Source organism: Oryx dammah, unplaced genomic scaffold, assembly GCF_014754425.2.
Source record: "Oryx dammah isolate SB20612 unplaced genomic scaffold, SCBI_Odam_1.1 HiC_scaffold_2, whole genome shotgun sequence".
Classification (NCBI taxonomy): domain Eukaryota; kingdom Metazoa; phylum Chordata; class Mammalia; order Artiodactyla; family Bovidae; genus Oryx; species Oryx dammah.
The window spans coordinates 80243709-80315797 of NW_024070186.1; the positions used below are offsets into that span (position 1 = coordinate 80243709).

The following is a 72089-nucleotide window of genomic DNA, read 5'->3' on the forward strand; positions in this document are numbered from 1 at the left end:
GCAGTCCATGGGGTCACAAAGAATTAGACACTACTGAGCGACTGAACAACAAAGTGGCTGAACACTCATTGCTTAGAAACATGAGTGTGGAGATCAAAAGTTGGCTACTTAGTTAAGGCTGATTTTCATGAACCAGCTTAGAACGGAGAGGAAATTAGGAAAACATTTAGATCCATGCCATTTCTGTTCTTTATTGTGCCCATCTTTGCATGAAATGTTCCCTTGGTATTTCTAATTTTCTCAAAGAGATCTCTAGTCTTTCCCACTCTATTGTTTTCTTCTATTTCTCTGTATTGATCACTGAGAATGGCTTTCTTATCTCTCCTTGCTTTCTTTGGAACTCTGCATTCAAATGGTTATATCTTTCCTTTTCTCCTTTGCCTTTAGCTTCTTTTCTTTTCTCAGCTATTTGTAAGCCCTCCTCAGACAATCATTTTGCCTTTTTGCATTTCTTTTTCTTTGGGACGGTCTTGATCACTGCCTCCTGTACAATGTCACAAACCTCTGTCCATAGTTCTTCAGGTGCTCTGTTTATCAGATCTAATCCCTTGAATGTTTGTCACTTCCACTATGGGTTTATACACAAACACTATATATGTTTTTATAAGGAGTTCATAAGAATGATTAAAATGATGAATAACAGAATTGCTGTAAACCACATCTGGGAAACTGGATTTGCAGCTGTACTTTCATCAAGTAACAGTTTCTAGAGTTAAAGCTTGTTCATCTCTAATTAGATGTTCTAACACTTAAATTGCTTTTATAGATCACTTTTTATATGCAACCTCTCAATTCTTGCAGCAACACTTTTTATACAGGTTTTATCAATCCTATTTACAGGTGTAGAAATTAAGATTCAGAGTGTTTGTGTGCTCAAAGTTGTCTAAACAGAAAGAATTACAAATCTTTGTCCTCTCATTCCAAATTGTATGTGCATTTCAGCACCTCATACATCCTCTGAGTATCAAAATCATATTGTATGTATTTGAAAGTGCTTGATAAATGGTAAGGTGTTGCATACACATGAGGTACCATGTTGACCTCTAAAATAATTAATTCATTAATTAATGCATTTATTCTTTTGTTATTTTAACAAACCTTCTCTGAATACCTTTTCAATGCTTCCCTCACTTCTCTAAGTACTATGGGAATATGAAGTGCTACTTTGCTATTTCGATTTAGAGATATATTTGGCATATATTTCTTTGTTATACATTTGCGAGACAATCTTTCCTTAACAATTACTTTTATAATTTTCTGCAGCACAGAATGACATTAGCAATTCAAGAGACTGAATTTTAGCCCACAGAAGTCATTTAGTTATTGTCCTTAGATGTACCTATGCATTTCACTGTTACATTTGATTGCACCTATTGTAATAAAAGTAGATCCCCGAATGCTGGTATATGCTCACTTAGTTAAGTATACATATAAAAGACAGCTTTTTCATTGGAATGGATTCAAGATAAGCAGGAAATATTTATGTTCCACTAAAGTATTGTTCCAAAAATGGCAGCAATGGCTCCCAAAAATAGAAAGAGTATCTGAGTTAGAGGCTTTGCTTTATTCCTCAGAACTGTAACTATAATTTTACCATCAAGCATATTTGAAATTTTAGAGTCTAATGAAGGTCTCCAAGTGAAGATACACACCTTTGTATGGAGAAGAAAGCTTTTTCATCCAATAAAATCCAAGATAAAGTTAACTAACAAGCACATTGTTGATAGGTTGGCATTTTGTAATGATTGTTACTGGTCTAACATTTGGACTAAACTCCAAAGTGTGTTTAATGGTTACAAATTATCTGAATTAGCTGTAAATTTTGAAATTAGAAAGCATTATTTTACTATCAAACAATTTATCAGAAAAAATACATTAATTTCAATTATATGTGAAGTAGCTACTTCTAGGTTTTTGTTTATTTACTTTGTTTGCCAGTTTAATTTGTTAAGTACTTTCATAAATTATTTTTTTATTAAAGTACATTATTGATACCTATTCAGGTAGACTAAATTATATGAAATGACCAATATTAGACCATATCTGTCCTATAGAAATGGAAATTTCAAGTGAGCCAGCTTAATATATGACCCTGCTAACGAGAGTAAGCTTAATTGTGCCAGACTCCTCCTATCCTTCAAGATTCTTTTTTCCCTTTAATGGAGCCATTTTAATGAAATTAATTCAGAGGTTTCAAAAACACTCTTCCCTTTTCTTTATTTAATGAAATCAATGTCCTATTTTCAAGTGTCCTTATCAGACTTCTATAAGAATTAATCATGCAAAAACATATTTTAGAGGGAGATTTATGCTGAGGAGACTTTTTTTTTCCCTCAAAATGTAGAGATGAGGAAAGACAGAGAGAGAGAGGACTATACCCTAAATAATTAAACATGAAGATAAAATGCCAGGTTAGAAAAGAAAAAGACACATGTAAATACTTAAATTTCATTAAAATACAGTATTTTATCCATGGTGTTAACAGTAATGTGAAACCTACAAATTCTGATAATCATAAAGAGGCTCAGCATTTGTCAGAAGAGGTTATCAGTTAGTAACATTTCTTCTAGCATTTTTTTGTAAATGCCTAGTCACAATCAATTTTGCTTATTTCATATCTAAAAGTTGTTTTGTCAATATTTCTCATCTCTGCAATAAGGCTTATTTTTCTCTTGTGACTTCATGACTTCATGATCCTCTAACTTGGCCTTGGTAAATTACGTTCCAAAGAATTCCAATATTGAATTAGGAATTTCTCTGTTCTCCACCCACTGTATTTCTGGCAGCAAGGAGCTATTTGTTCATGAGCTAAAACAGAAGGTAATGAACCACTGTTGTAAAGGATGATCCATGACCAGATTGTTCTGATCTTTCATGGTACTGTCTGCTGACCTACTTGGCAAGTTGGATTCAGTCTTCTTGTTCATGCATAACTGAGGTCACTTAAACATTAAAAGATATGAACTCCTCTTCCTCTCATCCTTTGACCTAGTTCCAGCCTGTTGTTTAAACTCGTGGGTCCAGAACTGTGGTGGATGTGTGAGTATTTACATATGTGTAACTGTGTATGTGTGTGTGCATGTGCTTACCCAAAGTGATGTGCATTTGAAGTGGTGATCTATTGAAAAAATTAGGGCAAGTTCTATGTTTAGTATATCCATATTCAATAAGGGTAAGGACATATGTAAATGAGAAGCATCAAGTTAACATAGAATTCAATTAAGTGTGCATTGATTCTTAATATGTAATTATCATTTATATACCTTCTTTCAATGCCTTGAATGCCTCACTTCTTTTCTTAAATATGCATAAGAACGTATGGCAAAACCAATACAATACTGTAAAGTAATTAGCCTCCAATTAAAATAAATAAATTTATATTAATAAATAAATAATATGCATAAGAATACCTCAGGTACACATAGTTAAATGAATACTAAATGTGTTGGATCAAGGAGAGGCAGAATGTTTACAAGAATAAGTGGTACAAGACCCTGAAATATGGCATGAATACAACATCAAAATGACTATTGGAAGTTAGAAGAAAATAATGTTCTGTGTGCTAAGTTGCTTCAGTTGTGTCCAACTGAGCAAACAATCCTGTGGACTGTAGCCCACCAGACTCCTCTGTCCATGGGATTTTCCAGGCAAGAATACTGGAGTGGATTGACATGCCCCACTCCAGGTGATCTTCCCTACCCAGAGATCAAACCTGGGGCTTCTTCCTTGCAGGCAGTTTCTTTACCAGCTGAGCCACCAGAGAAGTCCCAGAAGAAAATAATGGCCCCCACCTAAGTGAAGTGGAGATATCAGAAATACTAAGGCAGAAGATGAAAGAATGCTTAGACAAGTGGGCGTGCTACAGTAGATTTATTAAATGAAGCCAGAAAGAACAATAGCTGATGACTCTGGTTACCAAAGTGATTAGCAGTCTTCTGATAAGAGATACCAGTATGTATAAAATAGATAACTAATGAGAACCAACTGTATAGCACAAGGAACTCTACTCAGTGCTCTGTAGTGACAGAAACTAACACCACATTGCAAAGCAACTATGCTGTAATAAAAATTAAACAAACAAGAAAAGCTCACTGATGGTTACCCTCTCCAGTCCAAAGTAGATGACAGGAGGTGATGTTAAGAATTGGGCTCACTGATAGTAATGGGAATAATAAGATCCTAAAATAAGAGATGCCAAATAACAGCAAGTTTGAAGTCATTATGGTAATGAGTATCAATGTCAGTGTGCAACCCCAAAACTATGGAAATGTTTCAAAGGACACAGTGTTCCTGTGGGAAAGATGGGTGGTCAGCCAATAAGAGTACTAGCAGCCACTCCAATAAAATATTCCAATCCCTTGTTTAGTTTCCATATCTGAGCCAATTCTCAAATTTGATTAATTAATCCATTGATTAATGGAGAGGCTGAGTCTTCATGAGGAATGACTTTGAACACCAAGGCATGTATCTTCCCTAATCTTCCAGAGGACTTATGGCTTCTTAACCAGATAAGCCTAAATTCAGAGCATTCATGAAAATGTGAATGCTCAGACATTTTGAACCCTGCAGAAGAATTTAAACTGATATTAACACTTGAGGGTCTGAACCATTATTACAGTCCTCTGGTTAAAGTTGGTGCATGTGAGGACCTGATAGGAAGTGAAATTCTAGCCCAAGTGCAGCTGACATTGTGTCCACTGGGTCTGCAGACATCCCAGAATTTTTTCCTCTGGTTCTTGAACACATAATTGGAATGGTCATATTTGGTTATTGAAGGAACCCCATGATGGTTTTTTAACCTTTGGGATCAGGGCTGTTGAAATGGGGAAAGTAAAGTAGAAACCCTTAAATCTATCTCCTAGCCTGGACAAGATGATACATCAAAAGCTATGGGTGTGGGCACGAATGTGAACATCTTTCCATTTCAAGTTAATATTCACCAAAGAAAACCTAACCGTGGGAGAAGCCTAAAAGACACTGTAATGGAACACAACGAGCTGACAAATGGAGCAGCCTTGATGGTGAAGATGAGGGCAGTGCATACAGAGACCCACCAACATGGTCTTCAACAACCCAAATCTGATATAGCTCTAGCGTAGTATCAATCTACCATCAACGGAGACTAACACAGAGCTTCTGCCACATCTTTCAAGGAGATCAGCTAGTTATCTGGTTTCAAGATGAGTATATTGGATCCCTTTCATCAGAAAAGGGTAGAAATTCATTTTGACTGAGGTAGATACATGTTCAAGTTATAGGCCTACATTCACTACTCTCTTGGCCAGTATCACTATCCAAAAACACATAGATTTTCTGATCTACCACGTAGACTGGTTAGTTAGTTAGTGTTAGTTGCTCAGTTGTATCTGACTCTTTGTGACTCCATGGACTGTAACCCACCAGGCACCTCTGTCTGTGGGATTCTCCAGGCAAGAATATTGGAGTAGGTTGCCATTTCCTTCTCCAGGGGGTCTTCCTGGCCCAGGAATCGAACCTGAGTCTCTTGCATTTCAGACAGATACTTTACCATCTGAGACACCTGAGAATACTGATAATATAATTTCAGAAAGAGGAAACTAAACCAAAAGAAATATAGAAGTGAGCATATGACTTGTGACATTTCTTCTCACCTGGAATCTGCCAACATAATTGAGTAATACAGATGAAGAACCAACTTGAAGATGGTAACCCACAAAGGTGATATGTTATCCTCTTGGATGTGGTTTACGTCATAAATCAGTGATCTATTTTATGGTGCTAGGCCTCCATTAAGTAAAATATGTAGTTCCCATATCAAGGAGGTAAGAATGGTCCATTTACTCTCACTCCCATTGATTCACTTGAAGAATTTGTGCTTTAATCTCCATTTTCTGGATGTCCTCTTCTTAGAGGAGGGACACCTCCATCAGAGAATACAGTAAGAGTCTCATAGAACCTTATGCTGTGGTTATTTATAAGTCATTTGGGTTCTTTGTGCTAAGAGATTGACAGAAAAGAAAAAGAAACAATTGTATAGGTAGTTTATCCTAGTTACCAGGAGGATACTGGGCTACCATTACAAAATAGTTATATGGAGGAAATGCTTGATATCTGTCTGACCAACTGGAATAACAGTACTCTCTTGCCCAATTTAATGGTAAATGGACAAAAGCATCAGCCAGAGCTATTTATGGCAGGAAGATCATGGTGACCAGCACATCAGATCACATATGAATGACAGTCTGAATCACTACAAGGTAAGTCACCTAGACAGGCAGAGATGCTAGCAGAAATTTAGGGTGCAGCAAGAATGGATAATAATCCATGGAATGAGTATTGGCTGCAGTCCCAAGATGAACTTCTTTGTGAACACTAAATTTTTAAAATTCTTCTGAGTTTCAACAGGAAAAAAAAAAAAGATAAACCAGAATATTATAGGAGATATTTTCATATGAAATGAACTTGTTGTTGATACAAGTGAATCTGAGCAGTGCAAGAGGAACATCTTAAGGAACACTATAAGTGATCCAAAATCCCTTTCAGGGTTAAGGCACTCAACTCCCCTAACTCTTCAAGGATGGACTTCAGTTGAAAAGAACTGCCAAACCCAAGATTAATTCTACTTTGAAGGTTGGGGTACAAAAACTAAGTTCCTTACTTCAATTTTGAAGGGCCAGCTCAGCTCCAGAGTTCCCCATGTGTTTGTCTGAGGGCTTTGTTTTAACTGAAACACCATTTATTTTTTCTCTTTTCCTGAATGTGCATATAGTCCCTTACGTGTTTGTTCCTGAGAATATACCTAAGAAATTTCCCTGCATGCAAATTTCTGTTTCGTAAAGAAAATGACTTATAATGCAAGGTCATAAAGACTATAAGTGACAAAGTGAATCAGAAGTCAGACTTCCAGACTGCCACTGCAGCGCTCGTTCCTCTACATCTCATCGCCAGATCCTCTCAATAAGTTTTTTTTTTAAATTTATGCAAATCTTTAGTTACATATAAGTTATTTGTTTATATATCTGTGTCCCAACTAGGATAAAAGGTTTTGAGGACAAGAGAATGTATCATGTGTGCATTTATTTCCTAAATTGAGCAAATCTAGTGTCTCATTTTAACCACTCCATTAACTTTGTATTTGTTCAATGAATAACTTTTAAATAGTTACCTTGATAGATGAACATTTTCCAGTTTATTTGAAAATTATGTTTATAATAAATCATATTCAAATATCTTCTTTACAGAAATTTCAATATATTGAGTGGGTTGTTAAAAATGCAATGTTGAATCGATCTCAATCTAAGATGTAAGCATTCATGAGATAACAAACAAACAACAACAACAAAAACAAGAGGCTGATCATGTGTATCCTGCCTTTTCTGTAGGATTTTAAAATTTTATACATGTGAACAGGTTATGATTTATTAAGCACATAATGTCTATCAGCTTTTACAAAATAGCTCCAGAATTCATTCTCTCCCTTCTGCCTTTCTTTCATCTGTGAAACTGAACAAGCTAATACCAATTAGGACAGTGGGAGGATGAGAGAGAGAGCAGTAAAGAATAAGAATTCATACCCAATTATAGATTTTCCCACAGAATTAAATAAGATCAACAAAAACATTGCACATAATAAATACTTCAACTACAGGTTTTCACCAACACAGTATTCTTTTGATTGTCAAATAAAATCTTATTTTTGTCTCTTCTGGGGAAAAAATAATACAATACTGTCCTTTCTGGCTTTCCTTTCTATTGCTACTGCCAATGCTAGGACATTCACATAACCCCTTATTTCACTTCCTCCTTATTGCCTCCTATGTTTATTGATATCTTTATTTTCCTAAAATATAGTTATGAATGGACAATGCTTTTTCCCAAAAGCCTGCATGAACCCTTATTTTCTAAAAGATATTTTCTAAACCCCGTAAAATGTTTCTGGATAAATAGAAAGTTCTCTACATATTTTTACCACCTAATTTCTCAGCTTTGTATACCATCACTCTACTTCATGCACCATAAATTCCTTCCTGAATGATTTTGTTCTCATTATTTCCTTTCCTGTCAAATGATCTTCCAGCTTCCATTAGTCAAATGCCACTTCATCAATCCTCAGTCTTTATTCATACTCTTGCAATAACTGTCTGTCTTAATATGGAATTAAACTCTTTCTATATTCAGTCTCCTCATCACTATTTATATTGTCTTATGTGATGTACCATTTAAAAACATGTATATTATGCTTATTTGTTTTGTCTTATCTCTCATACTCATTGCTTTTGCTTTTTCCTCAAAGCATAGACTAGTATAGAGTGGCTAGTAAGTGATTTCTGCTAGGTGAGTGAGATGCAGATGAATGCTGACAATATAATACCTGAATAACCAGCCATGGAACCAACTTGTCTCCCTTAGGACATAAGTGTCAAGTGTCTTTAGTGACACTTAGATGGTAAAGTGTATAAATAATGCGAAGAGAGTTTACAAATAGAATAGTTTTCAACAGAAATTGAAAGGAAGGAAATTCCAGGAGAGGAAAGATATTGACACAGAAGTGAATTTTTTCCACTTGCCAAAATTTCATACCCAAGTTCTATGATAAAAGCAAGAAATTATAACATTACATATGTCACAAATTCACTGTTTTATTTAATAATGACATTAAGATTAGAATAATTCTAATTTATATCCTAAAAATATCTATTTGTCATTTCTGTTGTGTATTTGTTTGTGTTATGGTCTCTTAAATATGTCATATAAGTTTGCTTGCTTCCCATATGTTCAATATTTTAAAGTGAGCTATAGTGTGGCTTTGAACTGTGGTTTTGGAGAAGACTCTTGAGAGTCCCTTGGACTGCAAAGAGATCCAACCAGTCCATTCTGAAGGAGATTAGCCCTGGGATTTCTTTGGAGGGAATGATGCTGAAGCTGAAACTCCAGTACTTTGGCCACCTCATGCGAAAAGTTGGCTCATTGGAAAAGACTCTGATGCTGGGAGGGACTTGGGGCAGGAGAAGAAGGGGACAACAGAGGATGAGATGGCTGGATGGCATCACTGATGCGATGGACGTGAGTCTGTGTGAACTCCGGGAGGTGGTGATGGACAGGAAGGGCTGGCGTGCTGAGATTCATGGGGTCGCAAAGAGTTGGACACGACTGAGCGACTGAACTGAACTGAACTGAACTGAATAGTGCGGCTTTAATCTTAATCTTTACTACAACAATGCAAATCAGCCATAATTACACATACATTCCCTCCCTCCCTATCCTCCCCTCCTGCCTCTATCCCACCCCTCCAGGTCATCACAGAGCTCCACACTGTGATCCCTTTGCCACACAGCAACTTCTCACCAACTAACCATTTTACACCTGATACAATATATATGCTGATGCTACTTTCTCCATCTGTCCCTCTCTCTCCCTCCTCCACTGTGTCTACAAGTCTATTTTCTACATCTCCATCTCCATTCCTTCGTTGCAAATAATTTCATCAATATCATTTTTCTAGATTCCATATATATGCATTAATATACTATATTAGTTTTTCTCTTTCTGACTTACTTTACTGCCGGGGGCCAGCGTGAGGAACTCCGCCCATGGCAAAGGTCATGAGAAAGGAAGCTTGGCATACGCAAAGCGTGATCAAGCCTCAGGAAACCCCCTGTTTCTGAGCATCTACCCCAAAACCAGAGTCTGTTTTATGCTCTCCCCCATAACCGTTTCTCTCGGAGAAGGAGTAAACATGCAGCTCCAAGGCAATAAAAATTCCTGGGCATGACAAGACTGTTTCAGCTTACGGACTCCTCTGAAGGTTATCTAGCCTGCCTGTATAGGTTCATCTGGCCACATGTGATTGTTGACAGCCTCCCAACCTGAGAGGCATGAGATGATTTAGACTTACTAAAGGCAAATTCTTTTGGGGAGTTGGAAATTATTAGTATAGTGGGTTGGTTAGGAATTATATTGGTGAAGGGTTTTTCATTTGTTGTGCCAATAATTGCTGTTAATTCCCTACCCTGGGTGTGACAAGGGTGTCTTAGGTCAAACCTCTCTGCCGACAGACTAGCTTGTGTGACAGGATTATCCATACTCCTGCCACTAGGCACATGATTGTTTACTACCTCTCAACCATAAACAGCACAGAGTTTTGGAGTATTTTGAAAGTCTTAATTAGCATAGGGCTTTTCTCATTGTTGAGTCAATGATTGTCGCCAGGCCTCCATTTCCTTAGGCACCTGGGAATATATTAATCAATGTATTTGGAATATAGAAAAGGAAATATAGTAGTTTTAAGGTTAGCAATACTAGACTTTTTGAGTTAATGAATTTTCTCTTTTGTAATAGATCATTGTACTTTGTTATAAATTACTGTGTCCTTGCTATGTAAAAATGTAACTTTATCACTATCTTAAGACTAAATAGATCTTAAGGGGAACACTGGTGAAAGGATTTTCATTTGTTGGGTTGATGTTTGCTGCTAAATCTCCATGTTCCCTGCCCTTATAATGAATATAACTAGCATATAGGAGAAATAAGTATTAACCTTTAAGCATATAGGAGAAATAAGTATTAACCTTTGAGATTAATCCTGTTAACCTTGGGTTAAATAAATTCCTTTCTTGATTGTAACTCACTACACCCTCACCCTGTAGGAATGCAACTTTATTTGGAGGGTGGTGCCTGGTTTAAGAAAAAGCACCCTTGGAAGAAATAAGTTTTTTGGTTATCAGAAAGAAAGGATCATAAAATGTCAGCAGGTCTCACTCATGGCCAGAAGATGATGTAATATCCGTAAGACCTTTTTTTTATACATTTATGTGAAGCACCTGATTTTGATAAAGGTCAGGACTGCTGACCCCCGTGTGACTCTGTATTCATCCCTATGTGTAACAAAAGGTATATAAGCAAACCCCAAAATAAAGAAATCGGATCGGTTTCTGGAAAGACTGATTCCCCCATGTTGCTTCTTTCTTGCTCCTGTTTCTCTGGCTGAATTCCCATCTGGATTCAGCCCTCCTTTTCTCCACTAATTTTCCTACTGCACTATCCATTTCTAATCTCTCTCTATATCTGTAATTAAATATGTATTTTTCCAAGGACACCAACACCGTCCCCACCTTCGAATTCCCTGGATCCACCGGGGCTGGACCCCGGCACTTTACTCTGTATAACAAGTTCTAGCTTCTTAGTAGTTGAGATGCAATTTCAAGGGCAGATTTCAGCACCTTGGTCAGAGCAATGAGATTAAGAACATTTTTAATACATTTGCACACCTTGGATACAACAGAGCAACCATTGTTTCTCTATACTAACAAATATATATTCAAAAGTAATTGGCAAACAGATGCAATAACCAGTTATAATCACTTTCTAAGTATCCATTAAAGTCTTCAACAAGGTTTACCTTAATAATCATCCTTTTAAAAGAAATCATGTCACCCTCAAGTTGAAGAAAATATAAAGGTCATATTATCCAAATTCCTACCTCCCTTTATATATGGAAAAAGATGTCTACTTAAGTTATTATTTAAGAATAGAAAATACATAATAAAGATAAAAGAAATGCAATACTTTAATTTTTGTAAAAAATACACATTTGTGTGTAGAAGAAGGGACAAAAAATATGTATATAAACATGTACATATTGGTTTCAGAGTTATGGTTGTTCTTTCTGCTTATCTTTGTTTTCTAATATTTCTCACATAAGCATGTGTGATTTAAAAAAAATGATTTGTAAAAATACATCATTAGCTTTCCCTCACAATGCTAAGGTGAAGCAAGAGCCTTGATAGAAATCATAGATTTAAATGTGTAACATACTTTGCTGCTAAGTCGCTTCAGTCGTGTCCGACTCTGTGTGACCCCATAGATGGCAGCCCACCAGGCTCCCCCGTCCCTGGGATTCTCCAGGCAAGGACACTGGAGTGGGTTTTCATTTCCTTCTCCAATGCATGAAAGTGAAAAGTAAAAGGGAAGTCACTCAGTCATGTCCGATTCTTCGCGACCCCATGGACCACAGCCTACCAGGCTCCTCTGTTCATGGGATTTTCCAGGCAAGAGTACTGGAGTGGGGTGCCATCGCCTTCTCTGAACATATCTTATGGGTCCAATATATATTGATGGTTGAGGTGATAATATAGGTAAAAAGACAAATCTGAGACCATAACGATGCTGTGAAGAAGACCCAAATTTGATTGATCATTCTTCCCACTCACAGAGTCTTTGTTTCTTTCTAAGTGATCTACTTTCTCTTTGTACTTGTTACAGGAGTTACATAGGCTTTTCAGGTGGCTCAGGGTGAAAGAATCCACCTGCCAGTGCAGGAGACACAGGAGATGCTGTTTCGATGCCTGGATCAAGAAGATCCCCTGGAGGAGGAAATAGCAGCCCGCTCCAGTATTCTTACCTAGAGAATCCCATGGACAGAGGAGCCTGGTGGGCTACAGTCCATGGGGTCGTGAAGAGTCCGACACGATGGAGTGACTGAACATGCAGACACCCACACATGTCTCTGGCTTGGCTGCTGTTCAGTCACTCAGTGATGTCCGACTCTTTGCAGCCCCACGGATGCAGCACTCCAGGCTTCCCTGTCCACCACCAACTCCCAGAGTTTGCTCAAACTCATGTCCATTGAGTCAGTGATGCCATCCAACCATCTCATCCTCTGTCATCCCCTTCTCCTCCTGCCTTCTATTTTTCTCACCATCAGGATCTTTTAAAATGAGTTGGCCCTTCACATCAGGTGGCCACAGTAATGGAGCTTCAGATTCAGCATCAGTCCTTCGAATGAATATTCAGGGTTGATTTCATTTAGAACTGACTGGTTGGATCTCCTTGCAGTCCAAAGGACTCTCAAGAGTCTTTTCCAACACCACAGTTCAAAAGCATCAAAGCTTGGATGCTCAGCCTTCTCTATGGTCCATCTCTCACATTCATACATGACTACTGGAAAAATCATAGCTTTGACCATACTCGCCTTTGTCGGCAAAGCAATGTCCCTGCTTTTTAATATGCTGTCTATGTTGGTCATATCTTTTCTTCCAAGGAGCAAGAATCTTTTAATTTCATGGTTGCAGCGATCGTCTGCAGTGATTTTGGAGCCCAAGAAAATAGAATCTGTCACTGTTTCCATTGTTTCCTCATCCACTTGCCATGAATTGATGGAACTGGATGACATGATTTTAGTTTTTTGAATGAGGAGTTTTAAGCCAACTGTTTCACTCTCCTCTTTCACCTAAATCAAGAGGCTCTTTAGTTCCTCTTTACTTTCTGCCATAAGGCTTGTGCCATCACATATCTGAGGTTATTGACAATCTTGGCAATCTTTATTCCAGCTTGTGCTTCATCCAGCTGCTCTGCACATAAGTTAAATAAGCAGGGTGACAATATACAGCCTTGAACTACTCCTTTCTCAATTTGGAGCCAGTCCATTAATTGCTCCATGTCTGGTTCTAACTGTTATTTCTTGATCTGCATACAGGTTTCTTGGGAGGCAGGTAAAGTGGTCTGGTATTCACATCTGCTGAAGAATTTTCCATAGTTTGTTGTGATCCACATAGTCAAAAGTTTTAGTATAGTCAATGAAGCAGATGTTTTTCTACAATTCTTTTGCTTTATCTATGATCCAATGGATGTTGGCAATTTGATCTCTGGTTCCTCTGCCATTTCTAAATCCAGCTTGTATACCTGGAAATTCTCAGTTCATGTACCGCTAAAGCCTAGCTTGGAGGACTTTGAGCATGACCTTGCTTAGCATATGAAATGAGTGCAATTGTGCAGTAATTTAAACATTCTTTAGCATTGCCTTTCTTTGGGATTGAAACGAAAACTAACATTTTCCAGTCCTGTGGCCACTGCTGAGTTTTCCAAATTTGCTAGCATATTGAGTGCAGCACTTTAACATCATCATCTTTTAGGGTCTGAAATAGCTCAGCTGGAATAAACTGAGAGCTCATCACCTCTACTAACTTTGTTCATAGTGATGCTTCCTAAGGCCCACTTGACTTCACACTCTAGGATATCTGGCTTTAGGTGAGTAATCACACCTTTGTCGTTATCTAAATCATTAAGATATTTTTTGTATAGTTCTTCTGTGTATTCTTGCCACCTCTTCTTAATATCTTTTGCCTTTTTTAGGTTCTTTATTGTGCCTAAATTGCATGAAATATTCCCTTGATATCTCTGATTTTCTTGAAGAAATCTCTAGTCTTTCCCATTCTACTGTTTTCCTCTATTTCTTTGCACTGATCACTGAGGACGGCTTTCTTATCTCTCCTTGCTGTTCTTTTGAACTCTGAATTCGAATGGGTATATCTTTCCTTTTCTCCTTTGCCTTTCACTCTCTTCTTTTTTCAGCTATTTGTAAGACCTCCTCAGACAACTCTTTTGCCTTTTTGCAGTTCTTTTTCTTATGGATGGTTTTGATCACCACCTCCTATCCAATGTTATGAACCTCTGTCCATAGTTCTTCAGGCACTCTGGGTATCAGATCTAATCCCTGGAATCGATTTGTCAGTTCCACTGTATAATCGTAAGGGATTTGATTTAGGTCATGCCTGAATGGCCTAGTGATTCTCACTATATTCTTCAATTTAAGTCTGCATTTTGCAATAAGGAGTTCATGATGTGAGCCATAGGCAGCTTTGGTCTTGTTTTTGCTGACTGTATATAGCTTCTGCATCTTCAGCTACAAAGAATATAATCAATCTGAATCTGGTACTGATCATCTGGAGACATTCATGTGTAGACTCTGGCTTGGTAGGGTGTTAGAACTGTGACAGCAGTGATACAAAGGAAACAGTTGATAAAATTCAGGTTTGATATTGAAGATAATATTTCTGAAGATAATAAGATTGACTGGGAAATAAAATTACTTTCCAGGCATGGTTGTAATTAATAGGATTAATAATAGGCAAGTTCAAACAGAAAAAGAAGGGGGGAAGTAGAGGGAAAGAAAAGCAGATGATCAGGGATTTGTTACAATATGTGACTTCTTAGAGATTAGAAGCATGGTAAAAGAGTAAGATGAATTACAATGACATAAATAATAAAGGTTCTGACCTGCTTTTTATTTAAGATTCTGGATAAAAATTGAGTTCTAGGGTCCCTGCCACACAGCAAAGTAAACTTAACTTCTTTCCTAGAAAAAGTTTTATATTATACAACATTTTGTTTATCTACACATATGCACATGTGGATTCCTGATCATTGTATATTATAGACTTCGGATGATTTTCATTTTAATCAATTAATATAAGCAGTATCTAAAATATACTAAAGATTTTGATATTAATTTTAATAGTAGTATTGTTTTATTCAAAAGTGATGAAGAATTCAGTTCAGTTCAGTCGCTCAGTCATGTCCGACTCTTTGCGACCCCATGAATCGCAGCCCGCCAGGCCTCCCTGTCCATCACCAACTCCTGGAGTTCACTCAGACTCATGTCCATCAAGTCCGTGATGCCATCCAGCCATCTAATCCTCTGTCGTCCCCTTCTCCTCCTGCCCCCAATCCCTCCCAGCATCAGACTCTTTTCCAATGAGACAACTCTTCGCATGAGGTGGCCAAAGTACTGGAGTTTCAGCTTTAGCATCATTCCTTCCAAAGAAATCCCAGGGCTGATCTCCTTCAGAATGGACTGGTTGGATCTCCTTGCAGTCCAAGGGACTCTCAAGAGTCTTCTCCAACACCACAGTTCAAAAGCATCAATTCTTCGGTGCCCAGATTTCTTCACAGTCCAACTCTCACATCCATACATGACCACAGGAAAAACCATAGCCTTGATTAGACAGACCTTAGTCGGCAAAGTAATGTCTCTGCTTTTGAATACGCTATCTAGGTTGGTCATAACTTTCCTTCCAAGGAGTAAGTGTCTTTTAATTTCATGGCTGCAATCACCATCTGCAGTGATTTTGGAGCCCCCAAAAATAAAGTCTGACACTGTTTCCACTGTTTCCCCATCTATTTTCCATGAAGTGATGGGACCGGATGCCATGATCTTCATTTTCTGAACATTGAGCTTTAAGCCAACTTTTTCACTCTCTACTTTCACTTTCATCAAGAGGCTTTTGACTTCCTCTTCACTTTCTGCCATAAGGGTGGTGTCATCTGCATATCTGAGGTATTGATATTTCTCCCGGCAAACTTGATTCCAGCTTGTGCTTCTTCCAGCCCATGCATAATTGGATGGTGAATAAAATGACCTCATTAACTAAGGATCTGGAATGCTTATTTCCTATGGTTTAAAAATCATCTCATCTGGGAAGAAAATAGATCAAGTATTTGTTGCCTAAATGTTTAACTCTATCATATAACAGGTTTTTCATTTTTATTCCTTGGCAATTCATTGCTTTGGGACAATGAGAATCTATCACATGTTCAGCATGATGAACTCCATTCATTATCTTTTATTGTCACTTCTTTTTAGCTTTTTGGCAAATTGTTTTGGTTTGGATATTAATAGAAACATAAATGAGAAGAAAACATGTCATCCAAATTTTCCATCCTCAACTGTCCCCTCCCAAAAAAAAGTTTGTATTGTTTATATCATTTCTGCTTTTTGCTTTGTTCATGTATACATTTTCATTAAATTGTTTCATCTAATGAAACTATAATTATGCTTTATTATAGTATTTTTATTATTTAATATATATATTTCTTAGTCATTTCCTTTGTATATAAATATTACATGCAAAATACATAAGCAAATATGCATATATGAAAATGCAGTGTGTTTTCAGGAAACTTTTACAAGCTGTAATTTGAGGGTAACTAATAGTACAAGAAAAGTTATTGATTAATATTTTGCACAGAAGCAATGTTTTACACTCTTTCATCAAACTAAAAAATTAATTTGCAGGTGACAATAGAAACAGTTTTAGAGAAAAAAAAATTGATATTACTTCAGATTTCTAGATGGGTTATCACATTTTATTAATATTTTAAGCAAATAGAGAAAACACATGGAGAAGGCAATGGCAACCCACTCCAGTATACTTGCCTGGAAAATCCCATGGACGAAGGAGCCTGGTGGGCTGCAGTCCATGGGATCGCTAAGAGTTGGGTACGACTGAGCGACTTCACTTTCACTTTTCACTTTCATGTATTGAAGAAGGAAATGGCAACCCACTCCAGTGTTCCTGCCTGGAGAATCCCAAGGATGGTGGAGCCTGGTGGGCTGCCGTCTATGGGGTCGAACAGAGTTGGACACGACTGAAGTGACTTAGCAGAGAAAACACAAAAGGAAACTTCAAAATGTTCACATATATAAAGTGAATTTTAAAACACTTAAATCATTGTTCATTTTTGGATATAAGTCAAAAACAACTGATTATCTCAACTACCTGTATCTCCATAACTTTGTATTTGAAGGGTCTGCCTGACTCTGTCTTGAGAAATTAAGAGCATTTTTTTTAATCTATAAAAATTGGACTTCTTTATGATTTACTACATCAACATCATGTAAATAGGCATGAAAATTATGATTAAAGTATTTTAAGGATGCAAATAACATATTTAAATTATTGCTTTTATTCTTTTGAATGCCATAGGTGGTACCCACTTCTATTATTAATAATACATCTGTAGAATCAGTAGTAGGTTTCATTGTACAGAAATTTCTGCTAGATTACAAAAATATAGATTTTACTTCATAAAAAATCTACTCTGAAGTCACTTGGCTAGTGATCACTCCCTGAAAAGACCTCACTCTTTTCCCTCTGGAGCTTCTCTTCTCTTTATTTTCCTCCTACATCTAGCTTTACTGACTCAATTCTAAATTTTCAATGAATGTCTCAACATGCCTCCCATGACCCCTTTTTTAGTTTCTCTCCACTCACCAATTTACAAACTCTTTTGAGATATAGGCCTCAGTCCCTGGAACGTTAAATCACACTTTGAACATAAGAGGAAAACAGAGGGCCTTTCCTGATTTGAATCAATGTAAATATGTAAAAGTGGCTTTAAGATGTAACATTTTATGCAGTATGAAGTTTTTTTTTTTACTCGAGAATTAAATTGGACGGACATGTACTCTGTGTGGACTTCCCTGGTGGCTCAGGTGGTAAAGCATCTGCCTACATTGCAGGAGACCTGGGTTCAATCCCTGGGTCGGGAAGATCCTCTGGAGAAGGAAATGGCAACCCATTCCAGTACTTTTGCCTGGAGAATCCCGTGGACAGAGGAACCTTGTGGGCTACAGTCTGTGGGGTCGCAAAGAGTCGGACACAACTGGGCGACTTCACTTACTCTGTGTGAAGATTGTGAGAAATGACAGAATCTTCTTAACTTACACATGATTCTTAAAAATTAAAAGATGATGTCACAGACTTATGAGACAGGGAAAACATTATCTCCATTTTATAGGTGAATACACTGAGGCTGAAGAAGGCTAAATTAATTCCTGAGGTACTACAGTTGTGAGAGAAGAAGCTCCATTTGTTGACTAGAGTCCTTTGTTTTTTCCATAGTATCACTAAGATGTAGGAAACAGGAAGATAAGTCTTTTGTCTGACACAAATAAATGCTAATCATTAGCATAGATATTAAACAATCTTCCTGAAGCCCTTTCCAAGTCCAGTGGAAGGATCTTCTTTACATTTGTTGGAGGGTTATTTTGGAGGTCCAGCCCTTTCTCTTCCTTTGTTAATAACAGGACAGCTCACAAGAAATGTAATTTATTCTTTACTATTTCCAAAGAGAGTATATTCTACAAACCTACAGTCATCAAGACAGTATGGTACTGGCACAAAAACAGAAATACATACCAATGGAACAAGATAGAAAGCCCAGAAATAAACCCATGCACCTATGAGTTCCTTGTTTTTGACAAAGGAGGCAAGAATATACAATGGGGCAAAGGCAACCTCTTCAATAAATGATGCTGGGGGAACTGGAGAGCTACATGTAAAAGAATGAAATTAGAACACTTCCTAAAACCATACACAAAGATAAACTCATAATGGATTAAAGACCTAAATGTAAGACCAGAAACTATAGAACTCTTAGAGGAAAACATAGGCAGAACACTCAACATAATTCAAAGCAAGATCCTCTAAGACCCATCTCCTAGAGTAATGGAAATAAAAACAAAAGTAAACAAGTGGGATCTGATTAAAGCTTTTGCACAGCAAAGGAAACTATAAGCAAGGTGAAAAGACAACCCTCAGAATGGGAAAAAAATAATAGCAAATGAAACAACTGACAAAGGATTAATTTCCAAAATACACAAGCAGCTCATACAACTTAATACCAGAAAACAACCCAAATAAACAAACAACCCAATAAAAAGTGGGAAAAAGACCTAAACAGACATTTCTCCAAAGAAGACATACAGATGGTTAACACACACATGAAAAGATGCTCACAATTGCTTATTATTAGAGAAATGTGCATCAAAACTACAATGAGATATCACGTCACACCAGTCAGAATGGCCATCATAAAAAAGTCTACAACAAAAAACGCTGCAGAGGGTGAGGACAAAAGGGAGGCCTCTTGCACTGTTGCTGGGAATGGAAATTGATACAGCCACCATGGGAGATGGCATGGGGATTGCTTAAAAGACCAGGAACAAGAGCACCATATGACCCAGCAATTCCACTCCTAGGCATATACCCTGAGGAGACCAAAAAGACACATGTACCCCGTTGTTCATTGCAGCACTGTTTATAATAGTTAGAACATAGATGTCCATTGACAGATGAGTGGATAAAGGAGATGTGGTACATATACACGATGGAATATTACTCAGCCATAAAAAGGAACACATTTTAGTCAGTTCTAATGAGGTGGATGAACCTAGAGCTTACTATACAGAATGAAGTAAATCAGAAAGAGAAACATAAATATCGTATGCTGACAGTGAAAGAGGGGAGCAAAAAAGTTGGCTTAAAGCTCAACATTCAGAAAACTAAGATCAGGGCATCTGGTCCCATCACTTCATGGGAAATAGATGGGGAAACAGTGGAAATAGTGTCAGACTTTATTTTGGGGGGCTCCAAAATCACTGCAGATGGTGACTGCAGCTATGAAATTAAAAGATGCTTACTCCTTGGAAGGAAAGTTATGACCAACCTAGATAGCATATTGAAAAGCAGAGACCTTATTTTGCCAACAAAGGTCCATCTAGTCAAGGCTATGGGTTTTCCAGTGGTCATGTATGGATGTGAGAGTTGGACTGTGAAGAAATCTGAGCGCCGAAGAATTGATGCTTTTGAACTGTGGTGTTGGAGAAGACTTTTGAGAGTCCCTTGGACTGCAAGGAGATCCAACCAGTTCATTTTAAAGGAGATCAGCCTTGGGTATTCTTTAGAAGGAATGATGCTAAAGCTGAAACTCCAGTACTTTGGCCACCTCATGCGAAGAGTTGACTCATTGGAAAAGACTCTGATGCTGGGAGGGATTGGGGGCAGGAGGAGAAGGGGACGACAGAGGATGAGATGGCTGGATGGCATCACGGACTCGATGGACATGAGTCTGAGTGAACTCCGGGAGTTGGTGATGGACAGGGAGGCCTGGCGTGCTGCGATTCATGGGGTCGCAAAGAGTCAGACATGACTGAGCGACTGAACTGAACTGAATGCATATATACAGAATCTAGAAAGATGGTACCAAAGAATTTATTTGCAGGGCAGCAATGGAGAAACAGACAAAGAAAATAGATTTATGGACGTGGGGAGAGGGCAGAAGAGAGTGAGATGTAGAAGACGCATGGAGAGAGTAACATGAAAACTTATATTACCACATGTAAAATAGATAGCCAACAGGAATTTGCTGTATGGCTCAGGAAACTCAAACAGGGGCTCTGTATCAACTTAGAGGGGTGGGGTGGGGAGGGAGATGGGAGAGAGGTTCAGAAAGGAGGGGATATGTGTATACTTATGGCTGATTCATGTTGAGGTTCGACAGAAAACAACAGAATTCTGTAAAGCAATTATCCTTCAATTACAAAAAAACTTTTAAAATAATTTTAAATAAAAAAGCATATTAATTAAAAATATTGTAGAAATTTGGCTAGCTCACCCTACTGGTGAGGACAGTAGGGTGGGCTAGCTGGACTACTTATGATCCTTAAAATCAAAAGAAGAAAAAGACTAATTCTCTGGCCATATGCTGCCCTGCTCCCACAGGAAGCTAGGATTCCTGGGGTGCACCACACTCTCCCAGTGGATGCAGCAGGGACTGCACTGTGCAGATGCTGCTTTCAGATCCCACCCTTATCCCACACTCCTCTGTGGGTTAGGGGTGAAAGAAGATTGAAAGGTGGCAAATCTCGGGAGACTAACATGAAAGGAGGGTGTGATTCAGCCTTTTGCCTGACTGTAATGAGGCATTTTGATTTCTCGCTTCACATTCATTACGGGGCTTCTCCTGCTCTTGGTTTCAGAGCAACTAGAGAGCCCTGAGGGAACAGTGCCTTTAGAATGCTCCTAATTACAGATCTGAGATCTTGAGCCTTATCCCAGAAGGACCATCCATTGAGTACTAGGGACCCTCTGGAAGTAAGAAAGTTACTTTGAAACATCTTTTCTGTGCCTTATTATTTCAGATTGTAAACCTGGAAAAAAGAGATGAGAAAGAAACTTTCTCTGCTTTGCCCCACCCCTGAAAAAGTATCATTTAACTCTTGATTTCCAGAAGGAGAGAATAGAATGTTCCCTGTGTCTTAGAAGAAGTGGTGTCAACATTATAAATATGCTTTCTCAACTATTTTGCTCTTCCTTAGAGTTTTACTTAAAAAGATTGACAGGAGAAAAGTGAAAGAAAGTGAAAGTCACTCAATCCTATATGACTCTTTGCCACCCCAAGAACTGTAGTCCGCCAGGCTCCTCTGTCCATAGAATTATCCAGATCAGAACACTAAAGTGGGTAGCCATTCCCTTCTCCAGGGGATCTTACTAACCTAGGAATCGAACCCAGGTCTCCTGCATTGCAGATGGATTCTTTACCAAGTGGGCCACCAGGGAAGTTATATTTAAAGGAGAAGGAATGCTGTTATTACTTCAACAGGAATAAAGTCTGTTTACTGTACAAAGGGAGAAAGAAAGAGATTTCATGAACATTGCTTATAAACTGCTACTTTAAGCTTCTATATTGGTAGCACAGAGATCAGAGATTTATTTCTCTTATCTTCATTTAAGAAGTACATTAATTTTTTTCACTTCTACTCTCTTAATCCCAAATTTCTACAGAGATTTCAACTTTTACACTTTCCTTTTTTTTAATGATGGAGGATAAATTAAGTCTTTTGTGAATAATCCCTTTTAACATTGGGATTAAGACAGCTTGGACCACAGAAAGATTTCTGATGAAATAAGCAAAAATTTCTACTTCCAGATCTCTAGCTCTGAGACCTATAATAGTCTGTAACAGATTGCAGACTGTAAATATACTTACTTGTCCCAAATATCATGATTGTATAATATAGGGGGAAAAAAAAAAGTTATGTCTGAAGTCAGTGCCCAGGGTTTAGTTCAGGCCTAAATTTCTTGTTACAACTTGAACTATAAAACACTTAGAGCCAGTTTTCTCATTTGTAAAGTGGAAATCAGGATATTTCTAACAGCCTGTACGTATGACATGAATTTTCAAGTTTATTTAGCATGAGATTTAGAGGTGGTTGTCTCCAAGAAAAAAGAAAAAAATAAAAATCCCTGTAGAGAAACCAAGTAAAATGTGAATTACCCATTACTGGAAATCTGTGTAACAATGATTATGGACATGATATGTGAGTCTCAAATTATTTCTCTTGATATTAATTTTCTCCTTTGGGATAGATAGGTATATTAATATCTCTTGATATTAATTTTCCCCTAGAATCCCAGGAACGGTGGAGCCTGATGGGCTGCCGTCCTAGGGGTCTCACAGATTCGGACACAACTGGAGCGACTTAGCAGCAGCAGCAGCAGGGCTTCTATAGTGATCTCAGGGGAAAATCTCCTCCCAGTTTTTATGTGCAGACATTCAAATATTTTCATAATCTCCCTTGGTATGACTGAGACCAGCCAGCCCGGAACATTAACTGGGGTTTTATTCATTTCGGAAGGGAGGGGTTATGATGTGAACAATAAGGAGAATGTTACATAACTGTACAATAGTTCATGGGATATAACTAGCTGCTCTTCACATTCATATTGCTTGTCTCATCCTGGTTTCTGCCAAACTTTTGTGTAGTGAGTACTATCTTAACTCCATTCCAAATCCATTCCTAATCATGTTTTCCTTTAGATCCCAAACCAGATTCCTGACAATGTTGATTGAGCACTTAGATCCAGCCATATCTGAAGCACAAACTTTTACTTATGAAGGCTAATTATTCCCTTGCTTTGATTAAGCTTATTTAAGGTTTTTCTCTCATTTATAGCCATGTTAGTTGAGCACATATTTCATCCTTATGTCTTCTGCAGAGTGTGGCACAGACTACATCTGTCAAATGAGTGACAATTATTAGTCTACCACTATTTGGAAATTAAAATATATATTTTTCTATGGCCAAACTTATGGGCAGAAATGAGTACAGAAAACTTGTTCTTAACCCGTTGCTCATTCACTGAAAAATTTTCTAAAATAAGACCAAAAATGTAGGATTCAATTTTTTGTCATTTATTTATTTATTAGATATAAATTCATTACAAAATTGACACATATAATTAAAAATATTTTAAATCATAAACATAAAAATCATTTAAAATATTAAGTGTTAAATTGTGTTTTACATTGATAGAATATCCATTGTAACAATTATAACTGGATGTCTGGTTATGTTCATGTAACAACAAATATAGACAAAAATATGACAAATATGTTATGAAATATACCATATATTTGTAACTTATAAACCAATTTTATTTGGTTTATTAATTTGTAAATGATGCATTTAATATTTATTTACCTTATGTGAATCTTTTGGTAAACTGAAACAAATGTAAATCACACATCTTGACTTATAGGCAAGAAATAAATGTATCAAAAAACTATCACAGATTAACTCTATACTTAATAGGTCAGTTATTGAATTGATTTATCACGCTTTTTAAAAATTTTGCTGTTTTCTTGAAACAGATCAGAGAAATTATTTTCATTGATTAACATAGTTTCTTTTCTTCAAAATTTTTAAAATTATAGTTTATCATCACTGTAATGTTAAACACTCCCATTCATTAAATGTCACCTGCATAAGTAAATTTTGCAATTGCCTTTATTTTCCAGATGCTAGTAAGATACAAGTATGATTTATTTTCAGATGACCAGAGGACATTGGAAATGTCATCAATATTAAAAACTGATATTGGATTCTAATTTTTATCGGAAGTTAGGAAAAGAGTGCTATACACAAAAAGCACTTGACCTTTTAGGCCACTTAACACCCAAAATGTATCCTAGATAAAGAATGAACTCTAAATGCTGAAAATATTGGTCTGGCCACATATGTCGTACAAAACAGGTGCACATCAAATGAGTATGCTTAAAATGTAGGAGAAGAAAATGTTTAGAAAATGTTATGTACAATATAAAAGTATTCATTGCAATCACAAAAGTGCTATTGAATTTTTATTTTGCACTTTACATTAGTAAAATATTAACTCTGGTTTGCTGGATGGGCATAGCAAAACCATAAGGTCAGAACATAAACTCAGGTGAGAAAAATTTCTAATTTTTTAAACCTCAGCAAAATAATATTCTATACATAATTCAAGTGAATATCAAATACCTATAGATGTGATTGTGAGAATAAGTGGTAATTTTCTCCCATATAAGCCAGAGCAAGTTATCATTTACCACAAATGTGCTGTAATTTCTTTAAACTGGCCTGAGACCAAGTTTCATTTAAAAGCTATTACATTTTATGTGGCTTTGTTTTATGTACCAAATGGGCTGAGACTGGATGCTTCCTCATAGTACCTAACACATGATAAAACACATAAAAATGCAAAATAATTATTTGTTGACTAATCAATTTTGTTTTACTGCTTGATCATTTAGACTTTCAAAATATTTATGTTGCTTTGTTGATTCCTACTACTATAGTACAGTCAATTCTAATTCTTAAGTTTGTTGTTAAAAAGAGATAAATTTTACCCATACAGGGAACTGATTCTAGAATGTAAAAGGAATTTTTTTATTTTGGATTTTGTTTTTAGAAAATAGAATGTGTTCTATTTATTCTTAAATCATAAAATATTTAATATATTTGATTCCCCTTCACAGATTATACAGAAAACTGGGTGGTAGCAAAGCTTTATGACAAAGATTATTTGTTCACATCACAAAAATAAAGCAAAAACCAAACAGCAGCAACAAAAAATGAAAGACATCTCTTAGTTGCAAAGAATTCCAGATAGAATACTCATGCTCTTAGGCACTGACTGTACACGCAACTTAATGAAGGGCTTCCCTTGTGGCTCAGTTGATAAAGAATCTGCCTGCTATGTGGGAGACCTTGGTTTGATCCCTGGGTTGGGAAGATCCCCTGGAGAAGGAAAAGGCTACTCACTCCAGTATTCTGGCCAGGAGAATTCTGTGGACTGTATAGTCCATGGGATTGCAAAGAGTTGGACATGACTGAGCAACTTTCACTCTCTAGCCACTGACTGTGCAGACAACTTAATGAAGGGCAGAATGAAGAAAAATTGGGAAAGGCATTCAACATGGTGGGTTTTATTATCAACTGAAGCTTGGTCCCTCCAAAATAATGGGTGCACATCTTTGAAATGTAAAATATTCTAGAAAGGATAGGGAACTTGAGGAGTTGGAAAGAAAAACTAGCATGAGCATGAAGAATATGTTTAATTTAGAGAGAGAAATCTTTTATGTCAATATTTCCATTAAATCTATGCACACTTATTTGAAAAATAATGTCTATATTTTTTAGATTCATGTTCTCAAACAATTAGATTGATTTAACCCCAAAATGGATTCATACCAGGAAAACAATACTGTGATCAGAACAATGACTTCTAGTGTTAACTACAAATGGCTCACATTAAAAAAAAATCATATATTAAAAAGTTCATCTAACGTATCCACAGTGCCAATCAAAACTAGAGAATAGTGTCCTGGGATGACAATGTTAGGATAAGGCTGATGGGACCCAGGCTCGATTTATAGAATGTTAGAAATTATTTAGTCTGACTTCTATATTCTATAGCTCAGAAAGCTGAATGTTCATACCAGGGAAGTAGCTTTCTCAAGGTCACAGCAGATGAGTGGGTCTAAGTCTCATGAGGGTACCCACAGTGTCTAACTTGTTCACATTTTATCACTACCCCATAGCACAATGCCTAGTACTAACTGTGTTGGTGTTATACACCAACAACACCAATAGTTGGTGTTCTACAAATATTTTGGGTGTACTGATGAATGAAAAAATGAACACATGAATGACTGAATGGATGAGTAATACAATGTCAGGGCTAAGCTAGACTATACTTGCAGGAATAGAAGTTTATCAGCATCTAAGCAGTTTAGGACAGTGACTTATTCTGTTACCACAAGTCCCTCAAAAAATGTTCTTGTTTGAGTCATGTTGGTTGCAGATACAATCCCAGGTGCTCACAGAAGCTGATACACTATGCAGGCAAGTAATTTTAAATATCTTTTATCTTTTACTTTATCAGTGTTGTTGCTTATTAGTAGAGTCATAGTATTTGAAGTAATATGTCAATTCCACCATGGGACACTCAATGAACTGTCTCATATAACGTTACTTATACCTATATTATGTCTTCAGAAACAGCGATGGGCAAAGATACTTGTTTCAACCCCACCCTCAGATATTTGAACACCTAATAGCAGGTACTTTGAGCAATTAAAATGGTCATTTCAAAAGCAGTTTTTAGAAATGAAGAGGAACAGAAGAGAAATAAAACTGAGAAGGTGAAGGCTGTGAACATTTAAACTGCTTGATGAAAGAAGAAAAGCTGTTAGACTTGTTATAATTGGAACAGCACATTTAGATCTCAAAGGAATATTCAGGCAATTGGAAAATACCTTTTCAAGTAAAAGGCCAAGGGAGGAAGTCAACAGCAGGTGGGGGTGTGTAAACAAGTCAAATTTAGGTGAAAGAAGAGCAGGCATGTTTCATTATGGATTCTTGGAAGCCATTCCCTGCAGATTTAAGTGGGTAATTGAGAGCGACATTTAAAGTGGCAGGAGACTGTCTGGGCAATAGCTTGTATTTTCCACATAGTAAGGTTCAAGTGCAAGAAGGGTCTTGTAAACAGAGTTCATGGCAGTCCTTTGTGATAGAAGAGGGGGTCACTAAGACTGCTTAGGGACCCAGGTAAACTTCCAGCCTCCCTCTTCATCTCGACGAACAAAGGCTTGTCCCTGGTGGAAGGAGTGAGTCTTCACATTACAGTGAGGGCTCAAGGATGTGGAAAAGGCCATCTCTGTCTTATTGGGTGACACATCAGAAGTATAGTAAGGAAGAGTTTGTAGTCCTCCTGGAGGATTTGAAAGCTGAGAAAGGAAGTGAAAATCTTCACTGTGGCTGGTAGTGCCTTGCAAGGGAGTAGTTCTATCACCTCCATAGTCAATTGGCATATCTTCCCCAGGGACATTGGGATAATCAATTGCCTCATCCAGAAACTGGGGCAATGTGCTAGCGGTCTGTCTGGCATGAGACGAGAGGGCACTGTAGTTAGCTGATGAGGTGTCATCAATGGTGTTGAGGTCTTTTAACCCCAGTGTCTGAAGAACCCAGGGATCCACAGGGGGTCCATTTTGTCCACAGTTAGCAAATTCACTAGCAAGGCTTCTCTTGGCATTTTTATGATGGGGAATCTCAGGAGGAAAATATCTTTGCTCTTTGGGTTTCCTCTTCCCCTTTCTGAATTTTCTACATGCTTTGGAGAACTCATCTGATGACAGCAATTTCTGGGGAAATAGTATTTGAAAATACAATCAATCACCCAACATCATTTTCTTTATTATCATCAAATATTTACTAGTCACATTATTAGTTCCCTAGAAAACTTGAATAAATTTTTATTTTCTCATACAAAGCAAAACTGATTAGATTAACCTGTCTTTAAGTTAAAATCTATAATGACATGTTACCACTTAGAAATTCCAATTCATATTATTGTACTAGTCATTTAAAAGTTGAAGGGAGTATATGATGTCTTTAAAATTTCAGTTCAGGGAAGTAATGATTATTGTTATTATGGCAATAATAACAACTATCATGTACTGAGGTACATGCATGATCTCATTTTATGTAGATGCTATTGAAATCTTCTCTAATGAGGAAACAGGCAGAAGCACATTAGTGACTTGCTAAGGATTGCTCAACCTAGATTTAAACCTAAACCATCTGAATCTAGATTGAACCACTGATTAAAATGCTACAGAACACTTTTTCTCTAATTTTACTAACTTTCATAACACTCCCACGTGATATGTATCATATTATTCTAAATCTTCCAAAGTTGAGAACGAGAGAAAAAAATGCCTAATTAATATCACTTACTGGTTTGATAACTGTCCTTTTTTACAGAATGGTGGCTGAAGATTGGAGCCCGGGCTAATAACTGTGAGCTATACTCTCTTTTCTTAACAAAGCAAACAGAATTCTAAAGAATCTAATATAGTGGGTTTTCTTCTCTAAACTGTTATATCTGGTAAGAGTTGTAAGCAATATGATTGAATTAGATAAATAATGTAGCTTGCCTAGAAGTAAGGTAAAGATTGATGATAAAACAATAATGGTAAGAGAATGGCAAAGAGGTTAAAAAAAAAAAAATACAAAACCTCTCAAAAGGAAGAATAACGAAAAGGGACTAATGGCAAACTATCCATGAGTTAGAAACATTTTAAAGGGTAAGAACATAATGTTCATTAAAAGGTAATGTTATTGGCTATGTCTAATCGTCAGTTAAGCGATTTCGGCTCCATTCGGCTCCAGCCGTATTTATAACATTTAGAGCTGGAAAGATTCTTAAAAGATCGTTTTAGTCCATCCACTTACAAATGAACTAAATGAGGCCCCAAGTGAGAGACTGATTTACCTAAAGTCAAACAAACAGTTGAAAGAAACCCATGTCTCTCAGATCTAATTTCCACCTCAGTGTTTCAACCATCTATTTTAAGATTAATTTCGGTTGTCTCAGCAACCCCCTTGACTGGTTTTTGATTCTTTAGCAACTCCTTTTGTAACATTATGGCTAAAATCTGCAATCTAGATACTTCAGACAAATGATACATAAACATTCTTCTGAAAGTGCTATTTTTCTTTCAGAAAAATTCATCCATCCTATTGATGAATTTCAAGACATATTGTTTCATACACTTCTTACATGTAATCAAGGACTTTTACCCAAATGGTCTTCTTTCTCATATCACTTCTCTGTCTGTATAAAGGGGATAGTCACATACCTTCGCTTTTTCCTCAAGACATTTAACTAGAGCAGAATTCAGATATTGTCTGAGATGATTATTCTCTTCATGTAACCTAGCAAGTTCTTCTTCCTTCTGTACCAGAGTATCTTGGAGCTGCAAAAAGCAGACAATGGTGAGGGCTGCTCCACTATATTGACTTTGTAACCTTATAATAATACCACTGATCCTTAACCTACTTAAACTTGATTATTATTCTGTTTGTTTTATGAACACAATATCAGGGGGCCCTTGTCCTCCAAGGCGTGAATTCAATCTACACCCACCTACTATCTGATTGTTCAGCTTTGTGCTCCGAATTTTTTTTATTCTTTGCAAAGTGTTTGGAGAGATTATATGACTTTTAAAATCATAACCACAGGAGATCAAGAAGGTATGTAGGAAAATGAGCTGCGTGCAACTGTTTAAATATAGAAAACAGTATTTAGAAAGGTTTCGCTGAGCTTCTTTCTTGCATGTTAAAAAAAGAAGAAGAAAGAAAAAACAATATGGGTTGGATTCCCTCCATCTCAGATCAACCTGTTTGTATGTCCACAAGATCAAATTACTCTCAGAAATAACAACAAAACATGGAAAATTAAGCAATCTTTGTCAGAATTTTTATAGTCATCATCTCTTCTCTAAGTGATGAGCTATTTATGACTCAAAAATACTATCACACTCATTATATCATTTGACCTTTCCACCAGCCCTCTGAGGTAGACAGTACAAATATCTCCATTCCACAGATTAAAGAAAAAGATGATTCAAGAGGTCAGACAGCTAACATGTGAGAGTTTAGGGCTTGACTGCAAGCCTTTCAAGAGGGTTTTGGTTTTGCTATTATTTTCTGTTGCATTGATCCCTTCATTTGACTTCTCCATGGAAGCCATATGACACTACGGGACGGTGTTGAGAATGAACTACTTGGAACACGGGTGATCTCCATGTTCTGATTATCTGTACGTACCTGCTTATTCCTGTAGAGCTGAGAGGAAAGCTGAGCCTCTTCCCATGAACACAAATTAGGAACAGGGAAATTCGAGTCCCCTGATGGTTCTATGTGAAAAGACAAAATGGATAACTGAGAAAATACAAACACAGTTTTTGTGTAATAAAGAACTAACCAAAGGATTTCAGAAAGGCAGTAAGTTCAATTACCTTTCTGAAGCTAGCCACTGCCCTCACATGGGAAAATAACATATTTAAAGTTTTTAGAAAGGGCAGGCATGCTATGAAAGACAAATATTTAAAGACTATCTGCAAGTGTCTCAGAGGTCAGTTTTCAGGAGGTAAGAGTTCCTGTCTGCATTACTAATTCATGCAAATGTTTATTTGCCCCACCCTCAATTAGGCCTGCATTGCAATTCTACTATGTTTTCTAAGCTTTTATCTTATTTTCTAAGCTGTAGTGCTTAGGTAATATAGTGTTTGTCTCTAGAATCAAATCCTATTTTTGATGTAACCATTTTTTTTCCCCAGATGAAAATCTCTGCCTATCAGTGAAGTCTGATGGAGAGTATCTATTCAGAATTTTATGGAATAGCACTTTCTATTTCAAAATAATTTGAACTTTTTTTTCTGAAGAACTCAATGAAAATCACAAAACTGTACTAAAACTCATATATGTCAAATGTCATTACCTGTATGTTTTATGTTTTTTCAAAGTTTTTGTTTTTTCATGTTTGACAGCAAATTATGCCTACCATGCTAAGTTGGTTTACTTTTATTTTCTTTTCCTGATTTAGTACAATTTGGAAACTTGATCACCTCTAAGTCAACTAAAATATTACTGAAATACTTTTTTTAAATTGGAATGATGGACAATAAGATAGGAATAAAATTTTATATACTCTTTGGTTTCATATTCCTGGGCATTCTGTTTTCTTTGTTTCTTGTGGTAGAAAGCTAAAATTAAATAATTCCCTTCCGGACATTAAGTGTGTTTCAAAAATTGGGGGCTTTTTGCTTGTATCTTTCTTCAAATCAAACAAATACATGTGGCAGAAATAGCACTACAGATAATTCTGAGGTGTCTTATAGTTATTCCAGAAACTTGAGTGTTAATACAGAAAATGTGTTTAATATTTATAGACACTGTTTACTAAGCCCCATGGCAAAACTAATGTGTCATTTCCCATAAAAGTTATGTTCCCCTCCAAAGTTGAAGTCTTCTTTAGGCAAAATGGGACTTTTTTTTTTTTTCCATTTATAAGGCACTATTCATAGAATTTCCTTTTTGAAATAAAAGATTAGTAGTTTTGCTTGCTTCTCTCTCATTCCCAGGGAAATATTCCTTAATGAAAACAAAAAACAAACAAACAAACAAACAAAAACAACCACCACAACAAAAAGTTTCTAACTAGTTTCCTAATTCCCAAAGCATTCACTAGTATTGTTCATATAACTTTGACATAGACCTAAACTTTCTCAATGACTTGGAAATCTCCAAGAACTGTAAAGTATATATATTATACTTTATGTATAGTATAGTATGCAAGAAATGCAGATTATCCAGTGGGCAAGGAGTAGAATCCCATTTTCACTCTTTGGCAAGTACAAAAAAAGGAAGTTATTTAGGCTGCAAAATACAGGAGTCTTTGGGCTTTCTTAAACCTTACCTATCATTCCTTCTTCTACAGAGTTCCAGCCCATAATGCCTTGCAACTATGAGTACTGGGAAAGGGCTTCCGATCTACCAGCAAAGCAGAAGAGCAGAACTTACCCTGTGCCTGTGGTGCCTGTTGGGGCTCTCTGTTGTCCAGGAAACCAGCAGCCCAGAAAGAGACCCAAGTCTCCGTGGAAACGTCAACACTAGATTCTGACGTTGTAGCGGAATACGGACAATTATAGCTCTGGCCTCCTACAAAGTACTGGTCTTGGCAAGGCAGAACGGTGTTCTGTAAAATTCAGTATGTAGGTTGGTTGGGGGTGGGAGGGTTGTCCCAAGAGATGCGGTGATGGGCATTCAGAGGGGGAAAAGAGTGGGAGAAAGAAGCAGAAAATACATGCAGTGAATAAAACCCAGTAAAGATGCTAAGTATAGATCCCAGATTAATTTTGAGTGATCCAAATATAATTACTAGAAAGGAATCAGCTTCGTGGTTCATCCAGTCCTTCCCGTAGGTCCTCTCAGCATAGAATAGGCTACTATTGGATGGACCAAATTTGTAAATATCCAGGAGTATTCTCTGTTGCTATGCCTCAGTCATCTAACAGGCTACCCAAGATCTAAGCAAAAGAAATTCTACTTAATGAATGAATCGTGTAAGAACTATTTGACTCTTTCTTGCAAATATCTTAGTTATATTTCTAATAACTTAAAAAAACTTTGAATGCTAGCGCTGGAATGGACAGAACATACCATATACTCTAACTTTGAAATTTTAGTTTCTGAATCATAAACTTGCTCCATTCCTCCCTTCCTCTTTCCTCTCTTCCTCTGACTTTAAATGCTACTGGATCCTCTTGAAATAGGTTAGTTAGGAAAGACAGCAAGCTCTATGTAGGTCTCTCCATCACCGGATCTCAATGCCTTTACAAAGTTATCTTGCACGACTAACTGTCTGGCATGTATTCTCTACTGTGTTCTGAGCCAGTGAACACCCTCCTGCCCCTGCCTCCTCAAACCTCAAACACACAGTCTTTCCAAATGTCCAGTCAGGAGCAGGTATGCAGCCTCCCTGGGTTAATTTGTACAACAGACCATTCCTAATTATTTGTCAATGTTTAATCAGGTAAAAGCCATTCATTTCATCAGAGCCTAGCTTTGGACAAACTCTTTTTGACCATGACAAGTCTTTTGTTGACTTGTGAACTTTCTTGGGCATAGCATAAACAGAGAGAAAACAAATAAGAAGAGGAAAAAAGAAAGTTAAGTCAATTAAGTCATACTTTGTTAACATTCCCAATAAGTTAAGTTTTGAAAAAGTCCAGTCTTGAAGCAAGTCCAGCGTGGGCATTGCAGACCAAAGAAATTCGGCCAAAGGTTTATCAAGTGCTATTTTCTTTTATTCTAAAGGCATGTTTGCAGGCTCTTTCCCTGAGGTTATTATTGGAATCAGAGCTGTGCTATTATGCAATAGACACCTGAGAAGAAAACAAACCCCAAATACCCCTAGCCTCAAGTTCAAGTGTTTGCAAATATGTGCATAATCGAGAGGAAGAGGTGGAATGAAAAGTGAGTGCAGGTGTAAAGGAAAAGTTGGGAGACAGTTCAGAATAGAAATAAAGAACAAAAGGATGAGAGAGGTTGAGAATGAAAGAGCCAGAGAGGCAGACATAGAAAGCCAGGAGAAGATAGGGGAGAGGAAAAGGGAGATGGAGCAGCAAAGAAGACCTGTTTTAATTGGCAGGTAGCAGAGTAATCTTGTTTCCAAGGTGGAAGAAATTCTAAAGGCAAAGTTTTCTGGCTCTCAGAGCGCCCCCGGTTTCGCCAGGGAACTAGCTAATGCCAGCTCCTCACTTACCATCTTGCCCTGGAAGAAGGCGCTGAGGAAACTGAGCCCACTCAATTTTCGGATAAGCGGGTGGTAGCTTTAAATGGGACTGAGGGGAGGAGCTAGGAGAGGCGAGTTCTAATCTGCAGGAGCTCCCGGTGACGAGCGCCGCCCTCTGATTTGGTGCAAGGCTGTCAAGCTGGTGACGTGGGTCAGGAGACATCCAGCCAAAGCCAAAGTCACTGGCACTCTCGGCGACCTGCTCCCCAGACCCAGGATCAACGAACGGCTCGGGGTTCCAGGCAGTGTGTTCACGGTGGGCCCGCGGCGCTCCGGGTGTGCAACGCGGCTTCAAAATCCGCGCGAATGCTGGCTCGCTGCGCGTCCCACTGGCCCGCGCATCAGGACCCGCGGTGACGGCGCCGCCTTGACCGATGGGGCGCACCAGCTCTTGCCCGCGAGAGTCTGCAGCTGCCGGGCTGGGCGGGGCGCACAGGTTGGCCCCAGAGCCAGAGAGTGTTGTCAAAAAAAGCCTACACCAGCTTCTCAGGCATCAGAGCAGCACTTGGGGAAGCCTTCCAACCCACAGGTGAATACTGCTCCTGGGTTTTCTCTGGCTTCTTGGTAAATATCAGCTTGCTGATTGATTGGCTTTTTCCTACTATTAAATATGTCTCATTTTCCCCAGCTTCTGAAGTGGGTGTGAAATGTGGAGGTGATCTCTATTCATTCTAGAAAGTAAGCTTCAGGGGAATAGCCATTTCTGACTATTTTACTCACTGCTGTCTCCCAAACTCCCAGAACAATTTCTAACATGTAATAAGTGCTGAATAAAGAATGAATTAAACTATAAATTTAGGAGTCAACTGTGTCTCTGTGTTGGTTTTTCTTCACAACTATTATATAGACTAAATTAATATAATAAAGAAAATTTAGTGTGCTAATATTTCTCAGAGTGTTTTATTTCTGCCATTTTTCCTCTTGCATTTTATTCTCACCATTCCCACAATGTTATATTCAGAGGAGAAAAAAGAATAATGTCATTTTAAAAACTATTCATCTACCACTAAGAATCAACTCTTGTTTCATCTGCAATAACCCAGGAAGTCATTACTCTTGTCCCTGTTTCAAAAGATAGTGAATGAAGCACTGAAGTTAAATTTGACCAATGTTCACACAATTAAGTGGCAGACTAGAGATTTGAACTTCTGGCTCCAGCATCCATGCTAATTATCATAATTATAGTTTGACTTTATTTGATTTCTTTCTACTGTACATTAAAGGCCATTTATGTAATGGGCATTTTTATGGACTGAATTGTGTTCCCTTCAATTTTATATGTGCTGAATCTCTAATCTTCAATGTATTTGAAGATAAAGCCTCTAAAGAGATCATGAAGGTTAAGAAGTCATGAGGATGGCACTTTAATCTTATAGGTCCAAGGTCATAAGAAAAGGAAGAGACACCAAAGATGGCATGCACAGAGAAATGGCCGTGAGAGGACACAGAGAAAAGGCAGCCATCTGCATGTCAAGGACTGAGGTCCCAGGAGAAATCAAGAAGCCCACTGACATCCTGGTTTTTGGACTTGCAGCCTTTAGAATTGTGAGAAAATAAATTTCTGTCATTTAACGCATCCAGTCTGTGGTTCTTGTTATGGAAACCCTAGCAGACTAATACAGACATAGTGAAGGAACTGAGAAAAGTTCTGATTCTGATTTGCAAAATCCTTTCTCTAAACCAGTTTGACCTTTATTCATTCTGCCTTGTATTTACCATACAAGCATTTAGCAGTGACTAACATACAGCGGGGGTTTCCATGGGGGCTCGGTGGTAAAGAATCCGCCTGCAGTGCAGGAGATGCAGGAGACGTGGATTCGATCCCTCTGCTGGGAAGATCCCCTGGAGAAGGGCATAGCAACCCACCCCAGTCTTGCCTGGAGAATCCCATGGACAGAGGAACTTGGCAGATTCAGTCCAAAGGGTTGCAGAGAGCAGGACACAACTGAAGCAACTTAGCACACACATGCACACAAAACATACAGCAGATGCTCATTAAGTTCTGTGTCCAAAATTTTAAAAAAAAGGAAGAAGTTGCCAGATTCAGTAGAGTCCCTTCTGCTTTTCTAATACAGTTGATTCACAAGCCTTTTTAAGTGACTAGTACCAGGTTTGAGAATCACTCCCTGAAAGATATTGCCAGAGTCACTCAACAGGACTCATCTCAGACAGTGATGTGAGATGGTCTCCTCTCTGCTCTTGCTGCATAAAGGGCAAGGATACCCTTGCAACGTGACCTTGACATGAGGGGGAAAATAGACTAAAATTACCACCATTTAGGTGGTAAGAGTCAGGCATGACTGAGCGACTTCAGTTCACTTTTCAGTTTCATGCATTGGAGAAGGAAATGGCAACCCACTCCTGTATTCTTGCCTGGAGAATCCCAGGGACAGAGGAGCCTAGTGGGCTGCAGTCTATGGGGTCTCACAGAGTCGGACATGACCGAAGCAACTTAGCAGCAGCAGCAGCAGCAGCAGCAGCAGCAGCAGCAGCAGCAGCAGCAGCAGCAGGTGGTAAGAATCAGTGATCTTGTTCATGGCAAAGAAGATCCTAATGAGCTTTGCAGTGAGCACCAGGGACAAGAAAAAGGAGGAGGGAGTTGTTTTGCTTTGGGAAACTATCATAAATAAGACATGGAAGCCTTTGGAAGATACAATTTCTTGACTCGAAAAATGATACAAATAGGTCATTAAGCAAGCAAGCATGTGTGTGTGGTATAGCTCAACAAACTCCTCTGTTCATGGGATTCTTCAGCAAGGATACTGGAGTGGGTTGTCATACCCTTCTACAGGGGATCTTCCCGACCCAGGAACTGAACCTGTGTCTCTTAAATCTCCTGCACTGGCAGATGGGCTCTTCACTACTAGCATCACCTGAGAAATCCTAAGCAAATATGGAATGACATAAAGGGCAGAGCTTTGTTTACATCCAAATATACTTGCATTCAAATTCCTGCTGTATCCTCTGAGACTGAGTCAGCTGAGGCTATATTATGATCTCCAAATCCTCAGTTAGCTCCTCTGGTGAATTAAGAAAGTACCTACTTGAGAGGTTTGTTAAAAAGCTGATTACTAATGGCTTGAAAAATCCCTAATTCACTGCCTAAATCATGACTTGGAGCTATTATTAACTCTTTGAACACATAAGCTGTAGTGCCTTGACTACTAAAAATAAATAAAAATATGAAATATATTTGTAAAATTCTCGGGTCTTTTGAGTAGAAATTTTTTTTTTAAGTTTTTGATGGATTTTCAGCACACAAATATTTCATAAAGCCTTAACTACTTTAGCTTAATGGTGTGGGAGTGTATATGATGGCAGAGAATCTTTAAACAGTGAAGAGCTATTGACAGTTTAATATAAATCAGAAGATAAAGATTTCCTGAAATCATCAACTACTAGAAAAAATTTCCCAATTCTTAAGTTCTGATTTAAGCTCATATTTTTATTTAAGGTCTACTGCTTAGATATCGGAGAAGGCAAGGGCACCCCACGCCAGTACTCTTGCCTGGAAAATCCCATGGACAGAGGAGCCTGGTGGGCTGCAGTCCATGGGGTCGCTAAGAGTCAGACATGACTGAGCAACTACACTTTCACTTTGACGCACTGGATAAGGAAATGGCAACCCACTCCAGTGTTCTTGCCTGGAGAATCCCAGGGATGGGGGAGCCTGGTGGGCTGCCGTCTATAGGGTCGCACAGAGTCGGACATGACTGAAACGACTTAGCAGCACCAGCAGCAGCTTAGATATAAGCCTTATTGTTTGTTAGATTATTTTTTGAAAAAAAAAAAAAAAAACATGAATCAATTCAGCAGTAATGTGAAATCCTTTGGCCATTTTTTATTTACAAGTATGAAAGAAGAAGGGGCACCTTCCTTAGTGACTGCAACCCATGTAGAGTTTTTTTTCCTCAATGGAAAATAAGATCAATTTAAAACTGCCTTTTGTATAGTGGCTGAAGGGATGGTGTTAAAAGGAAGGTGGCTAATAACTGCCTCCTGCCAGGGTAAAAATATAACAAAATAGAAGGTAATTTGATCCACACACAAACCAAGTCTTCAGGCAAAAAAAAAAAAAAAGTATGATCAGAGGTGGGCGCCAAGGAGATAAATAGATTGGCATATGGAATGTTCTTTTATTTCACCCCTGGAGGACTCTTTATCTGACTACCTTATTAGTGAATTCAGACTAACACTTTAATTAATTCAGTAGCATATATAATAAAAAAATTTTTTTAATCCTTTTTAAAACATAACCTTTCCCTATAGGTTTCATAGCTAAGTCCCAGGGAATAGAAAGATACTGTGCCTGCTTTCACATATAGGTAAAAAAAAAAAAAAAAAAAACCCTTAGAGAAAATTCAATGCCGTAACTGATTTACAGTAGGGGATTTAACATTTGCGTGTTTTATTTCAGCATGCGTGGAGAACCATGACATATTTAGTTTTAGTGTTGAATATTACTCCTCCAGAATGATACACAGAAATCAATCATGTCAACATGGACAGAATCTTGCCTTCCATTCACCTACCACTTACCCAGCATAGCTTCTAGTAACCATCACATATGCAATAGCTTGCATGCGTGCATGCTCAGTCACTTCAGTCGATGTTTGACTCTTTGCGACCCCATGGACTGTAGTCTGCCAGGCTCCTTTGTCCATGGGATTCTCCAGGCAAGAATATGGGAGTGGGTTACTATGCCCTTCTCCAGGGTATCTTCCCCCGCCCAGGGATAGAACCTGTGTCTACTGCATTGCAGGCACATTCCTTAACCACTGAGCCACCTGAGAAGCTCATGCATAACTTATGCCCTGGCGAAAGCTAGCTCTACATGAACAAAGAGTATACAAAAGAAAGTCAACTGTTAGTATCAGGATATTAGCCAAAAAAGACAAATTATAGAGTGCAATGTTCTATACAGGCCTGACTCAGATTAGAGCTATATAGAATGAGGGGGCAGGAGAATAGAGATATATGACACTATCTTATTGGAAGTTTCAGCCAGAATTTATTATAATAGCTTTATAACCAGATTTAGAGCTTTATTTATTGACTCATTGAATGATTGCTTAATTTTTCAGTTGCATTGGATTGTATTAAGAACCATCATATACTATAATAATATTCACAAATCTTTCAAATATCACTCTTTACTTCATAATGAAGGATACCTAGCAAGTGAATGCAAATCTGTATTCACTGTGTAAAGTGAAGCAAACCCCTTTTATACTCTGTAATGTTGCTTTTTCTGATTTTTCACCTAACATAGCACTTCAGAAAATAATATTTGTGAACAAATATCTCGTTCCTCCCAGGCCCTGTCAAGTCAGGGGGCCTGGAGGCAATGCTGTCTCCCAAGGCTTTAACTCACTGTGCTTTGGTGTACTGTGCTCATTGACAACCTCTCTCGTCAAATTGGAATAAAACAATCTCAATACTACTCTAAAAATACATGAGCGGTGAAAGCTATTTACAGGAACAGAAAGATTAGAAATGTGGAATCCTAAACAACACAAAACAAATGCAACTCTACCCATGATTGCTTCACTCCAATCACATTAGTAAATTATGGAAATAGCAAATTATTATGGTTATTATGTATCAGAGAAATGCTGGTCCAATTCTAACCTGAAATAAAATGGATTTCTGCTTCAGGAACCTTAGTAGTTTCATAAATTAGACTTCAGTATCTTTGCTGCTCCTTCAATCTCTCTTACGGATTTTTGATCTTGAAGTTAGTGGCTGGATTGCTGACTAGGCATTAAAGAACTAAAAGGTGCATTAGCATGGATTGTGGCATCTAATTTTATACTAATGAGAATAAAAATAAGGATATCACTGACTGGTTTCTTCAAAAAGTTTAGTTCAGTGTGTAATAGCAAAACAGAACAACCAGGACCAGACTCCTTCTGCCCTGGAATGAAGAATCTGAAATAATATGACATCTTTCATGAAAAGAAGACAAAATATATGTTTAGATATAAAATATTAAGCTTAAGTGAAGTTATAATCCCATCTATCTTTGTAATCCATAAAACTCCAGAAAATGTTAGCTGAATTCTTTTTGACCCAATAATTTGTGGCAAAATCACATTATTTACAATCAAAGAAATTTACTTTGAAATTTGTAATAATCAGATTTGGGTGTCTCTAGTCAAACTTTTTTCCACTTTTTAAAAATTATTAAATGAAAGCATAATGCCAAACTCTAGTTAGTGGAAACATTTATACATTCAAAAACAATCTGAGGAAAATACAGAGAATAATGAAATCGTTGTTGTTTGGTCGCTAAGTTGTGTCCAACTCTGTGACCCCATGAACTGCAACATGCCAGGCATCCCTGTCCTTCACTATCTCCCGGAGTTTGCTCAAACTCAAATTTGTTGAGTTGGTGATGTAATTAATAATGCTAAATAACACTTAAATGAATAAGCAGAAGCATTAGACTATGAATACGGTACCATGACAACAATAAAGTAAAACTCCAAAATCCTCTGTGAATGTATAAACAGAGGGTCATGATGTGCAAATAATCTGATTTTGCTTCCTCCAAACAGAAAGCTTTGTGCTGTCTGCCTCTGGAGCAGCAGTATTAGCACTGCATGAACAAACTATAGCTAATAATCTTGGACACAATAAGTTTCCAAAGCTTCATTTAAAGGTGAGAGGGTATCATAACACAAACAAGTGAACTGACTAAGCTCTTAAAAAATATAGTTTATCATCCAAGAACACAACTGGTAAGAACTCAAGTTGTATATTGCAAAACTTTTGTCTTTTTTTAAAAAATTGCTAGCAATCATTCTTTGAGTATTCTTTAGTATGTATATATTTACATGTATATAAATGTACATGTTTATATGTTTGCTTATATATATATATGCATGTATCTGACAGAATCAATGAAGCCCATTGCCTTGAAATACTTACAGAGTGAAGTGAAAAAGGTGCTGATGGAGAAAGGAAAGGAAATGAATTACCCACATTTGTGTCAGCATCTACATAACACACACTATTTCTGCTTCCTCTGAGGAAAGGAAGAAGGGAGGGTTCCATCCCAATTGGAACTGTGTGTGGCTGGTCAGTGTCACCATGATAGGGCAAATAACTACTAGGAAGCCTATTAAAACTACAAATATTAAGTCATATTTGACAATCAAGCTTCTTTTTTTCAACTGATAAAGGTAACTTTTATTTCACATACCTGCCTTTTTATGTCTATAGCTTGTTTTTAGTTCAAGAAAGAAAGAAAGGATCGTTATTTACTGCCACACATACATAGGCTACACACACACAAATTCTATGCTTTTTAATAAAGCATAAGTAATCAGAAAAAAATTATATGAAATCAACCATATATGTATATTTTAAGAACTTTAAAATATTCATATTGGGACTTCCCTGATTGTCCAGGGATTAAGACTCTGAGCTCCCAATGCAGGGTGCCCAGGTTCAATCCACGATCAGGGAATTAGATCCCACATGCTGCAACTAAGACCTGGTGCAGCCAAATAAATGAATAAATATAAAAAAATAAAAATAAATAAAATATCCATATCTTTTAGATAAGCAGCACAAAATGATCAATTTATAAAAATAACAAATTCGAACAAAATATACCACTTTGATTATCATATAATAAATACTGTAAAAACGTTCTAAATGTCCAATAAGAGACTCTTTCAATAAATCGCTTTTGAAAGGACTTTCAATAAATCGAGTCCATGTATGTTCATAGCATGGACTATGTATTCATAGAAAATATTTTTGGAAAAGTGTTATAGACATGGACAAACAGAATTATGTTAACTATTAGGATAATACAAGTATATTCATACAATTGAAAAAGTAAGGGGAAAATCACTAGTGATAATTTTTTGTGGTATAACATCATATTTAAAATGAAAGCAACTTTAACAGTAGTAATAGATAATATCTGTGAGTGTACTGATTAAAATAAGTATTTCACATGTTTTTATTTGAATCCAAATTTGTAGTATGAAGGAAGAAGTGGGGGCAGAAAGATTCTTTATTTCTTTTCTTTCCACAGCTTCAAAGCTATTTTAAAACCCGTACAAGTCTACAGAGAGGACAAAAATGCTTTACAACAAAATAGGCACTTTATTTATTTATACTACATTGCTCCAAAATGCCAAAATTTACAAAGATTTAGTGAGGCTCTGATACTAAAATAAAACATCACAAAATACAAGAGGGTTTGGATCTTTCTTAAATATATAAAAGAAGAAAATAAATTATTATAATCTTTACATGAAAACAAAATATTAAAGGGATTAAATAGAACTAGTGCCAATAGGTATAGTTAATAAGTTAGCAGATTTCAGTTTAAAAAAGAAAGACATTCTAACACTCAGTACTATGTAAAGATAGAACTAGATACTTTGTGAGCAGTGAGGTCTTGGTCATTAGAAAAATTCAAAGAAGGGCCAGATTACCAGTAATCTCAGATTTTCATTCATACCCTGGTAATACTAAGAAGATATGCTCCTTAAAATTATTTCCAATGATGAGAATTTATAATTTAAGAGTATTTTGAGATTAAGAATCTTTGTAATTAATTTCCATGCATATCTTTACAGGGATAGAGAATAGAGATTAAGAGTTTTGCCGCGATTTCGTTGAACTTCCATTGGAACCAAGGGTGATTTGGAATATGGCAAGAGGGTGGCAGTGGGTGAAAATGTTGGTTGTAGGGAAGGGTCACTGCTAATCCCCATTCCTTAGCATCTTTTCCTTCAATCTCAGGGCCCCTACACATCCTGAGAACGAGTCATAGTAAGTGAAAGAAGTATACTTAGTGTGAGGATATATTGAGTCCATCTCAGGTTTTAAAAGTTTAAGTTTTAAGGAAAACTAAGAATTTGGAGTGCAGGACTTTAATGAGTCAGGTTATACTAAGTCATAACTTACCAGGGCTCAAGGGAAAATTAAAGGTTACCAGGCTGAGCTTTAATTTCCTAAAGGAAATCAGTCCTGAATATTCATTGAAAGGACTGATGCTGAAGCTAAAACTCCAAAACTTTGGCCCTCTGATGCGAAGAGCAGGCTCATTTGAAAAGACCCTGATGCTGGGAAAGGTTGAGGGTGGGAGGAGAAGGGGACAACAGAGGATGAATTTGTTGGATGGCATCACTGTCTCAGTGGGCATGAGTTTGAGTAAACTCTGGGAGTTGGTGATGGACTGGGAGCCCTGGCATGCTGCAGTCCATGGGGTCACAAAGAGTCAGACACAACTGAGCAACTGAACTGAACTGAACTGAGGCTGAGCTTCCTTCTCACATTGCTGCTTTGATTTGGGAACTTAAGACTTTTGAGAAAAATGAAATGCACACAGTTAAAGTAGGTATCAAAGATTAGAATCAAGATTGCTGGGAGAAATATCAATAACCTCAGATATGCAAATGACACCACACTTTTGGCAGATAGTGAAGAAGAACTAAAGAGCCTCTTGATGAAAGTGAAAGAGGAGAGTGAAAAAGTTGGCTTAAAACTCAACATTCAGAAAAGTAGGATCATGGCATCTGGTCCCATCACTTGGAAACAATGGAAACAGTGACAGACTTTATTTCTGGGGGCTCCAAAATCACTGCAGATGGTGACTGCAGCCATGAAATTAAAAGACACTTACTCCTTGGAAGAAAAGTTATGACGAACCTAGACAGCATATTAAAAAGCAGAGACATTACTTTGCCAGCAAAGGTCCGGCTAGTCAAAGCTATGGTTTTTCCAGTAGTCATGTATGGATGTGAGAGTTGGACTATAAAGAAAGCTGAGTGCTGAGGAATTGATGCTTTTGAACTGTGGTGTTGGAGAAGACTCTTCAGAGTCACTTGGACAGCAAGGAGATCCAAATAATCCATACTAAAGGAAATCAATCCTGAATATTTATTGGAAGGACTGATGCTGAAGCTCAAACTCCAATACTTTGGCCACTTGATGCGAAGAACCGACTCATTTGAAAAGACCCTGATGCTGGGAAAGATTGAAGGTGGGAGGAGAAGGGGACGATAGAGGATGAGATGGTGGATGGCATCACTAACTCAATGGACATGAGTTTGAGTAAACTCTGGGAGTTGGTGATGAACAGGGAAGCCTCATGTGCTACAGTCCATGGGTTGTAAAGAGTCAAACATGACTGATGAACTGAACTGAACCTAACTGAAAGTAGGTGATGATATCTTAATAAATTATAAAATTTAATAAATAAATAAAAGCCAATAAGAAGAAAATGGATCAAAAAGTGACAATCAGAAAAGAAGGAGAATGTGAAAATAGGTTTACTAAATCCTTTGGTTTCTTGAGGCTAAAGAAATCACAAGTTAAGTAAGTATTTTACTTTTTGCTCTTGGTGAAACAAAAGATGACCTTTCATCTTTTGATCTCCTTTATTTAGTCATTTTGCTGCAGATATCAGGTTCTATATTCATTTTGCATTGAAAATTTGAACTATATTCTAGCTGAAAATACATTTACAGAACAGAGAAAGTCCTACAAATTTGATGAGACTCAAGAATCATTCATTCTACATGAAGTCAGAGGCCAAAAGAGAAATGAGGTAGAAATTACAGGACATAGATTCAGTTTCAATAGTTGAAGATACTTTTTAAAAGAGCTATCAAAACAGAAATAATTTTCTTTTTTCCTTAAGCAATAGTGGGTGCTTCATCCCCAGAGGTATTCCATCAAAGGCAGAAAACAGAAAGATTATTTAGTGAATGCAGTAGGCATTCATTCAAAAAGTAAGTGAGTTCTTCCATTTTCTTCTGTTTTATATATGTAATGGGGATAATAATCTCTGCCTTAATGATGTTTCTGCTCTAGGAGGTAAACACTGTGCATCAGTTCAGTTCAGTTCAGTCGCTTAGTCGTGTCCGACTCTTTGCGACCCCATGAATCGCAGCACGCCAGGCCTCCCTGTCCATCACCAACTCCTGGAGTTCACTCAGACTCACGTCCATCAAGTCAGTGATGCCATCCAGCCATCTCATCCTCTGTTGTCCCCTCTCCTCCTGCCCCCAATCCCTCCCAGCATCAGAGTCTTTTCCAATGAGTCAACTCTTCGCATGAGGTGGCCAAAGTACTGGAGTTTCAGCTTTAGCATCATTCCCTCCAAAGAACTGATCTCCAAAGGCTGATCTCCTTCAGAATGGACTGGTTGGATCTCCTTGCAGTCCAAGGGACTCTCACGAGTCTTCTCCAACACCACAGTTCAGAAGTGTCAATTCTTCGGCTCTCAGCCTTCTTCACAGTCCAACTCTCACATCCATACATGACCACTGGAAAAACCATAGCCTTGACTAGACAGACCTTTGTTGGCAAAGTAATGTTTCTGCTTTTCCATATGCTATCTAGGTTGGTCATAACTTTTCTTCCAAGGATATATTTGCCTAAATTGAAACTGTGGCTAAGTGCAATAAAAGGGGAATTACAGGGTGTGGGAATGTTGTACCTGTGTCCTAACTTATTTACCTGGAAGAAGAAAGCTGGTAGTAGACTGAGGTGTCAAGATATATTTTCTTGAGGAAATAACATTTTAGCAAAGATTTGAAGGAAGAGTTGGAGTTGAACAGGTGGAGGAGAGGGAAATATAATACAAGGAAGGTAAAAAGCACATGCAAAGGTACTGAAACACATATTCTGAACCAAAGTGATGAGTAATGGGGCTGTGGAAGTATATGAGAAAAGGTCATGAAGGCATCAAGCTCTATCTTAAGAGTAGTGGGAAGTTATTGAGGGTCTAACTAGATGAGTAAAGTGACATTTGTTTCCAAAACACCAGTTGTTGGATACAATAAGGGTCTTCCAAATTCAGGATTGTATAAAATGGAGGCCCTTCCTCCAACCAGTTACACCTGGGCAATTCATGTACCTATACCCTTGGGCAGAACAAGTTCTCCTGTAAAAACAAAACCAAAACATTATTTTTCTTGATCTTGGATTGTGCCTAAAACTTTAAATCTCTGGATTTATAATTTTTAAAATAGAAAGATGCTTTAGATGTAATTGCATCTGTTCTCTTATCTCCTGAGGAACATCCAGAAGGGTTCTGGAGCTTCCTAAGACCACTTGTTAAGTGCAAAACTAGAACCAGAAACTGAATCTAAAAATTTCCACCCAATCTTGCTACTAATCAGTGTTGTTTTTAAATAAATGATCAGTGATTATAATAATTCTTCAATGTGTAAGAGGCAGTCACATTTTTCAATTTGAGATCTTGAGCTATGGAGCTTTTATTTTACAGTTTAGAATGGTTAAAAAGTTATTCTAATGGCCTTCTTTAGGTATTCTAAATATTGTGAGAAAAACATAGTCCTCTGAAATTAAATTACAGCTGTACTAGCCACATATGCCATTTGTTTAAGCATCATTATTCAGTTGTAATATAAAATGCTATCATATTCTTAATACTAATCCAAACTCTGGTTGCAGGAGGGCTTTTTAAGCATAACTGCAAACTTTTTACAGATTTCTTCTATTATCAACTTTTAAATATGCAACAGTGTAATGAACTACAGTCACCATGCTGTACATTACATCCCCGTGATTTATTTGTTTTATCATTTGAAGTTTGTACCTGTTGAATACATTCAACCATTTAGCCCATTTCCCCACATCTATCTCTGGTAACTACCAATCTGTTCTCTGTATTTATTAATTTTCACTTTGTTTGTTTGTTTTAGATTCTATATTATAAAAGTGAGATTATACAGTATTTGACTTTTTCTTGCTGACATTTCATTGAATATGATGCCCTCAAGGTTCCTCCATAATGTTGCGAATGGCAAGATTTCTTTCTTTTTTATGGCTGAAAAATATCCCATTATGTATATGTAGCTGCTGCCAAGTCGCTTCAGTCATGTCTGACTCTTTGTGACCCTATGAATGATAGCCCACCAGGCTCCTCTGTCCATTGGATTCTCCAGGCAAGACCACTGGAGTGGGTTGCCAGTTCCTCCTCCAGGGGATCTACCACCCAAGGATCAAACCCACATCTCTTATGTCTCCTGATTGGCAAGCAGGTTTTTGACCACTAGCGCCATCTGAGAAGCCCCATTACACAAGTAGGTATATGAAATTACATAAAAGAGAACAGACATGCAATATTTCAAAGGTTTATTTTTCTTATTGTACACAGATATTCCTTAACTTAAAATGGTGTTACATCCTGATAAACGCTAGGTTGAAAATATTAAGTTGAAAATGTATTTAATACCCCTCACCTACCAAACATCATAGGTAGCCTGGTCTAACTTAAAAGTCCTCAGCACACTTATATTAGCTTACATGGGATTCTCCAGACAAGAACACTGGAGTGGGTTGCCATTTCCTCCTCCAGGGGATCTTCTGGACCCAGAAATCAAACCAGTGTCTCTTGCATCTCCCGCATTGGCAGGCATGTTCTTCACCACTAGTGCCGCCTCACCCTAGTGTTTACCCTCACTGCCACTGGCCAGCATCAAAGAGAATATTGTACCATATATTGTCAGCCTGGGAAAAGACTGAAATTCAAAAGTCAAAGTATGGTTTCCACTAGTGTATATAATTTTCACACCATCGTAAGTGGGTCAGGGACTGTCTGTATTGTGTAATTGTGGTTTGTCATTGAAATCGTTGTAATTCATTAAATATTGTATTATTTTCTTGTGTTTCCCCCACAATTCCCTGACTAAACCTGTTATTTATGTCAAAATAAATGTGTACATGGAGAGTTGGTTTAAGTTTCCCTCTTCCTTGTGTTGCTGTGTAAGTGTAGAGCCTATATGAAGATAAAGGTTTTTATGGCACTAATTTTTACCCTCATTTGGTTCTTGTTTGATGTCCTTGCATTTTCTTAATTTCTTCTGTCTCTCCTATTTTTTCTATGCCAACTTCATGTTTTTTTTTTCTATTCTTTTAAGGAGTTTAAGTGTTTTATGGAAAGAGGTGGAGAACAGTTAATAATAAAGAACATATACAAGTAAATAAGGAAACTCTAAACTTAACAATAGAAAAAATGTGCAATGGATTTTATTCATAGAAGATAATAGCAAATGCTTACTGACATGTAAAATTGTTAACTTTACCAAGAATGCTAAAATACCCACACACACTTATAGATAATTTTACAGAAGTAATTTTTTAAATGTGTATCTTTCATTGTTGTTGTGTGGCAAATTATAACTTTCAAAAGTGGACAATACAGTATTTCCATCTGTACATGTGCTTTTAGAACTTTGCACTCCTGTCAGGAGGTGGTGTCTAGAGTCTAGTTTGCTTCCTCTTGAAACTGCTAGGTTCCTTGAACTACCTGAACCAAATAAACAACATAAGATAATATGGTTTCTGTGTGTGTGTCTGTGTGTGTGTGTGTATCTCTCCCTGTTTCTATTTCTCTATCTCTCTCTCCCTGGAACCTAGCCACACTGTTACGAGAAAGGTTGGGTGCCCGCAGGCCTGTTGACTATCTAGGGTCTCAGCCCACAGTCAACAACAAAACCAAACCATATTAAGTGAGAGGGTTTTCGTGTGATTTCAGCCTGGCCTTCTAGCCTGACACTGGCTAGAGTAGAAACGAGCTCCTCTTATTCAGTTCTTCCTGGACCAAACTGCAAATTCATGAGCCAAATAAATATTGTTATTTCTTTAAGCCAGGATTTCTCAGCTTTGTCCTACTGATATGCTGGACAATTCTTTGCTGTGGAGAGCTGCCCCGTGCATCAGAAAGATCCTTAACATCATCCCTGTCAGCAGCAACCCCTTCTCAAGTCATGACAATCAAAACATAAACATGCCTCTTGGTAGGCAAAATCATCCCCAGTTAAGAATCACTGCTTTAAGCCACTAAGTTTTGGGGTTGTTAAGAAGCCATAGTGATCAATTGTTTTTCCCCATCCTGGACACTGACTCCTACCAACATATCCCACATAAGTAGTTTATCCATGCCCATGTTATTAAGTGTATGTAAACATGTATAGACATTACATCCACATATGCCATGTAGGACTATTTTTAACATTATTTTACATTTTGACATCATTTTACAGAAGAATGGGAAGAGATATAGATTCATCTATATATTTTTCTCATTCAATGATTCCTTGTAGAAACCAAGTAAACTGATTTTAATAGAAACCAAGTAAAATAATTTTAAAAGGTTTATTGGCCATAACATAATACACTGGCTATGTAATATATACAATAATTTCTCTCAGTGGAAATTTAGATTATTTTCATATTTTGTTGCTATAAATATTACATAATAAACTTTCTCAATGCATATATCTAGATGTAGTGGCAACTTATTTCTCAAAGATAGATTCCCAGGAGAGTATTTGCTGGGTCAAAGGTCTTATTACTTTAATAGATACTGCTAGATACTTCTTTTAATATTGCCTATAATACTTCACATTTTAACTAGCAGCATACAGCTAATTCTGTTTGCTGAGAATATTTCATCCTACTCAAAAGATTTTATATATATATATATATATATATATATATATATTTCATGGGCTTCCCTGGTGGCTCTAGATATATATATAATATTTAGATATTTATATCTATATATCTATATATATCATGGGCTTCTCTAGTGGCTCAGACAGTAAAGTGTCTGCCTGCAATGTAGGAGACCCAGGTTTGATCACTGGGTTGGGAAGATCCCCTGGAGAAGGAAATGGCAACCCACTCCAGTACTCTTGCTTGCAAAATTCCATGGATGGAGGAGCCTGGTAGGCTACAGTCCGTGGGGTGGCAAAAAGTCAGACACAACTGAGTGACTTCACTTTCACATATTTAATACACAATTTCATATATACTTCAAATATATATTTATATATATAATATAGCTCCTACTCCACTCTTAGTTTCTAAGCATTTTCAGCTGTGTGTGTGTGCTATTATCAATGAGGTTTTATTTTCCTCTTTCCACTTCTATATGCTTCAGAGCAAAAGAGAAAACTATTTTTTGCATCTATTTATACTCACATTCCTTACAAACTCATATATTAATTTTAATAGATTTTTCTAGAACATCCAGGGATGGATACAATCATATCAGCAGAAAGAAGTGAAACTCTTTTTTTTTCCAATATTAATAAGATTCATTTTCCCTTACTCTCTTGTTTTCTTTACATTCCAGAAAACATTGAAAACTAAAGACAAAAGCAAACCTCCTTATCCAGTCTAGACCTTAAATATAATTACTTTAAAGCTTTACTATTTATAACAATATGCTGTTTTACTTGAGTAGTCAAATATTAAGTTTAGTACTTTCTTTTCTTTCTGGTTTTATTCTTATTACTAGCATTAGACAACTAAATTTTATCACAACTAAACGGACAACTAAATTTTATCACATTTATTTTCATATCTATAGATTTTCTAATAGTTTCCATATTACTGTAATATACTTGAAGTATCTGCAATTTAAATATTTGATAGAAATCACCTATGAATCTATCCAGCCATTCAATATTTTTCAATTATAAGTAACTATGTAAAATTTTCACTTATTTTTCATTCATTAGTAATAATTATATATTTTGCCCCAAATCAACTTTTTAGGTTTTCAAAGCTGTTACCATAGAATTACATATCATAACATTTTATTATTCTTTTCATATCCTCTTCAGTTTAGTCTTGTCAGCTCTAATCTTATATATTTTATTCCCATTCTTTTGTCCTTAATCAAGTTTATGAGAGAGTTATCATTTTTATTGGGCTTCCCTGGTGGCTTAGATGGTAAAATGTCTGCCTTGAATTTGGGAGACCCAGGTTCAATCCCCAGGTCAGGAAGATCCTCTGGAGAAGGAAATGGCAACCCACTCCGGTATTCTTGCCTGGAGAATCCCATGGACAGAAGAGTCTGGCAGGTTACAGTCCATGGGGTTGCAAGAGTTGGACAAGAATGAGCAAATAACTAAATCATCACCACCATCATTTTTATTGGACATCTATAAAAAGAAAAATTTTGATTTATCTTTTGTGCTTTTCCTTAGTTGCAATGAAGATTAAAACTGTGTCCACATCACAAGGTAATTATGATGAGTATTAAATCAGTTAATGTTCAGGAAGTACTTAGCTTTACTCAAATTTCAAAAGAGATCTATTAAAGGTTTTTAATGAAATTGTAATTTTATTTTCATCAAGTTGCTGATATTCTAATATGTAACTTTTTATGTATTTAGCTCCTGTATTGTTTGTGCTACAAAGATCTATGCCTGTATATCTTCTTCACAAAATGTGTCCTTTATTAATACATATCAATCTACCTTATACACTGTTTAGTGCTTTCAATCATAAGGTCTACTTTCTGACATTAATATTGCTATCTCTTTTCTGTCTCATTCACTTTCAGATTTTCATTACTTTGTTTTCACTCTGACTCTTGTAAATATTTACTGAGCGTATACTATGTGCCTGTTCTAAGTGTTAATAGTCTGTATTATCTATGATTATAATCTGTAATAACCTATATTATCTATTTCTGTCCTCATGACTAGAGGTAGACATGATCCTCTAGGGTAGACATAATTATCATATCTAACTACTGAGGATTTCAGCCACTTATTCAATGTCACACTGGTACGTGGTGGAACCAGTGTTTTTCAAACCAGGTGGACTGAGTCTAGACAAAGCTGTGAAACTCTAGTGATATAGACTGTCACCAGCTCAGTGATTTACCTCAAGAAAGCATTATGTTTCCTCATTTATTCTTTCCATTTCAGTGAGATAATACTTAAAAAATATCTTCACTTCCCTCAAATTTATTCTCGTTTGCCCCTCTTAGGAGATCTTTAAAATGCTTTTACACTCGATTTGCCTACTACCTATTCCTAGATTTTACTGAAATAATTTAGAATGTTTACTTCTGAACTATTATTCATACCAAACCTTTTTATTATTATGAATAAAGTGAGATATTATTTTTCCTAGTAAAAGTAAAATTACATGTTGTCAAATCACACAAGTGTTAACTGGTATAACATTTCTGTAAAGCACTTCTTGGTGATAAATGTAAAGAATATTTACATGTTAATAAATTTTTACTTATTAATTCTAGTTTAAGAACATGTTATAAATAAATATTCAGAAAGTAAGATAAATTTAAATGAAAATATGAATTTCACATTAATTGTGAAAATATAAAATTTACCCAAAGTTCAGTCAAGAGCTAAATGGTTTAAATTAACATATATCCTTAGGAAGGGATTTTGACCATGCATCAAAAATAACATACACAGAATTCAACAACACTAGAAAAACTTTAAATATGACATCAAAAGAAGGAAAAGAAACTATATAACTGATAGTAATTATGCAGTATACATAAACATCAATGGCACCCCACTCCAGTACTCTTGCCTGGAAAATCCCATGAATGGAAGAGCCTGGTGAGTTGCCGTGAATGGGGTCACATAGAGTCTGACACGACTGAAGTGACTTAGCAGTTTTATCTAAACTTAGGGATAACTGGTTATTTAAAAGTTATTTTAGTCATAAAATTTTATAATGGCTATATATTATTTTAAAATCATATATTCTCTGTCCTTTACTCTTTTTTTTTTTTTCTGATAATTTTTACATAGGCTATTTATTTATTTATTTTTAAAAATTTATTATTTTTTTTAATTAATTTATTTTTTATTTTACTTTACAATTCTGTATTGGTTTTGCCATACAATGACATGAATCCACCCTTATTTTTTTAAAGAGTAATTACATTTTTTACAATGAAATAGGATTTAATACTGATTCAGCTAAAACCATACTGCCCTCTATAGGATTTTGGCTGCTCCGCAACAACTGAGTGTATTTAAAATATTTATTCCCAGAGATTTTCACAGTTGTATTTATTTACATAAAAGAAACCCATGTGGAAAGCTATGTGTGAAAGAAATATATGTTAAAATTATAATACCAAGGTAGTCATGTGGGAAACCAAATCAATGTTATTCTCCTGATAAGACTGAGCTCACTACAATTTAATAAGGAATGTGTCCCTGGTAGAAATAAAAACCTAAAATTTACAGAAAAAAAAAAAGCATTGTGATTTAAACAAATTCAATTATTTAAAGCATTGATTCAAATGTGACTAACCAATAATTTTGAAAAATAAATAGAAAAGAAAAACATTAGTTGTAGACAATTTGGTATTCCCTTTGTAAAGCCTGTGTGTGTTCTTTGCCCTATGCATAGCACTTGGTAGATACACAGAGAGATTCATTTAGTACCAGAGATGAATATTTGAGACACTTTGGTTCATTTCTTTCATTTTATAGGGAGAGAAACACAGCAGCAGATGGATCATGGGACATTTCCAGGTTTGCCCTGGAGAGACCCTAGCAGAGCTATTTATTGGACACATTTCTGCATATACCTAGGCCAATACAGTCTTTCCATTACACAGAAATACCTCTCTTCTGTTTCTGGGCTACATAATGCCTGCCCGTTTTTTTCCTGTATCCTTATACAGGACTTTTTCTGGATTATCTTTTCTTCTTTGGCACTGAAGTTTTCCGTTCCTCTTCTGCTTTCCCTTCAGCAATGCCTCAAGCTTGCTTAGCAGTTAGATTCTCCAAATTCAAGAACCCACTGAAGGGTTCTATGGTATAAATATGATACTCAAATCTCTTTCTACTCAAAACTTAAGATACACAACCTAAAATATGTATGTATCTAAATACTGAATAAAGCCAACCTAGACAGAATTTGGACTTTGGATTCTTTAAGTCACATCTCTGTCTCCGATTAGAAATGAGATTATGAGCAAGTCACTAAATTGCTGAGTCATTTTCTTTATAAATATATTACCACATACTTTGTATGATTGTGGTGAAGAATAAATGAAATAATGTTTTTAAAGATCCCAGTGAACAGAATCCTGGGCATTTAGTAGATACTTAATACATAGTTTCCAGAATAATAAAATATTTAATGAGAATCCAAAATTTATCATACAGTAATACTATCAAAATTGATTATTTATTTCATAATAAAATATCTTCATCTATTTCTGTATGCTGCTTTTGTACTTCTATTGGTGTCTTTTGATGTCCACAAATTCTGGATTTTAAAATAATTCAATTGGTCACTATTACCTTTATGTTAATTCTTTTTTATCTTATTTTTTTTAATATTTGGCTACCCAAAAGGTCATAAAGATAGCCTCCCATCTTTATTTCTAAAATATTTCCTGCTTTACTTTTGCATCTACAATCTAATATAATGTTTGTATTAGGTGAGAAAGAGTTTAAGATTCATCCTTTTCCACATATCTAACCAATCCAATATATTTATTAAAAGTTGTTATTTTCCTCCACTGCACTGCAGTGTTAGTGTTGCTATAAATCATAAATCAAGTGATCATATAGTTTGGTCTACATTGTACTTCCTGTTCTTCATTCATGTCATCTTTCATTTCCTCCAGCACTACAATGGTTTAATCACTGTAATTTTTAAGTTCTTCAAACTTTACAGCTTTGTTTGTTTTAAGAGTCCTATATATTTGAGCTATATTTGTCCATTTGAATCTTCATTGTCAGTTTGTCATTTTTCACTAAAGCTGACTAGGGTTTTGTTTGGTATACATTGAATCTCTGTATCATTTTGAGAACTATTATCCTAACAATATTGAGCTTTATAAACATGAACATTATATACTGAAATGCAAAATTACCTTTGGCGATAGGAAGAATATAGGATTCAGCATCCAGAGAAAAGATAGAGATTAGAGTTTCAATAGGAAAAAGGACTAATCGGTGATAAAAAGATATGGAAGAATATTGATGTGACATACATTCTAAGAGAAAATTGAGAAAGGACCTACTTGGTAATTTCTATTTTCTCTCTAAAGGAGACAATCAATCCATTAAGAGACAGAAATACAGGCTTGTGGAAAGCTATGAAGGTTCAAAATTGCTACAAAGGGGAGAGATGAGGGAACTGATCATCAGATTAGGGTTCGAATGAAAAGAATAACTGTGGAGGTGTAGTACCTAAATTATGTGATCAGTACCATAAGAGGTAAAGACAAATAAAAACAATGTTTGAACTGATCCATCCTTGAGGGTTTGTTGAAAAGTTTTATAGGAACCTCAATGTAGTGACAGACAAAGGTTTTGGTAAAAAATCTGTGACTGCACTATATTCTTAGTACATTTACAAGCACTATATACCATTTAGTTCAGTTCAGTTCAGTTCAATCGCTCAGTCGTGTCCAACTCTTTGTGACCCCATGAACTGCAGCAAGTGAGGCCTCCCTGTCCATCACCAACTCCCGGAGTTCACTCAGACTCACGTCCATTGAGTCTGTGATGCCATCCAGCCATCTCATCTTCAGTCGTCCCCTTCTCCTGCCCCCAATCCCTCCCAGCATCAGAGTCTTTACAATGAGTCGACTCTTCACATGAGGTGGCCAAGTACTGGAGTTTCAGCTTTAGCATCATTCCTCCCAAAGAAATCCCAGGGCTGATCTCCTTCAGAATGGACTAGTTGGATCTCCTTGCAGTCCAAGGGACTCTCAAGAGTCTCCTTCAACACCACAGTTCAAAAGCATCAATTTTACTATTCATGTATGACCTAAATCAAATTCCTTATAATTATACAGTAGAAGTGAGAAATAGATTTAAGGGACTAGATCTGATAGACAGAGTGCCTGATGAACTATGGATGGAGGTTCGTGACATTGTACAGGAGACAGGGATCAAGACCATCCTCATGGAAAAGAAATGCAAAAAAAGCAAAATGGCTGTCTGGGGAGGACTTAAAAATAGCTGTGAAAAGAAGAGAAGTGAAAAGCAAAGGAGAAAAGGAAAGATATTCCCATCTGAATGCAGAGTTCCAGAGAATAGCAAGGAGAGATAAGAAAGCCTTCCTCAGCGATCAATGCAAAGAAATAGAGGAAAACAACAGAATGGGAAAGCCTAAAGATCTCTTCAAGAAAATTAGAGATACCAAGGGAACACTTCATGCAAAGATGGGCTCAATATAGGAGAGAAATGGTATGGACCTAACAGAAGCAGAAGATATTAAGAAGAGGTGGCAAGTATACACAGAAGAAATGTACAGAAAAGATCTTCACGACCAAGATAATCACAATGGTGTGATCACTCACCTAGAGCCAGACATCCTGGAATGTGAAGTCAAGTGGGCCTTAGAAAGCATCACTAGGAACAAAGCTAGTAGAGGTAATGGAATTCCAGTGGAGCTATTTCAAATCCTGAAAGATGATGCTGTGAAAGTGCTGCACTCAATATGCCAGCAAATTTGGAAAATTCAGCAGTGGCCACAGGACTGGAAAAAGTCAGTTGTCATTCCAATCCCAAAGAAAGGCAATGCAAAAGAATGCTCAAATTACCGCACAATTACACTCATCTCACACGCTAGTAAAGTAATGCTCAAAATTCTCCAAGCCAGGCTTCAGCAACATGTGAACCGTGAATTTCCAGATGTTCAACCTGGTTTTAGAAAAGGCAGAGGAACCAGAGATCAAATTGCCAACATCTCCTGGATCATCGAAAAAGCAAGAGAGTTCCAGAAAAACATCTATTTCTGCTTTATGGACTATGCCAAAGGCTTTGACTGTGTGGATCACAATAAACTGGAAAATTCTTCAAGAGATGGGAATACCAGACCACCTGATCTGCCTCTTAAGAAACCTATATGCAGGTGAGGAAGCAACAGTTAGAACTGGACATGGAACAACAGACTGGTTCCAAATAGGAAAAGGAGTACGGTAAGGCCGTATATTGTCACCCTGCTTATTTAACTTATACGTAGAGTACATCATGAGAAATGCTGGGCTGGATGAAACATAAGCTGGAATCAAGATTGCCGGGAGAAATATCAATAACCTCAGGTACGCAGATGACACCACCCTTATGGCAGAAAGTGAAGAGGAACTAAAGAGCTTCTTGATGAAAGTGAAAGTGGAGATCTTCAGAAAACGAAGATCATGGCATCTGGTCCCATCACTTCATGGGAAATAGATGGGGAAACGGTGGAAACAGTGTCAGACTTTAATTTTTTGGGCTCCAAAATCACTGCAGATGGTGACTGCAGCCATGAAATTAAAAAACGCTTACTCCTTGGAAGAAAAGTTATGACCAACCTAGACAGCGTATTCAAAAGCAGAAACATTACTTTGCCAACAAAGGTCCGTCTAGTCAAGGCTATGGTTTTTCCAGTAATCATGTATGGATGTGAAAGTTAGACTGTGAAGAAAGCCCAGCGCTGAAGAATTGATGCTTTTGAACTGTGGTGTTGGAGAAGACTCTTGAGAGTCCCTTGGACTGCAAAGAGATCCAACCAGTCCATTCTAGAGGAGATCAGTTCTGGGTGTTCTTTGGAAGGATTGATGCTAAGGCTGAAACTCCAATACTTTGGCCACCTCATGCGAAGAGTTGACTCATTGGAAAAGACTCTGATGCTGGGAGGGATTGGAGGCAGGAGGAGAAGGGGACAGCAGAGGATGAGATGGCTGGATGGCATCACTGACTCGATGGATGTGAGTTTGAGTGAACTCCGGGAGTTGGTGATGGACAGGAAGGCCTAGCGTACTGCAATTCATGGGGTTCAAAGAGTCGGACACGACTGAGCAACTGAACTGAACTGAACTGAACTGGTATATTCTAGTTTTACAAAAAAATCACTGGCAGGCAGATTCTTTACCACTGAGCCACCAGGGTAGCCTTTACCTCATGTATTAGCTTCCCTTAAGCCCTGGGAATTGTATTCAGGGAATACATGTCCAGAGCCTTCAATATCACATTCCAATTTGCTAAGACACAGAAAAGGCTGAAACCTGAAAGGTACTAGACATAAGATGTTCCCATCTTCCCTCCTGGGCTTTTGTGTTTTCCCCACTAGACTATGAACAATTTGATGCATCTGTCTACCTCCTCAGTGGAGAAGGCAATGGCAACCCACTCTAGTACTCTGCCTGGAAAATCCCACGGATGGAGGAGCCATGGGGTCGCTAAGAGTCGGACACAACTGAGCGACTTCTCTTTCACTTTTCACTTTCATGCTTTGGAGAAGGAAATGGCTACTCATTCCAGTGTTCCTGCCTGGAGAATCCCAGGGATGGCAGAGCCTGGTGGGCCACCATCTATGGGGTCTCGCAGAGTTGGACACGACTTAAGCGACTTAGCGGCAGCAGCAGCTACCTCCACAGTACACTCTCACATTCAAAACTCACTAAAAAGGAACAGCTGAAAATTTTCACAAACTCTTAGCAACAGTATACACAAAAGTCATACACTTAAGGATAAAATAACCAGGCTATTTCAAATTGACGTCCTTAGAAGTAGTCCTTGGGGTATTTCTCTACTGAGTTTTTGCCCCTTAGATATTCTGAAGGAAGGAGGGGAGGCCAAAAATTGCACATCCTGTTTAAAGATAATACACCATGACTGTTGTTAAATAACAACCCCACTGCCAGTCCATTATCATGAGCTGGAGTGGGGCAGGAAATCAAGGTTTATTGCTTTGTTATGACATTTTCATGTTGTTCTTGTCAGTAAATTCTATTCATACTGATGACAAGAATAAGCAAATAATTGCTGTGACTTTATTTTTTTTACCATAGTTCCCTAAACTTTTATGCTAACCATCTTTTTTTCCCCCTGTAATCCCAGTGACGCTTCACTCATTTCTATAATCCTATCTTTTAAAAAAAAAAACACATTCCCCCAAATTTCTTGCTTATCCTACCCTGGGCCCACTTGGCCCAAAACCAAGTACACAAGGTAGAGTAGAGTGTGCTGTGAACTGAGTCAGGAGATTTGGGTTGACATACTTGATATAACATTAACCTTCATTGTGACCTTAGACAAAACACTTCCTCTCTGGAACTTTAGTTTTCCTGTTTGCAAACAGAATGAATATTGGAATTGATGATCTCCAATATCAGCCACTTTAGAAGAGAAACTAAAATTCTCACATCTTTGTCTTTCTCGAATCTTTGCCAGTGACCTGTTGCATCCTTCAGACACTAGAGGGGGCTTCCTGAAGACTTTTCCAATATATCCTGATTTACGTAAAGGACGAGGGCCTCTTAATGGTAATCCATGTTCTTGACTTCACTTTTTAATTCAGAGTAAGTGTGAAAGAAATATATGTTGCAGCAATTATAACATTTTGTACAATATGAATTTCTAGCATGAGGCTAATTAAATTTACTTTAAATACCAACTAGATCTAGAATTTCTATCCTCTATCATTAAATTTATGAAAATATTTAAACCAATGGAAGAGTAGTAAAATCATGAGTAGGATTCTGAAGGCCATTATTCATAACTAAGATATCTTTTTGTTTGATGGTATTTTAAAAGGAAAGTTATTATGACCATGTGCAGTTTTTAAGAATATGCTTTAGAAAATAAATTTGATTTTCACTTAAAACTAAAAATACCAGGAACTCATTTCTTAAATTCCAAAGAAAGCAGGTTTGTGAAGTTTGTGAAGAACAGATAAAGATCTACCCATTATCTTAAGAATCATATAGGTTGAGATAAGATATTAATTTGCATCTGTATTATTTTTTAATTAAGAAATCACTTAACGTATCTTTAGATCAAGAAGGTCTGACATTAATCTGATTCATTGGTTCTTTTGTAGACTATTTTTTTATTCTATTGGGATCTGTTAGGCTATATCTCTGATATTCTTATATATCAGTATGTTATTAGGTGTTGGGATTTTTTTTTTTCCTTAAGGGTTGAACCTTTACAAAGCTTTTCAGTCTGAGAACTGACGGCATCATCATGAGGAATTTCAGTTATTGTCATTTGTTGCTTCCCTACATTGTTTTTCATCATTTCTGGTTTTCCTATTATGACACTATTAACAAGTCTCTGTTATTTTCCATTTCTTTATTGGGCTGCCTCTATTCTCTTACCCAATCCTTTCAGTTTTTTTTTTTCCAGCTAATAAATTTTTGATAACCAATATCACCAGCTGATTCTTGCTTTCTGTTTTCCAACATCCTCCCTTACATTTCTAAGAATATTTATATCTGTGTTTTAAATATTTGTTTTCTCTGTTCCATCAGCTCAATGTTCTCTAGTATCAGATATTCCATTTATTATCTTCCAGAATATTTATACTCCTCAGAAGTTGGAAGGAATTTTACCATGAGCTCATTATCATTCACATGAGATTACCAGTTTCCTTTTGTGAGTACAATATTTCATGATTAGGATGGCTATGGCTGTGTTCTATTCATTAAGTGTGACTCTGCATGTGTTCTCTTTTTCTTTTCTGATTTTTAAAAGTTTTGATGTGGGAACATAAAACAGAGCCCCACATTTTAATAATGTTTGCATAAAGATGAGTCAACTGAATTGTTTGGTAGGTATGGAAATTATGTTATGATTTAAAGTTTTTTTAATGGAATTATTGATGAATACAAATATGACAAAGATTTTATAGATGGAAAGATGTATGTTTTGATCAATCAAAGTTAACATATTACATAGTGATAGTGTGAAAAAAGATAGACTGGGTAAAATAATACTGAAAAGAAACTGAAAGATTTGGATTTTAATCCTCAATTTACTTTTTATTAATAACTTGAAATTGGTTAAGTTCCAAAACCTTAGAACTTCAGTTTTTAGTTGTATAATAAATGAATAGTAATTCATTTCTTCTCTGAGTTTGTTAAAATATACAAAAATAATATGTCAACAAGGGAAAAGTGTGTGTGTGCTGTATGCATTAATTTGGGTGTTCACCTGAAAATCCCCAGTACAGGGTTGCTCTAGTAAAATATAATGGAGGAATGCATTTAGGTTTGGATATCTAAGTGAGCTCTAAAGAAGGAAATGGCAACACACTCCAGTATCCTTGCCTGGGAAATCCCATGGACAGAGGCACCTGGCAGGCTACAGGGTCACAAAAGTCAGACACAGCTGAGTGACGAAACCACCACCACCACCATCTGAGTGAGCTACCTTTGAGTCTATTACAGAATGGCTAGTTTTGTAGTATTAGCTCCATTCATTCAGCTAGTTATGTAAATGTCTGTAGCTATTTTGGGCTTCCCAGTGGTAAAGAATTTGCCTCCACTACAGGAGATCCGGGTTCAATCCCTGGGTTGGGATTATCCCCTAGAGGTTGTATGGAAACCCCCTCCAGTATTCCTGCCTGGAGAATCCCATGGACATAAGGTTACAAAGAGTTGGACACTACTGAAGCAATTTAGCATGCGCACTAATACACAAACACACACAGACACCATAGCTATACCACCCCATCTTGCACAGACAGAACAGGGTTGCTCTGGTGAAATAGAATGGTTGCTTTGCATAAGTGCTTATCACTCTTATTGGAATATGGAGGGCTCTCACTATGAGTGAACACAGGGCCTTCATTGAAAGGGTAGACATGGTGGCTGTGTGAAAAGGTGTGCTTTACACATAGGAGTAGAAAGATGGGAGTCTAAGCAGTAAAAGAGGACTCCCCTGGCCATCCAGTGGTTAAGACTCCATGTTTCCACTGCAGGAGGCATGGGTTTGATCCTTGGTCAGGGGACTAAGATCCCACATATTATGTGGTGTGGCCAAAAAATAAAAACCAGTAGTATAAAAAATGTTTTTTTTTTTTTTAAAAGAAGTAAAACAGCAGGGCATCTGCATGCTTCTTACCGAAATGAAGCCATACCTATCAGGAAAATAGAAGCACATCGTTAACGTTCAGAAGAGTCAGTGGCCAATCCTCTTCCTATGGGCAGAAACCAAGGAGGGAGTGAGAAAGAAGTTAGACCTGTAGACCGGGTCTGTTTCTATTATTAAAGCAGATCTATGAAGAGTAGAGATTTCTCTTTTCCTTCAGTTGACAGTATCAGTTAAATGAAACAGTGTGAAAGGTGCTTGGCAAACTATAAATCACAAAACAAAATTGAAAGGATTAATATCTTTATGAAAGCGGGTATTTATTTACTGAAATCATTTTGTGTTCCAGATGGAAACTGTCCAGTTTTTCAAAGTTGCTTTGAATAAGTACTTATCACTCTTGTTGGAACAAGGAGGGCTCTCACTATGAGGTAGTTTGTTAGGAGAATTTTTAGAAGACTTAGTTATCTGACAACTCCATTCAATCCTATCAATAAAATATCCACAATTCATCAGACTTCCTGAACTATTCAAATCCCTATTAATCATAATACTGATAAAGACCTCAGTTTGGAAATTACCAATTTATACCCCTATTTCTGTAATATATATTATGTATCAATATAGTTTTGGAGACTTCCTTAGCGGTCCAGTGACTATCACTCCATGCTTCTACTGCAAAGGGCACAAGTTCTATCCCTGGTCCAGGAATAAGATCCCACTGCCAAGCAGAGAGGCAAAACAAACAAAAAATAAATAAATAAAAATAGTTTTCAATTGTTCTTAATTTTATTGTTAATGACATCTCTTTGCTCGTCATTCCCTTCTTCTCAAAATACTCCATTTTCTTGTCCACTATGACACCTCTTCCTCACACTCTGTGACTTCAGAGTTGCCATTGCAAACTCCACCTCCTATGTCAGACTTTGGAATTGCTCAACCTTTCAGTCTTGCTACCTTTCAAAAATTATTCTATGACTTTTTCCTGGACAAACTATTCTATTGCCATGTTTTCAGGGACTTTCCACAGTTATATAGCCTGAAATTTCTTGTGGTTTCATGGTTTGTATATTTATTACATTCTTGTTATCACCTGTTTGCTATCTCACAGGCAACACAGGCATAACTTGTCCAAAACTGAATACAATCCTTGCTATCATTCTCAACCTCCTCCATCTCAGTAAGTGGTGACTCCATCCATCCTGTTGCTCAAGCTATGATCATGGAAGTCATATGTGACTCTTCTCTCACTCTCACCTTCTACAGCCCATCAGTCATGGAATCTCAATCCTGAATGCCTTTTCTGATACAGCCCACTATCATGGTTCAAGCTTCTGTCATTTTTGTCTTGCACCATAATGACAGTAAAGTCACTCTTTATCCTTGCTGAACTCAGAGATTTGGGAGTACTCTCTAGTAAATTACTGTGTCTTAAAATTATAAATTAATAATATAAACTAAAACCAATATACCTTAAAAATTAATTAAAACCCCATGTTTACATGTCTAAATAATAAATGAACTAAAGCAAAAAAAACACAATGCATATCATAAAAATTTTGGAACTACATAAAATAATTTTGTATAAAAATTTGTTAGAAACAAAGATTTAGAAGTTGTTTCACAACTCAAATTAAAATACTGGAAAATGAGAAAAATCAAAAGTTAACTAAATTTTAACCTAAGATTAATCTAAATTAAGATAAAAGAATTTTAAAAATTAGGAGAGAGTAAATGATTTTTTTTTAAATGGGAGGAACTGAAACAAAGAACTGAAAAAATGTTGAATTAATCCCACAAACTCAATAGTAATTTTTTGAAAGACATTAGTCCAATAAACATATATAGATCCCTGATTATGAAGAGAAGTAAATATTAGAAATGAGAAGGAAATTATAACTTTAACTTTGGTTGAGGTTTTTTTAAAATTTATTTATCTTTAATTGGAGGAAAATTGCTTTACAATATTGTGATAGTTTCTGCCATACATCAGCATGAATCAGCCATAGGTGTATATATGTTCCCTCTCTCTTACTTCCCACCCCATCCCACCCTTCTAGGTTGTCACAGAGCTCCCTGCATCATACAGCAAATTTCCACCAATCATTTATTTTATATATGGTAATGCGTATGTTTCAATGCTACTTTCTCAGTTAGTTTACTCTCTCCTTCCCCACTGTATCCAGCAAGTCTGTTCTCTAGGTCTTTGTCTCCATGCTGCTGGAGTTTTTAATTATAAGAAATTTGTTAATCCAAATATTTATGGAAACTTAGAAGAAATGATCATTCATAGAAATATAAAACATGACTCAAGGGAATAGTAGCTCAAAGTATTATGATGACTTTTAAAGGAACTAAATGCATAGACAAAAAATCTCCCTCCAAAATATACACTGGGTTCAGATGATTTTATAAGTGTGTTTTTAGTCAAACTTTCAAAGGACTGGTAATCTCAATTTATATTACAAATAGTTGCAGAGAAGAAAAAAAGAGATAACATACTCCAATTCCTTTTATGAAGCTAATATAACTTTCATATCAAAATCTTAACAAAAATAGCATGAGAGGAGAATTATTGACAGTTCCCCTTATAAACATAGTTGTAAAATACTAAATAATACATCACAAAATGTTGCTTGTGTTTCCTTATCACTGTTTCCACAGTGTTTGGATACTTTGGGCTCCCATATTTTGCAAATGGTCTTTCAAAAATGCCATTGATGTCTAACTGGGCTTCCCTGGATTTTTAGCCATTTTCTTTAGATTTGACCTCTATGCTCGATGAGACATTTTTACTTTTCCTTGCTTTTGAGAATACCTTTAAATTCATTCGGTTTGGTGACTGAGTCTTTTCTTAAATCCTTCCTCTGTTCCCATTCCTTCCCTTCTGCCCCTTTACACTGGGAGTGAACATGTAGGTGGTGGTTTAGTCGCTCTGTCATGCCTGTTTTTGTGACCCCATGGACTGCAGCCTGCCAGATCCTCTGTCCATGGGATTTCTCAGGCAAGAATATTAGAGTGGGTCGCCATTCCCTTCTCCGGGGCATCTTTCTAACCCAGGAATCAAACCCAGTTCTCCTGCATTGCAGGTGGCTTCCTGCATTGCAGGCAGATTGTCTACTGCCTGAGCTACATGTAAGGTCTGACCTGTTTTTCTTGACTTATCTCCCCTCCCTTGAAGAACAGTCTATTTAGATGTGTCTAGTAATCAGCACCATCTAACTCCCAGACTGAAATGTTCCCAATCTGCTCATCAGAACCCTAGATCTGTCAAGCGCCTATTCCTATTATGCATATCATGCCTCATATGTAATTTGACTAAAACCAAATTCAGAATGTTTTCTGCAAAAAAGCTGATTTCCAGCCTCATCGTCTCTCTTCACATCACCGTTGACACTGTCATATTTTTTCCTGCTGAAGTTTGCCGACTTGATCTTATCATCTTGAATCTCTCCTTTGTTGGTTACTTACAGTAATCTGATTCAGTCTTTAATATGCCTCATTTATCTCTTTCTATCCAGCCCCATTTTTACTGTCCTTGGCCAAGTGCACATCACTGATCTGGAACACAGCATCTTCAATAAGCCTCTTGTTGCCTCCAGTCTTCACTGTTCACTGCTGCCCATATTTTGTTACAGCATCCTATCATCGTGTAAGCTCACTATTTACTGTTCTACAAAGGTCCACTATTTCTTATTGCAACTCAAAATCAATTCTTAAAACTCAATCATCATTGTTTCTTATTTCTAGTATACATACCTTCATGCTCCATAGCATAATACACTATGCTTAGTCACTCAGTCATGTCTGACTCTTTGTGACCCCATGTACTTTAGCCTGCCAGGCTTCTCTGTCCATGGGATTCTCCAGACAGAAGTACTAGAGTGGATTGCCATTTCCTCCTCCAGGGGATGTTCCCCACCCAGGGATCAAACCCAGGTGTCCCACATTGTTGGCAGATTCTTTACCATTTGAACCACCAGGGAAGCCCAGTATAATACTCATTAAGGTAAATCTCATTATAAGTTAATCACACGGAAAGTTAAAAGAAAGACCCCCTTATTGTGGAATTATAAATATCCTTGGTTACGGAAACAATATTATATTTTAGTTGATTCATATTCTATCTTGTTTAAAACATATCAAAGTTGAAAATTTGAAGAGAATAAACTGAAAAGAGTACTCATTAGCTTATGGGCATTTTTGAGCAAGTTATTTTATTGTTCTTGTTTTAATAAAAGAAATGTGCTATTTGCATAATGACAAGTTGTAAAAATACTTTTAAGGAATATTTTAGGGTGGCAACTTTTCTTTGAAAGCAAACATATGGCTCTGATTGTAAATGGTTTGTTCCATAGAGGGTAGGGAAGATACTAGATGTGTCTTGTCTGAGATTATTATAAAGGGCTTATTAAAAAAAATTGCCTGTAACTTGTACCAATCTGTGGTCTCTGGATTTTCCCTTTGGCTTATGTTTTTTAACTCCCTGGTCACAAACCACATCAATCATGACAATGTCTGTTACTCAAAACCCCTGAGTCCCTGCCAACCTCAATGGCTTTTTAATATAATAGCAGAGATTATGTGATTGACAATGAAATTAAAGCTCAAGCTGATATTTAAAATAATGACCTATCCTCAGTAGATATCTAGAGCTTGAGCGTGCTCCAGTCCTCTTCTATACATTGTCCAAAGTTCTTAGAATGCACCATAGGAGGATTTCATGGTAATATCAACTACAACAGTAAAATCACAATATTCTGAGACCAACGTTGTTTAAACAATAAACTAATTTCTACTTAATCACTTTTAACACAAATTATTTAATGTCATTATTTTTAATGTAAATGCTTTATCTTTTTATAATCCACATTTTGGTCTCATGAGCATCATTTATAAAAATATAAATACTGCTTTTTTACACAACTGCATTTAGGAACTCAATTTTTGCAGCAATTTTAATTTTAAGAATATATATTAAGAATACATATTTTTGCTTAACAAGTTTTTTCTATTCTAATTTAAATAATTCATTAATTTATATAAATTTTAAATTAAGTTCATAATATTTATGCTATAGGAAAAGCATCCTTAGGGTTTTGCAAGTTTAAAAAGTTATTCATCATAGTCTTGAAACTAAGAAATGACATTGACCAATTTGTCTATTAAAATTCAGGATCACATATGCCTTTAGTATTAATTTTTAATCCTTTAAGAAAAATAATATTGATAACTGTATTCAAACATTATACAGATTATTTAATTGAAAACAGTACAATCTATTAATGATCCTCATGTAAATAAATTTAGTGAAAATGTATTTTTTCAGAATATTAGACATTTCTTCCTTAGTCAACGAGAACAAAAAGATTTCAGAATTCTCTGTGTTCTAGAACTTTTTGAAAGATATTTGCCACCTTTTTCCCATAAAGAAAACCACACACTCAAGACTTTATAGGCTCAAAGAAGAGATTGCAAAGTTAATTTTATATGCAGCACTCTTACCTTGAGATGAGATTTCTTAGCCAGCATCGTACACTGCTGTTTCTAACATTAATATCTCATTGCTTGGTAACCTCACTGCTACCTAAAAATGTGTTCCACTGGCTCATAAACAATTATATCATCGATCCCCTCTGTGTGTAACAAGAGACTTTAACCACAGAACTGGGAAATAAAAGGAAGAATTACGCCAGAAGTAACAACAGTGCCAGAAACCTGCTTTGCAGTGATTGGCTAAATGAGGCCAACCAGTTGAGGTTCATTCATCAGATTTGTTGAGTTAACCTACAGCATTTTTTTTTTTTTCCATTTTCTCTATTTTTCTTTTCTGTGGTCTCCTTTGATTTCATGCTGGCTTTTTAAATTGAGGATAAAGTTAATTCACTCAACAAAGCCACAGCTGGAATTAAGTATGCCTCTTCTCCTACCGCAGAGGGGAGGGGTAGGTGCTGGTTGGTGGTGTCTTATTGGATGCCCAACACCCTTGAGGGCTGCTGCTGAATCAGTGGTGCCTCTAGCGACAGGCAAGAAGTTAACTAATTATGAACATATGGTTTGGCAGACACCTTGTTAGCTTGCTGCTGCGTAGGTGTTTGGAAGGAGGTGAAGGGGGAAGTTTGAGGTAGAAGGTGTGGTTAAAAGTCCCACTGACAAGCCGCCAGGAGATTTGATTGATCCTAATCTATTCTTTTTGTCAAGAATCAGCATGCTTCTGGCAGCAACAGCTTGGTAATAACAGAGATTTGTGGCCCTTAAGCTCTTGTGGTGATAGCAGGCACACGACCAGTCAACTGGCTCCGTACGAGACCCTCATTTAATTGGCCACAGTGGTGGGAACAGAAATGAGATGTTAGGTCAAGGTACAACACATGGCCTACCTGAGTGGTTCACAATGATCTGGGGCACAGATGTCATCTTTTATGGGTGTGATTGCCACTAGACGAATAAGAGAAGCCTTGAGAAAAGACCTGCAGAAAAGTCTTTAGTGAGAGCCATGTAAGTGCATTAGTTATACTTGAATTACCTAGAGAAAAAGGCAGATGTATGAAAAGGAGGAGAAATATTAGACTGGGCCATCACTGGGCCTGAAGAAGAATAAAGAGATATTCTATTTTATAGACAGGAAGGTTTCTTGGGAAAGTAATAGTAGATAGTTTAAAATATTTTTTTGAATTTTATTTCTGTCAGATAAATTGAAAAATCACATATACTCCTGGTATTCAGCTGAACAGTGATCCCAAATGCATACTTTTCATAATTCATAAACTGGTATGCAGGGCTCATATTTGGTACCCATCACAAGTACCCAAATATTTAGGGTTACGCAATCTGTGTACTCAAAATCAGACATAATCAATAGAGATTTGTTTATTGACTCTAAGACCTATTGACTGTCTAAGTTTTATCAACTTCATCTAGAACTCTAAACTTTCTGGATACCAAAAAGAAAAATAAAACCTCTATGATGTCTATGGAGAAGGAGTCTACCAACCAGGAAACATTTCCTCTTTAAAGGTTTGCTAAACAGTTTCAAACCCTACCTTTTATTTACTGATTTTCTGATATTAATTGCTCAGGATGGTATATATACTTTATATTATCATTTAAATTAGAAATAGTAATTATATAAAAGTGACTATGTAGTCTATCTTACTAGATGGTCACCAACAGCTTCACATTTCTTTCACAGTGTTTATCAGTGAACTGAAATGGAAGAAATATTATAGATATGACCAACTAGACTCACCTGCACATTCTGCCATTACAAAGAATACACATGAACAGTGTTGCATGTGAATGAATGTGTATGTGAATATGGTTAGTTGTTTTATATTATTTTGATAATGGTTTATACAGTTTTCCTTTTTTAAATTAGCTAGCTACAGCATGTTCTTAAACACTCAAAGCTACAAATTGCAACAAATCCACCTAGAGGAATCTTGGAATAACAAAGAAGTGGGGCAGTGTTGAGCATGGAATCTGTAGTTAGTTTGGAGCAATGCTCTGACACTTAGCTGAAGTGTGACTTTGGGGAAATTGCTAACTCCTTTAACTTACAATTTCTTTATCCATAAATAGAGCCCGACTTGCCAGATCTACCACAGGGGGTTAGTGTAAGGATAAATTGAGTAAAACTTTATGTAAGGTTTTTAGCATCAGGCATGGCAGAATTTAAATGCTAGATATGTGTTTGTTAAAAATGAGATAGAGACCTATAACACTCTTATAATAGTTCTAATTGTCTTTAGGTGACCTGACACTTCAGCATAAATTTCATAGAAATGGTGAATCCAAACCAAGAAGGTAAGGCTCTATCAAGGATAAAAATAGAGCTTATTTAAGTCATTAGTTAAAGAAACCATACAAAGCAAAAGAGTTCCAAGACGTCTGTTCAGTGAAGGGATGGTTGCTTCAATGATAAAAGCTTCCTGCCCCACACTGAGAGATGACCTCTGCAACTCATACATCAGAGTTCTTTCTCTTTAGAACTTCTAGTTTTTTGAAAAGCTTATGCAATGTGGCCAAAATGGGATGGCTTTCTATCAGAGGCTGCCTGTGTTCCAGGTCTGATTAGCTAACTGGTGCCACTCCCTTGTGGTGACCTGACCTGTACAATGGGTGCTATATATTTGGTCATGAAAATAATTCTTCCTTTCAGCTGATGGAAATTTATTGAGCAGATCAATAATAAGATCAGACCTGAAAGAGTCCTAATTTCTTAAATCCACATATTTTTGTTTAATTTTATTATTAATTATGAGTTAAGAATGCCTGAAATGTATTGTTTTAAGCTCTGGATTCATAATTTGATTCACTTTCTCTTCTTCACATAAACATCCATCACGTAGCTACACCCTGGTACTTTACTTCATTGTTTGATCTTTTAGATTAAGCTAATTCAATGAAGATAGTTTATTTTAAAGGGGAAATGTCTATTGGAACCTTGTATAAAGATACAACTTTCTATCAATATTAAGAACACCTGTGTGATTTCCAATGAAATCATATGTAACACTTTCTGCATGTTTTACATGTAATAGATAAGTTAAAAAGACCCTTTTCTGGGTATTTTCTCATGTATTTTTATTCATTTAAACATCTACCATTTATTTGGCACCCTAGAGATAAGCACAGACTGTAGCAATAAGATTTTACCAGGATTCACTTTAACCTAGAAGTGGGAATTTTAGAATCAAATACTGTGCCAGGGGACATTTAGACCATCGAATTCAGCAACATATCTTAATTATTTCATGATTACAGAAGACAGTCAAGCTGATAAGCGTGGTGTGACTTGCCCATGTTCATACAATTGAGAATAAAACCCAAAATGTATGTCTGTCATATGATTCTTATACAAAAAGTTCTATTTGTATGCTTATATTTTTAGAAGAATTGGATAGACATATGTAATACTCCCTTCAAAAATTTTTCTTAAAGTATTGTTAATTTACAGTGTAGTGTTAGTTTCAAGTATACAGCAAGTGATTCAGTTACAGATTCTTTTCCATTATAGGTAATTACAAGATAGTATCATTACCTGGGCTATACAGTAGGACCTTGTTGTTTCTCTATTTTATATTCAGTAGGTAGTATGTAAATGCTAATCCCAAACTCCTAATTTCTCTCTCCCCTCCCCCCACTAAATACAAATATCATATGATATAACTTACATGTGGAATCTCAAAAAGTGATACAAATGAACTTATTTAAAAAACAGAAATAAACTCATATATAAGTATGCAATATGCTTATGAAAATAAAAATGAAAGCTGTTGTTACTACTACAAATATAAGAACCTCACTTTGCTTAGGGAATATTGTTTTAATGGTTAGCAGAAACAGTCATTCTTAAATTAAATGTCCTATTTTTATTAATTATTTCAGAATTACAAGAATTCATGGTTAGTAGAACTTTTATTATATTGAAGACTAGACAGAACTAGGAACCTCAAATTATGTTTCATATGATATTTAAAATGAATAAAGTGCTTCTAGGTAAAATTTTATCAGAATTCACAAAAAATTATAATCTATGTTAAAGCAGATGATGAACACTATATTTACTTGAAATGTTAACATTTTCCACATTAAAAGTTACCTAGGCTAGCAATGATTTTAAACTCCTTTTTGAGGGAGCCTGGGCTTCCATAATGAAATCTTAAAGATGTAGTGAAAAATAAGGAGGTGACCGAGGTAGCAGGGTTCTGAGCTTCTCCACTCACACTCTAAAGGGCTGTGTGGTTGGTGATTCAAAAACATGCCCAAATGCCTCTTCCCTTGAGTCCTCTGGACTTAGTGACTGTCTTGGAACAAACAGACTGTTTTAAAAGTGGTCAGCGTAAGACTATGTTATGAAAAACAGTGTATCTTCTTCCTTGCTATCTCTCTGGGATCACCCAAGGAGGAAGACAGCTGCCATGCTTTGAGGGCGCTCAGGCAACCCTGTGGAGAGGCTCCTGTGACAGAGCACTGTGGTCTGTGTCAGTGGTCATGCGGAAGCAGGTCAGCCAGCCCCTGTCAAGTCTTCAGATGACTGCAGCCCTGTCTTTTCATTTCAATCAAAGTGGGACTCTGGGTACCATAGTTCTATTGCTTATTAGTAAGTACTTCATGGCAAAAATGCCCCAGAGGTCAAATAAGTATAAGGAAGCAAGAATAAACAGAATTAGGAAGGCTTGTATTCTGTATATTAATATACACACATAGGCATATACATGGTTTTAAGTATTATGTATATGTACATGCATGCTGAGTTGCTTCAGTCGTGTTTGATTCTTTTTTTTAATGTTACTTTTAGTTTTTTTTTAAATTTTTTATTTTTACTTTATTTTACTTTACAATACTGCATTGGTTTTGCCATACATTGACATGAATCCGGCACGGGTGTACATGAGTTCCCAACCCTGAACCCCCCTCCCACCTCCCACCCCATATCATCTCTCTGGATCATCCCTGTGCACCAGGCCGAAGCATCCTGTATCCTGTATCGAACGTAGACTGGCAATTTGTTTCTTACTTGATAGTATACATGTTTCAATGCCATTCTCCCCAATCATCCCACCCTCTCCCTCTCCCTCAGAGTCCAAAAGTCCATTCTATACATCTGTGTCTCTTT

At 36.7% G+C, this 72089-nt stretch overlaps 1 protein-coding gene across 1 annotated transcript; it reads right to left on the minus strand.

Annotated features, from left to right (window-relative positions):
* Nucleotides 1-26291: 26291 nt before the first annotated feature.
* On the minus strand, nucleotides 26292-34098 carry GMNC (geminin coiled-coil domain containing). Its single transcript, XM_040253283.1, has 5 exons — nucleotides 33819-34098; nucleotides 32075-32249; nucleotides 30320-30408; nucleotides 29350-29466; nucleotides 26292-27849 (listed from the first exon to the last, which is right to left on the minus strand). The coding sequence occupies exons 1-5, from the start codon at nucleotides 33819-33821 to the stop codon at nucleotides 27232-27234; spliced, it is 1002 nt and encodes a 333-aa protein (XP_040109217.1). The 5' UTR covers nucleotides 33822-34098; the 3' UTR covers nucleotides 26292-27231.
* Nucleotides 34099-72089: the final 37991 nt, after the last annotated feature.

What these genes read in the sequence shown, in the direction of transcription:
- GMNC (XM_040253283.1), bottom strand. An exon ending in ACAGGCACCACAGGCACAGG is followed by an intron (nt 30,409 to 32,074) that starts GTAAGTTCTGCT and finishes CTTTTCACATAG; the next exon opens with AACCATCAGGGGACTCGAAT. An exon ending in GTCTTGAGGAAAAAGCGAAG is followed by an intron (nt 27,850 to 29,349) that starts GTATGTGACTAT and finishes CTATTTCCCCAG; the next exon opens with AAATTGCTGTCATCAGATGA.